At 29.6% G+C, this 60,948-nt stretch overlaps 4 protein-coding genes and 1 long non-coding RNA gene across 6 annotated transcripts; 3 read left to right on the forward strand and 2 right to left on the reverse strand.

The window, feature by feature from the left end:
- The first annotated feature begins 6,433 nt into the window (after positions 1-6,433).
- Positions 6,434-6,899, forward strand: LOC108452731 (uncharacterized). Its single transcript, XM_017750529.2, has 2 exons — positions 6,434-6,785; positions 6,883-6,899. The coding sequence occupies exons 1-2, from the start codon at positions 6,434-6,436 to the stop codon at positions 6,897-6,899; spliced, it is 369 nt and encodes a 122-aa protein (XP_017606018.1).
- A 9,613-nt stretch (positions 6,900-16,512) lies between these two features.
- On the forward strand, positions 16,513-18,774 carry LOC108450683 (uncharacterized). The gene is made up of 3 exons (XM_017748411.2): positions 16,513-17,103; positions 17,193-17,561; positions 17,958-18,774. Exons 1-3 carry the CDS (start codon positions 16,801-16,803, stop codon positions 18,597-18,599), a joined length of 1,314 nt encoding a protein of 437 aa, XP_017603900.1. The 5' UTR covers positions 16,513-16,800; the 3' UTR covers positions 18,600-18,774.
- A 912-nt stretch (positions 18,775-19,686) lies between these two features.
- On the reverse strand, positions 19,687-22,057 carry LOC108453530 (uncharacterized). The gene is made up of 2 exons (XM_017751676.2): positions 21,244-22,057; positions 19,687-20,307 (listed from the first exon to the last, which is right to left on the reverse strand). The coding sequence occupies exons 1-2, from the start codon at positions 21,594-21,596 to the stop codon at positions 20,061-20,063; spliced, it is 600 nt and encodes a 199-aa protein (XP_017607165.1). The 5' UTR covers positions 21,597-22,057; the 3' UTR covers positions 19,687-20,060.
- Positions 22,058-26,458: 4,401 nt separating this feature from the next.
- On the reverse strand, positions 26,459-29,208 carry LOC108453529 (transcription factor MYB1). The gene is made up of 2 exons (XM_017751675.2): positions 28,767-29,208; positions 26,459-27,614 (listed from the first exon to the last, which is right to left on the reverse strand). Exons 1-2 carry the CDS (start codon positions 29,113-29,115, stop codon positions 26,722-26,724), a joined length of 1,242 nt encoding a protein of 413 aa, XP_017607164.1. The 5' UTR covers positions 29,116-29,208; the 3' UTR covers positions 26,459-26,721.
- A 15,618-nt stretch (positions 29,209-44,826) lies between these two features.
- Positions 44,827-54,507, forward strand: LOC108450784 (uncharacterized). 2 transcript variants are annotated; one of them, XR_008271804.1, is made up of 3 exons: positions 44,827-45,164; positions 54,008-54,120; positions 54,261-54,507. It is a non-coding gene; the product is annotated as an uncharacterized LOC108450784 (long non-coding RNA). The 2 variants fall into 2 exon arrangements; XR_001866272.2 differs by having other exon boundaries at positions 54,008-54,507.
- The last annotated feature ends 6,441 nt before the right edge of the window (positions 54,508-60,948 follow it).

A 60,948-nucleotide genomic window follows, 5' to 3' on the forward strand; every position in this document is an offset into this window, starting at 1 on the left:
CGTAAACCATATAACGCTTTAGTCAGATGACATACCAGCTTTTCACCACTGGAACTATGTTGCACAAAACCTGGAGGCTGCTCATAAACACGTCATCAGTTAGATCACCATTAAGAAATGCATTATTTACATTAACTTGCCGGAGTGGCCAACTCTTGGTTACGGCAACAGAGAGGATGACTCGAATAGTAGCATGTTTGACTACTGGACTGAACGTCTCTTGAAAATCACATCCAGGCACCTGTGAACAGCCCTTGGCTACTAATCGTGCCTTTCGATGATTAATTGTTCTATCAGGATTCATCTTTATCTTAAACAACCACTTGCAACCAATTGCCTTCCGACCAGGAGGAAGAGAATAGAGCTCCCATATAGAGTTAGCTATTAATGCATCATACTCAGCTTGTACAGCTAGCCGCCAGTCTGGATGAGCAAGAGCCTCCTCAACAGAACTTGGCTCAACCTCAACCTTAATAGTGTCTACACACAAGGCTTTGAGTTTGAAGATACTAGCCTTAGATCGAGTCACCATACCATGAGTATTGGTAGTAGAAACAGGAGGAATAGGAACAAGTGCAGCAGGAAAAATTAGAGAAGAGATAGCCTCCTCTCAGACAACAGGTTCTGAGTCATCAAGCAAATTGATAGAATTATGACGAGAAGCACCACACGTAGCAGAAGAACCAAGAGAAGCACCACACGTAGCAGAAGAACCACTCAGATCAAGTGCACGAGTACGACTTCCTAGAGGAACGCCAGGTGTGGGAGCAGAAGGTAAACCAGTGTCCTTAAGGGGAAACGATCGAACTACAGGAACATACGTAGTAGTATCCGAGACATCGGAGTACTAGCAGAAGAAGAGATTGGAAACAGAAACTGAGTTTCATCAAACACAACATGCCTAGAAACAATAACCTTACCATCGGGTGTTAGACAAAAATAACCTTTATGATGCGCACTATACCCCAGAAATGTAGATGGTTGGGATCGAAAATCAAGCTTGTGTTTAACAAACGGACGTAAATATGGAAAACAACAGCAACCAAATACTCTAAGATGATCATAAGTTGGTTCACGATCAAACAAGCTTTGATACGGTGATCGTCCGTTCAACACAGAAGTGGGCAACCGATTAATATGATGAACTGCACTGCAAAAAGCATAGCCCCAGTACTTCATTGGTACATTAGCCTGAGCCAAAAGAGTGAGACCAGTCTCCACAATATGTCGGTGCTTACGTTCAGCGGCACCATTTTTTTCATACATGTGAGGACAGGAAACACGATGAATTATCCCCTGTCGAGCAAGAACAGATGAAAATGCACGAAACTCACCGCCCCAATCACTTTGAAATTTCTTAATGCACTTCCCGAACTGAGTGAGAACCATTTTTTGAAATTGACCAAAACACTCCACGGCTTGAGATTTGCGACTTATTAGATATATCCAGGTAAATCGACTGGTCATGTCAAAAAAAGAAACATAATACAAATTTCTTTCATAGGAAACAGTAGCTGGGTTTCACAAATTAGAAACAACCAACTCAAACAAATCAACATACTCAGTAGTAGAACGAGAAAAAGGCAACTTATGATATTTCCCTTTTTGACAGGCAACACAAATATTATCAAGGCAACTTTTATTTACAGTAATATGACATTTATCTAAAACAGCTTTTACAGTATTAGGAGCAGGATGTCCCAGCCTTTTATGCCACAAATCAAAAACATCAGCTGGAGAAGAACGTTGAACAACCGTATTATTAACAGATGGAGTAGACAAAACAATCGAACCTGATGAGAACTTATAGAGCCCATCACGAACTTGGCTCCGCATTAAGATTTCCTGTGTCTGGATGTCCTTAATCACACAAAACGAAGGGTGAAACTCAAAAAACACATTGTTGTCAGTAGCAAACTTAGATACAGATAATAAATTTTTTTGAATACTCGGCACACATAGCACATTCGAGAGATGTAGAAACCGCGTCATTGAAGGAAATATTGTACTCCCAATGGATGATATTTCGGTAGAGACCCCATTACCCATTAAAAGAGAAGAAGTACCTGTATAAGGAGTGGAACCATGTAAATCTGAAGCATTCTTGCAGTCGTGATGAGTAGCCCCCGAGTCTGGGTACCAGGATGTGCTTCCTACCGGTAACGGAACATATGAGTCAGTAGAATTAAAATTGGAGTCATATGCAGAAGCATCAGAATAATCCGAGGCGTGCAACTCAGGAAGCCGGGGGGAAGCCCAACAAACTAGGATGAGTCATATGGAGACGAGGTAACACTAAACACGCGAGTACGTGGTTTTGTTCTCCACAGAGCCTTATGAACAGTCTGCCAAGATCTATCAACATCAACACAATTAGCAGAAGGCTCGGGCACAAATCGATCATCATGTGAACGGACCCGAACCGACCTACTAGGCCCACGTGACCTAGAGATCATCTTACCATGCGCATTGCCCAAGGAGTCATTACACAAGTGAAAACCCATATCACCAAGATTACGCCTATTATTATATGAATTTGGGTCATCATTACTAGGCTGCCCATTTCTATGTTTAATAAATGGATTGGATCCATTATTCTGAATCTCTGCATGTGGCCCACGTGGGATACTATTGGCTATTCCATAATTTGGCCAAACTGATGGCCTCCAATTTTGACCACAATTCCCCCAATTTTGACCAAAGCCATTCTCTCTTATTCGGTCATAATCTCTTCCAAACAAGCCAGACACAAAACCACCCCGTCGAGCCAATGGGTCATCGATCGACAATTGATCATCACGATCGTACCTGTAATAGCACCTCTGCGCGAGATGGCCATAACGGCTGCAGATCTGACATTGGACCCGCAGACGGAAAGAACGATAGCAACCACGAACGAAGGAACGCCCTCCTCCAAAAAACGAAGCCTCTGTCGACGAAAGTTACGGCCCCTCCACCATATTAACAAGGATCAACACTTCGTGGGCAGTCTGACCATGTTGAGCTTCGCACTCAACCAAAGCATCAACGATGAGCTAAAATGGCAATGGTCCCGAGGAGAGGGACGCGGACGAAACAATAGTATCAAAATCCGATGAGAGATCGGCAAGAAGAATCGACGTCCGTTTGGCCTCCGAGATCTAAGTTTCAGACGCTGTAAGTAAAGCACACAAACTAGTAATTTTATTGACATAGGCTCCAACAGAAAGGCTACATTTCCGAAGGGAGTGAAGTTCATGACGCAACTGGGACTACTTCGTGCTTGAATCGGCGGCAAACAAGTTGTTCGCCACAATCCAGACATTATAAGCGGTGCGAACATCCGTAAAAGAGGACAAAAAGGAAGAGCTAATTGCGGATAACAACCAAGAGGTAAGCAAACTGTCTTGCTGATCAAAGATCGAAACAACCGAATTAACAACAAAAACGCCATCGGGGGAGTGAATAAGACGCACAGGAGCCGTCAAGGAGCCATCAAGCATCCCAAACAAATCATAGCCATGAAGGATAAGCCAGACCTGCTGCCGCCATTGAACAAACGAGCCTTCATCCAATTTAACAACCTCATGACGAGGAAAGGAGGTGACCACGCGATCACCAAAAAACACCGAGCCAGAAGGCTCAACAGAATCAGAGTCACTAGAATGCATGGAAGCCATGTTCGAGGATCACCGAGCGACTGATACCATGATAGAATATTAGAAGAACAACAAGATAAATCTCTAGAAAAGAAGAAGAAATATTTTCAAGGTAAAGAAATTAACTCTGATCTTAATCTGTTCACAATACAAGCTTATATAGAAAAATGAAGTCTAAACTGCTACTAACAGAATATAACAAAATACCAGCTTTGTAACTATCTGCCTAACCACTAAGCTACTTACACATTAAGCACATGTATATTATATACTATAACAAACAAATTATGAATTTATAGTTATCAGTTTCGGAATCAAATCCGAAAGCAGCATCATCATACATGACATGTTGTAAAGGTAACCACGGGAAGGAAGACGTTAGACTAAGGGTGGAAGAAGGATTTTAAACTTATTGGTTGATGGGTTCAAAAAAGAAGGGTGTGGGAGTAATGATGGAGGAAGGATTTTAAACTCTCTGGTTACTTAAAGTGTGTCTTCATGTCAATGAAGGTATCAACATAGTAAATGGGGGAGTGTCATGGTCTACAATTTACTATGCTAATTATCAAGGTTGAGCTTTCCCCAAATAGTCCTGAGTGAAATTAAAGTACAATAATTTAGAAGTTAGAATTTACAATTTTTCAGATACCCTACAGCCTTAGAGGGATGTTGTGATGCAAACTGGGTAACCGATAAAGTTAGTTTTATAAGTGGGTATGTCTTTACTTTGGATGGAGTAACTATATCTTGGAAGTTTGCTAAAAAGACGTGTATTACTCGCTCCATGATAGAATTAGAGTTCATAACTCTTGAATGAGTCAAGCAAGAGAGAGATTTCTTTATGGGAGAATGGAGTACTTGCTTTAGAGTACATGAGGTTTGAAAGGAACCTAGCTGATCCACTAACCAAAGGGTTAAGTAGGAAAATGTTCTTGATTCTTCAAGGGCGATAGGTCTTAAAGCCCAGTGGTTGAGGAATTCATGGTGGATACCCAACTTAATTCTCTAAGTTCAATGTAGCCAAACAAAACCATGGAAAGACTCATAATGTACATGCTACTTATCCCTGCGGTGAACGATGTACATACATAAGGTTGAGTTCTCACTCTTAACCAATTCTTACCCCTGGATTTGGGTGGTCCTATTGTGACGGACTTGATGAATTCACCGACATGTGAGGTTGAGTTTATTAGTCTTAATGAAATCATATTCCAGAGTTTGGGTGGTCCTATTGAGACGGACTTGATAAATTCATCGAATTTGAATTTGAGAAGATGAGCTTAATAGATGCTCTTAATGATTTCATAGTCCTGATTCGGGTGGTCTATATTGAGATAGACTTGATGGAATCACCTACATAAGTGTGAAGGATTAGCTACCTTCTATGAAAAACATTAGGTAGTCTTTCTAGAGCACTTACCAGTAACCCAAAGTATATTGGCTAAATTGTTAATCTATCGCGGAACTCAATTGGACCTAAGATTAGTCGTGTGTTATGAGTTTATTGATATTTTAACGAGTTCTAGATTTGTTCACTTGTTAAGAGAAGAATTACTCATTTCACTATGTATTAGTACTAATCTAACAAATACTAATACTTAAGCGGCTAATTCGGCTATTACTTTTTAGCTTTTCTCTCCTAAAAGCACTTTTGACAGCTTAATTACGTTTTCACCCCTCCAACACATGAAAAGCCATTCCAGCCTCCTCGATACGTCACTGGTTCACAGTTGACATTCTCTCTTATTTGGACCAAGAATTTTAACCTCAAAATACAAAAATTCAATCTAATCCCTCTCTCTAGATTGGTACCCAACAAATTTTTAGTCCAATTAATTTAAAACAACCCCAACTTCATCTTCATGGTCAATTGAACTCTTTAAATAACCCATGGGATAATGTTTGAAACTTTAAAATAACTTGTAAAGGATTAAATAATTATATAGAGAGAGTGTTTAAATTATATTAACATGATACTAAAAAGTGTATTTAATACGATAAAAAATTTCTCAAAAAATATTCGATAAAAATGTACTGCTTGGTATTGTTTTAAAATATTTCTAATTAATATTATACCCTTTCTAACACTAATCATATCTCTTTAATAGTATTTTAACCCTAATTAGTGTTGATTAATTAAATAAATTTAATGTTAAAATTAAATAAAATTAATAAATAACAATAGTAAAGCAAGGCTTACGATTTTGTTTGTTCAATTAAGTATAATGGGTTAGAATTTAGAATTTGGAAAAAGGTTTTAATTAAGATTTAGGGTCTAAATTGGTTTAAGATTATAGGTTGAAGGATTTTAGAATTTTATAAAATAGATTAATTTTAGAGTTAAAATACTAATAAAGTTTATTAATTTTATTTGAATGCTATGATTATCTTAATCCAAGTTAAATTTATATAGTATATATATTACCTACCCGAAAACCAGAACCCCATCAGCCCACAAAGATGGTGTGGGGTAAAATCGAAAAAAGTCAATGTGGGCAAATGATAGACTCGGTTTTTATAAGCTAATGCTTAAACTGTGGATCTGTTTCATATATATGGTTGTTTGAGAAAGATCTAATACACAGAAACAAGGTGTAATTGATGACTTAATGGTCTGGTAACTCGAAAACGATGTTCTTAAATAATAGGTATAGCAGCTGACATGACTTTTTCTCTAGTTCCATGTCCATTGTAATATGTGGAATTCATCTACTTGTTTGGGTATAAATTGTTGAGAAGTGTCTTCCTTTGAGTTCAAATTGTAGACAAGTATAGCTGATTATTGCATTCAAGAAATGGAAACTCAAGTGAAGTACATGTGGGTTGTGGTGTTTGTTGTGAGTATGAGCATTGCAGGGCTAAACGGAGTGGAAGCAACTCATGATTACTATGGTCCCTGTGGGAAACATGACATCGAGAAGGAAGCTCAGAAGCTGTCTCCATGTACATACGCTGCAAAATACTGGAGAGCTCCGGTTTCTGAGCGTTGCTGTGCTATAATAGAGAAAAAGCTCAGCAATCCAGGCTGCCTCTGCGCTATTCTGCAAACTCGTACCGCATACGATGCCGGGGTGAGGCCAGAAGTTGCCGTTACCATTCCAAAACGCTGCAACATTGCTGTTCGTCCGGTCGGTCACAAGTGCGGAGGTACGTTCAATTTTGCATGCTGCAGTTTTCGTTACCTTTACTTTAGACATATAATGGTTTCATTCTGATGAAGCTATTGTTTGTTTAATTGTTGCAGGTTTCCCATTTGTTTAAGCCTCAACACATCCAACAATCAAAGTATGGTGGATTCACTGTGACATCCATCTAGCAGTTTAAGCTTAATAAAATCTGCAGTTTTACCTTTTATCTTTGAGCAAATAAGTAAAATGTGCAGTTGTTTCCTTCAATAATACTAAATAAAACGTTACTATTTGTCTTTTGCAAATCATCCGGATATGAAAATTCATCTTCACTATTAACTACAACTATTTATCCCAAGGATATCCGAAATTTTTGATAATTTGGGTAAAAATATTATATTCGAAAAATAAGTTCAGGTAAAAAAATTAGACTCGTTTAAAAATAGATCGGGTTCGAGTCTAACTGATCGACCCGCTTTTAAGTTTATAAAATTTTATATTATGTTATTTTTATATATTATGTAATTTATAACAAATTAAAAAATAAATCTATACTAAATATATAATATTACTGTAATGAAAACATTAAAATAATGACTATATAAAAATTTCAATAAATAAAAATAAAATTATTAAATATTAAATTAAAATAATTTAAAAATAATATGGGCAGATCTAAAATGGATTTGGGTTAAAATTATTTTCTAAATTTTTCAACTCATATTTCAGATCAAACTTAAACAAGTATGAAATATGTTAAAATAATATGTAAGCCTGAACTATATCCAACTCAAACCCGATGATTGATTGAGGAAATTTTTTTTATTTGTAGGTTTATCCTTGTGGGGGAAGGATAAAGGTGACTTCTAATCACCACCAAAATTACTTGCAAATAAGGAAATTTTCCTCAATCAATCAAATTTAATTACTATACAAATAAATATTAAAATATGATCTTTGATAGGAGGAGATTGAGATCACTTAATATTTACTTAGGATTAACCAAAGATTGGTATTTAAATAATATTTTTTCATCTCAATACTTAAGAGAAAAATATTTAACTCGTAAATTAATACTTTAATTTTTCTTTGCTACGTAATTTTTTTAACTAGCTTAAATTAATTTATACTATAATTTCAGTCAATAATAAACTATCATGCCATATAAAAATTTTAATTATTTTTTAATTATTTTATTTCATTTTTTTACATTCTCTATCTCTCTTTACTTTTTTACATGCTGGATCTAGTAAGATTGAAAAAATTCTTTCATCGGCTAAAACCATGTTTTCAGAACTAAACTTGATTAGGGTACTAGTCTAAATATAGGAATTGAATTGATTGATTCATAAATTGATACAAACAAGTTGAATCGGGCTAAAAAAACATGTTGAGTTGGTTTTCTCTATTTTTAAATATATTTTTTTATTTTTATAAATATGTAGTAATTTATTTAATCGAACCAAACAAATGATCAAATCAAAACTAATGATTTGATGAATCCACAATTAATTCGATTATGAAAATATTGATCAAAACCATATAATCCATATATACAACTATTCCAATTTTGGCTACTTCAATGTGTATAGCATGCAAATATACATAAGAAATTTAAGCAAAAAAAAAGTAAAAAGACCTCAATGGTCCATCTTAATTTTGATATTTAGTAAATTGATCTCTAAAAAAAAAGAAGAAGAAATTTAGTCATTGCCAATTTCGAAGGTAAGAGAACTAATCATAGCATTCACCATTTCAGTAAATTTATATTACTTTTGATTGGTATAATAATAAATTTAACCCTCAATATTTATAAATTTTATCATTTTAATCTTAATTTTAAAATATAAACAAACTTAGCCCTCATTGGATATAAATAAATTTAAAATCAATATCAAATTGATGTAAATATTTAAGGCTAAATGGATTTATTGCTTTCATTCCTTGCATTGATTTTAGAGGCCCTACACATCAAGCCTTAGATGGCAAGAAATGTCGAGACCAGCTTAAAGGATATTGCTACTACTATTCTCAAGCATATTGGAAGGGATTAAACAAGGAAACCACAATACATAAACCCGCAACTAAAAACAAACCGAAACTGAACTACCATAATTCTTCAAACCCATAAAAGGCTAACAACAATATTATTTTTTTGATAAATTATAAGAGGAGAATAAAGCCCTAACAGTAACACGATTAGCACAATTCGAACTCAGTCCACACTTAAGATGGTGAACACCCTGACCATAGGGTTTAGGCTAACAACAATATTAAGAAGCTAACAAGTAACTATATTCCACATGAAGTGCATATCAAGAGAAAAAAAATGCTCCCTACAATGTTTGATGCCTATTCCTCTCCTACTGGTTGATGTATTATATGTTCATCATGTTCTTGTCTTCCATTGATTAGAACCAGGCTCTCAACATAAGCAAAAAGGGATATGCAATGTGCGTAAGCATCTAGACAAGTATGGATCCTAAGCTTCTTAAGCTCTTGGGTGGAGAGGTCAAGCAGGACTATTTCATTATTTGTGCTTGTAAGAAACAATTCACCGGTTTTCCAAAACTCCAATGGGTGGCCAACTTCAGGAACAGATTCTATACTGAATTGTTTAGTTCATGCTCCTCCATTCATAACCCAGAAATGAAAATACTTCTCAGGTGCTATCCATGGTTCTATCGCTATGTATGTACTCGGGTAAACAATAGTACCAAGCGATCCATTAAAAACCAATAACTTAACACGGTATGGGTCTTCTGTATAACACCCAACAAATTCTGACATTAGTAAAATGGAAAACTTCTCATTAGCTATGTCAAATGAAACAATCGCGTCTTTATCTTTATCATCGGGATATTCCCTCATCATTATTTTCCAAAAAAAAATTCCATCTAAGTAAGTACCCCACTCTAGTGGTTGGGGTAAGGAAATTTCCTTCCAAGAATCACTTTTGAGTGAATATAACTCAACTTGGCTTGCAAAACGAAAATCTGAAATTTCTTGTTCACTATAAAAATTAAGAGTAACAAATCGTATGAATTTGTAGTTATCAGTTTCGGAATCAAATCCGAAAGCAGCATCATTATACATGACATGTTGTAATGTAAGGTAACCACGGGGTGGAAGAAGGATTTTAAACTCATTGGTTGATGGGCTCAAAAAAGAAGGGTGTGGGAGTAATGATGGAGGAAGGATTTTAAACTCTCTTGTTGATGTATTCCAAAGAATGACCTTATCCATAAAACTATTCTGTATACACAATAATCCATGACAAGCACCATAAACAAGAATATCATCATCCTTAAAAAAGGGTAAGTAAATGTTTTGTTTTATTAAAAAAATTTCATCCTTTTCGGTCGAAAGTTGAGAGAAAACACGGGTGTAGGTTTTAGCAACACGCTGTTGGAGAAGGAGATTAAGATTGTTGTTTTTATGGTTGTAGTGATAATGTTTGGAAACGAAATGTGGAGTTCGAAAAGAAGAACACCAATATTTACAAACACAACTAAAGCGAGTAAGGGATTTAACTGGAAGCTTTGAGAGAATTTCCATCATCAAAGCTTCTGACAATTCAAATCTTGGCCTCTTCATCTTCCTCTTTTCCTTTTCTCTGATATTATTTTTAATTCACTTGCAAATATAAATAATCTCATAACCATGTTTTTCTACAAGTCAGGTGTCATCTATGGTGGAAAGGAAGCAAAGAAGACAAAGCATATAATACATTTAGGAAATTTTCCTTAATTACAGGGTTATCCATGTGGAGAACAATCAAGATAACTTCTAACCATTACCAAATCGGTATATCAGGGAATTCAATCAAACTTAATTATTATAAACATACATGCAAATACAATGATGAAATTGTATAACTTAATCTCCCTCTAAAAAAATTTCTAACTTCGCCCTGTTTGAAGTTACAAGCAGTTTATTGTTGTATAAAAAAATCCCATTTCTTTATCATTCTAGTCCATCAAAATCAACAGAGTTGTATCATTTATACGAAATGAAGAACAAAAAGGTTTAGAAGATTCCTTGGGAGCAAGGAGAAGATCAAAAGAAGTTGACGAAGAACCACTCACTAGCCTTCTATTTTCAATATTAGAAATTAATGCAAAATTTGGGATTATATTTGAAACTTTAACTTATAAAGGATTGAGTTTAATTTATATATTTATAAATTACAATTCAGCCCTTAAAAATTATTAAATTATAAATTTATATATGGTAAATTTGCATTTTAGCACCCTCACAAAAAGAAAAAAATTATATTTTGTTCTTTTAAAAATATGAAATCATAAAATTATATTTTGATCTCTCAAAATTTATAATTCATTTCCGACTCCTACTAAAAAATTTCTTAATTCTCTCCTAGGCTAATGGTAAATTTCTAAAATTACGATTTTTCAAATTTATCTTTTATCTTTTAGGTCTACTTTTGATTCGTTTTAATTATTTGATAGGTAATTGTTTATTTTATTGTTTTGACTATCTTAATTCTATAAGTTAATTTTATGTTTTATTTATTTTATTTAACAACTTAAAATTTCACTATCAATTAAACTAAATTGATATAAGCATTCTTGTCAATATAGGAGAACGTGGGTTCGAGTGCGTTGAAACGCATTATTCTATTATTTATCAGTTGAGAAAAGACAAAAAATCACTATCCGTTGATTTTTACTTTTTACTTTTACTATAATTTTTACATTTACTATTTACATTTACTATATTTAATATTTATGATTAAATTGCATTAAATTCCACAAAAGACAGAATATATATATATATATATATATATATATATGTGCTCTACCTTGACATGATCCTATGATTAATTAGTCAAATTGATGTCAGTATACACCAATAGTTGCTATGAACATGCCGTGATTGTCGCTGAGGATTAGTCTTAATTAAATTCCAAATCAAAACCCAATTAACACATCAAACATTATCAATTTAATCCATAATTTTTAAAAAAGCTTAAAATTTGTTGTTACTCCTTATACTTTTATAAAATTCGAGATTTAATCCCTATACATTAAAATTTAAAATTTCAACCCTCCTAATCTTACAATTTAAAATTTCTAATCCAATCATTATAACCACTGGTAATTTCTATTAAAATTTGCAAACTCAATGAGTTTATTTTTCGTTAATCATATGCCACGTCACATGATGACAGTCTAATCAACATATTCCAATTTGATGAATTTTAACAAGGAAATACTTATGATTAAAAAAATAAAAATCAAAACTTTTTTTTCTCTCAATAAGTGGGAGATCACTCATTATTATTCATTGGATTCCTTTTTTTTTTTCTTTTTGAAGAAAAAATAATGTAATCTTGGCTTTATTATACCCTACACGAGGGGCTGCATTTCTATAATAATATTATTATTATTTTTTCAAAAAGGAAATTGAATCATGAATTTATAATTAGATTTTTATATGACTTTATTTCTAAAGATTTTGGTTAGATTGTGAGTGATTTTATGCCTTTTGTCTCTCCCTTAACCCTACTAAAGAGGCAAAGCATGTGGTTCTAAAAATTTGTTTTGTTTATTTTTACAATTTAGTTCATATTGGTTAAGCATAATGATTTCGATTTAATTATGGTTTTAGTCCTTCCACTATGTTTAAAATTAGAGTTTAATCTCCTTAATTTAAATTGACATAATTTGGTTATTCTATTTTTATAGTTTTCACGATCAAAGCTAAATGGAGATTCGATCAAATTATGCTCAACTAATAATAAATTTGCATGTCAGTCAAAATTATTTTAACAAAAGCAACTTTGGACATACTAATAACATAATAAAAATAGATTAATATCAAATTCGGATACATCAAAAGGACTAAAACCGAAATTACACCAATTTATTTTTAAAAATCCATAAAGGAAGGTTTAGGTTATCACTTGTTTCCTAAGGTAAAATCATTTGACATAAGTGCTTCTAGGAAATTAAAGATCATCATTGCATCTAGCAATCTTCTTGTTGATATATATATATATAATAATCAATTTTGAAAAAATTATAATATTTGATGTAACCCATATTAAAATTCAAAATATGATAATTACACTAATTTATCTTTACCAATAAAAAACCCTAATTGTTTCACCAATATCTTATACATATATCAATAATGAAACGAATTGTCCAACTAAATTCAAATATTCAGTTTAAATCGCTTAAAATATTTTCAAATTTATATATCAATTAACTCAACTCGTAAACATATTTATAAAAAATAGTAAAAATTAGGAAAAATTGAAAGATAAGAACAAAACATATAATTGTTGCCTTAATTATTTTTCTACATGATCAAAATCCAAAATTATTAACAAAAATCCAAAAATAAGATCAATAATATAGGTCCCTCACTACCAACAATCCAGGGCAAAGAATGTCTTATTACCTCAATCTTAGACATTAAAAATCTTTTTTAAAATACTAAGAATCTTTTGTAATAAAACAAACCCACAGCCCTAAATAAAAAACAAAATAAAAAATAAAAATCTATTAAAATATTTTCAATGAACGTGCATTACATGATTGGATTTGAAGGAGATTGGGTTCATTCTCTTGAGTCTTATTTCATATTTTATTTAATTAAAAATCTAAATAAACAAAAATATTATAATAATTAATAAAGGTTTAGCAATACACTTGTCGTGATACAAGATATGAAGTTAATATTATATTTTAAGGGTGAATTACACCCAAGATCACTAACTATTAGTAAGTTTATATTTTGATCACTCAATTTAAGTCACTGAACTATTTGAAAATTTTTATTTAAATTATTGGGCTATTAATTTTTTTTAAAATAGTTCAGTTAACAAACTCGAAACAACGACTCGATGATTACTAGTGTGAATCAATACCCTTAAAAAATTTGTTTAGATTTTAGTTCACAATTTCGCATTCATAAAAAAAAAATTGAATTGTAGAAGAGAAGGGAAAAGAGAGTTTTCGAATAAAACAAGCAATGGAAACAAAGAAGGCTATACAACAACGATTTTAACAACCTAATAACTCAATTGAAATTTTTTAAGTTAAATAACTAAAACGTAAATTTATTAACAATTTAGTGATATTAATTATAATTTACCCTTAATAATAATAAAAATCTATTATTTGAGAAGATATAAATAATTTTGAGATTAATTAAACTAATTAAGAATACATTATTATTTTTGATTTGGAGAATAATAGCACCGCAATGGCGGCCGAGGGAAATAGATTCTACCCCAAACCACCATGCCTTAAGACATCAATCAAGTTGTCGGTCGCATGCTGTGGCACAAGCCATGTTTAAGTTTACTTTTTCCCTTTTAATTTTGATTAAAGGTGTTTGATTAATTATTTATAAAATAAGTTAAAGGCATATTCTTATCCATTTAATTTCCCCAAAACTTTTTGTTTCTCAAGATTTGTTGCTTCGAATTTTGAATTTAGGTTTAACTTTATTTACATCTGAATTATGGTTAATATAAGAAAACGTAAATTTAAATATATTGAAATATTTTTATTTTCTTATTAAATAAGACACGTGTTACTCTTTAAAATTTTGTCTGAAGAATTCAAAAATTCTATTCATAATGTACAGAATAATTTTTCTAATTAATCAATTTTAGGTACACTTTAGCTTTTTAATAAAAAGTTATAAGTATAGATCTGAGTATAACCATAGTTATAATTATTCGAATCAATCAGTACAATGCATTATCGATTGATAATTAAAATACATAATCTAAAATAAATCAAAACTAGCAAATAAGTGATTGGGTGATTGAACTCTTAAGGGGAAGACTCAAATTTGAACTTTGTAAATAACATTATCGAGAAAAATAGTCACGAATTCCGAACATATCATAATCAAAGTTGTTGAATTGGTTGACATTTGGGTATAATAATATTTTAATGAACATTAAATTTAACCTTTTTTATGCTTGTTGAAATATATAAATAAAAACAAAATATCTATTTGATATAAGGAATTAATATAAACCTAACTATATAAATATTATGCCAAAAAATTAACTAAGATCGGGTAGTAAATAGCTGTCAAAAATTTAATTTCACCTTTTCGGAGAAATTTTAGGAGAAAAAGATGGTGGAAATTGGGATGTCAAATTGTCAATATATACATATCTAATCGTATACGTGGGACAAACGGAAAAAAAAAGTTTAATTCTAAATTTCATCCCTCACTCTATTAAAATTAAAAATCAACCCCCTTTACTTTAATTTATCAAAATTTGGTCCTCATATTTTAAATGAACATTGATAAGTTAATCCCGTTGTTGATAAACACAAGTATGTAAATGGTTGAACCGCTAATTTTCAGGTACAATTTAAGAACAAGGTTTCACAATGTTGCCCAATTGAACTACGTATTATAAAGAAAATTGAGAAGTTAGTCTAATTATTGACAAGTACGAGAACTTAAATAATTGATTTTAACTAATTTACTGTATATAAAGTTCTGACTTTCAAGCAATAATTTAACGATAAAATTTAACAGTGTTATCCAATTAAACTAATTTCTCAATTTTAATAAAATAAATGGATGAAATTTAGAATTACACCAAAAAAAAATTATTTCCTTGTTGAATTGAAGTCCAAAAATTGTAGGACCCTTTTAACTGAAAATTGGTGAGTCGAGATACATCTTATTCTGCCAGGCTTTCATTTTCAAGTTTCAACCTTTTTGAAAAGGAAGTTCCTTTAAGAGAAAATAACACAATTGAATTAAATTTTAAATTAATTTGCAGGATTTTTCTATATTGGGTTACTTGTAATTGTCGTATTTTCCCATTGACTTTCTTGTTTTTTAGTTCACATAAACTCAGAAATTTATAAATGTTAATAAATTAAAGGATCAAACCACCCCCCCACCCCAAAAAAAAAAAAAAATTAATATAATCCAATGTGAATGTCAGCTTCATTTTCTATCTGTTTTTATAAGTCAAAAAGCTTGAAAAAGGGTTTCTTTTTCTTATGGATTAAGTACAACGGTCTTAAGAAAACACTGAAAGAAGTACATAATTAATGTAGATAAAAAATATTAAAATCTACAAATTGAGTAAAAATAGGTTTAGTTTTATTTAACTTTTAAGTATATTAAATTCGAATATTTATCAATTTTCTTGAGACATGTCCTAATGATCAAATAAAAGGTGATTAATCTATGTTGAATATCGATTTTAAACTTTTATCGACCTTCTCGAAAGATAAAAATAAACCCTAATAATCAAATAAAAAGTGATTAGCATATGTTAAATATCGAATTTTGAACCTTTATCAACCTTTTCAAGACATCAAAATCCTAGTAATAGGATTAAAAAGACTAGCACATCAAAAACTTAATAAATAGATAAAAATAAAGTAATATAAACTTGTGAATTAGGTAGATTATATTAGATTTTGGGTCAAATTAATTTAGATTGAATCAATTTGAATTTTAAAATTTTTGTAAAGTTATAAAATTAAAATAATTTTAAATTTTAGTCATTTTGGATTGAATTAATTCGGATTAATTATTTAAATCATTTTAGATTAGAAGAAATTCAAGACTGATATGATTAAATTTTACAATTAAATTAAAAATCAGATCCATTGACTGGTTTAAAATTAGTTACTTAATATAACATGGGTGTTAAGTTAGAATACAAAAGCTAACAATACTATATATATATATATATATATATATATAAAACACATACATGTATATTTGTTGATTAACCAAAGATTTGAGAAATATTTCTGTGTATATATATATATATATGCTTGAAACAAAGACAGAGAGAGAAAAGCGTGCAAACACGACAGGGACAAAGCAAACCACGTTACAAAGGGACCAAAGTGGTCGGTTGTTGATGTACATTGTTCACCAGCTATCTTCTTCCTCTTTTTATCTCCCTCTCATCCCAATCCTCTCTTCTTTACTACTTTCATACTCTCCTATTTTTCAGTGCCAAAACACACACAAAAGCCCCCATTTTTTCCTTTCATCAAATGAGGAAACTTTGTCCAAATTATGATCTCCCAGATGGGTTGGAAACAGTCTTGGAAGTACCAATCCCTGAAGAAATGTTTGTTTCAAACAAGACAAGCAATCACCGATCATGGCAAAACATGAAATCATGGATGACTTTAAAACCAAACACCGAACAACAAAGACCTTCAATGGTGACTGTTTTTGGTGGTAGGAACACAGAGATTCAACTCTTGCTTGGTGTTATTGGTGCTCCATTGATCCCTCTCCCTATCAATCATAATGATCATTTCATTACCAAGAACATAAAAGATCATCCCATTGTAAGAAGATTTATAAACTTTAACATTACCAAATCAAAATCTTGTCTTTTTTTATGTTTATGAACTTTGGGTTTTGTTTCATTTTGTAGGAAGCTTCAATGGCGAAATATATAGTGAAACAATACATTGCTGCGGTTGGTGGTGAAAAGGCATTGGGGTGTATTGATAGTATGTATGCTATGGGGAAAGTGAAAATGGCTGCTTCGGAGTTTAGTGCCGGTGAAGGCAGTGTGAATAGTAAGGTTGTTAAGGTGAGGAATTTGCGGCACGGCGGCGGTGGTGAGGTCGGTGGTTTCGTTTTGTGGCAAAAAAGGCCGGAGCTTTGGTGCCTTGAACTGGTGGTTTCCGGCTGTAAAATCAGTGCCGGTAGCGATGGGAAAGTGGCTTGGAGACAAACACCTTGGCACCATTCTCATGCTTCTAGAGGTCCACCTAGACCCCTCCGGCGGTTCTTACAGGTATCGAATCGGATCAAACCTTTCTTCATCATTCGATCCGACATATTCGGGTTGTTAATTGATTTGGGTCATTTTAGTTTTCACTGATTTCCATGTTTAATCTTTAAAGGATTAAATTAAAATTTTATGATTTTAGAAGGTTAATTTATAATTTTATAAAATTCAAAGGGAAAATAATCTATTTTGCTTTTGAGAATTTGGGTCAGTGTTTCATGTGAACAATTATTAATAAACTTTTGACCTATTACTTGCAATATGACCCACTTCAATCTGGTCTATGGCATGGTAAGTTCGGACTTACTCATGTCTGATACTCGTATGAGATACATAATTTATGATTTTGTCGTCTTTCAGTTTGATTTTGTTTACTAAATATCATCTCATGCCACTTGGTAGGGTCTTGATCCGCGATCGACGGCAAATCTGTTCACGAATTCGGTTTGTGTTGGTGAGAAAACGATCGATGACGAAGACTGTTTCGTCCTAAAACTGGAGGCCGAACCTTCGGCTTTACGAGCTCGAAGCAGCAGCAACGTAGAGATCATTCGTCACACGGTTTGGGGTTGCTTTAGCCAAAGAACCGGTCTCTTGATCCAACTCGAAGACTCCCATCTCTTACGTATCAAATCCCCGGGGAACGATGGTGTCTTTTGGGAAACAACAATGGAGTCCTCTATCCAAGACTACCGAACCGTAGATGCTATCAACATCGCGCATGCTGGCCACACTCGTGTCTCGTTGTTCCGGTTCGGGGAGAACTCCGAGAGTCATTCGAGGACTAGGATGGAAGAGGTTTGGACAATTGAAGAAGTCGATTTTAACATCAAAGGGTTGTCGACGGATTGCTTTTTGCCCCCCGGGGATTTGAAGAAAGAAGAGGAAGGGTTCGGGATCGTCCCAAGTGACGTACGGTTGCCGTTTAAGCTCAGAAACGATCGCTCTAGTAGGGTTCATGGATCCAAAATTGTTGCCATTGATGTTGATGAATGTGACGATATATCATCCTCAGATGATGATGATGATGATGAACTGTTTTAAATTTGAATTCCTTGTAATATTAATTTGTAAATATTGATACTATAATATGTATCCAATTTGTAGCCCTCAGCATATGAAAAATGCCAAGTTTTGTGTATTTGAGACCTTAGTTTTTTTCTACAATATATTTTGTAAAATTTTTCCCCATTTTATGAAAACAATATATAGATATAAATTATACTTTGGATGGATGTCGGATCAAGTTATTTGTCGATTTATTGATTAGGTGGGTCAAATTAATTTTGACTTAGAATCAATTTAAATCAAGTCTTTGGTTTCGAATAATGAGTTTAAGTCATTTAGGTTAAAAGGTCATATTTTTTGGGTTGGATCATAATGGTACAGTGGAGTGAAAATCTAAAAAGGAGCCAATGGCATCTTGGTGAGCGGTAAGTCTACGGGAGAGACTCTTAATTGGCGCAGCAAGGGTTGGGTTGAAGAGAGCCTTTCAAAATAGAGAAAGCAAAGCCTTAAAAATAAGTAAAACACAACAAAAGGAAAAGGCAACCAAGGATCAGTGTTGCCGACTTGCCGCCCATCACCATCCCTAGCGGCTCAAGCAACCACCCATCCATTGTCTGAGGACTTGACAGTGTCATTGTCAACGTTGGTCCCTCCTCAAAAAGTTCTACATCAGGTGGGAAATGAGCCCCAAGGAACTCAATCCATCCCCTTGACAAGGAGGCAACACAGCATCCCCAAAGTGACCTCAGTGCCATAACCCATTGTTTTCAAAACCAAATTAAATCAATCAGGATATCAATCCAAAGAGAAGTTGAATCGGTTGACCTACAAATTAGTATTAACCGATTGAACCAAGTTAAAAAATCAATTAAGCCAAAAATCAATAACTTAATCGATTCAACCACCTGTTTAATTCTAAAAATTTTGTTGTCACCACTTGCACCGCCCTTTGTCTCACCACTTGCATCGCCCTTTAGGGTCACCAGACCACCGAAACCAAAACCAAAAGAGAATTACTCTAGAGATAACGAAAAAAGGAAAATGAAAAGGGGAGGAGGGAGGGAAAGAAGGCGGCAGCAAACCGACGACAACGAAGCGGCTTTCCGCCAAGTACACCATAAAATATTTACACCAAATTCAATACAAAAATTATTTACATTTCCTTCACAAATACAACTCACAAACATCATAATTGCTTTTACCACATTCAAAAAAAAAAAAAAAAAAGAAGCATTTGTTGTAAACAAGCTTCAATATGCAAAACATAAACTACAAAGCGTTTGATAACCTTGCTTGTGTGAATTTAAACCCAGCAAAAACCATAACTTACACACTTTCATTCAATCTCGACGATACTAATATAAACATCATGCTTACGGTTTTAACTATCGTGAGTACCCGAAAATGGAGCTCGATTGTAAAACCGTGAGGCATGTCAAGGCACCATCTTGATCATCGTACCGTAAACAGGTGCCGCAAGCTTGGATACAAAGCATTTCAAGATGGTACATTGAAGTGAAAGAGCCAAGAGATAACAAAGGCGAAAACCATACAGGCTAACAGGAAATTTAGAAACCGATGACCTTGCCAAAAGTTTCGGGTTTCCACACCATGAATGGAAACGGGAGCCGTTGTTGCTGCTGTTGTTGCAGAATCATTCGGTTCGTTCCATGGCTCCATCGTGTCGGTTTCGTTTGCAGCAGCAACAACATTCCGAGCTGTTGATCCGCAAATCTCACAAGTTCTGAGATAATGAGACATTGAAACATATAAGATACAGATTGTTCATCTATGTTACTCGGATTTGAGAGTAAATGTCAATTACACAAGCTTCCGCTTAACTTTTTCCTTACATTGAAAGATCATACACTTATACCATGTCGGAATATGTTTAGAATGTATCAAACACGACTACTTCAAGAAAAATGAAACACAAAGATGCTAAGGCAATAAACAGCATCGAGACCACGTAGTTAAAGTCTAGTTATACATTATACACAAGTGTTAAACACGGATATTTCAAGGAAAAAATGAAGGATCGAAGTAATATAGAATGAATATGTTGATTATTTGCACCTTTGAAGATAAACCCACTTTCGGAAAAAGTATAATAGAGGCAGCTGTACTTGCATTTTTTCCGGTCTATTTAAAAAATAGATAAATTAATCTCTATATATTAAAGATCAAATAGCAAATTCATCTTTTCTGTTAAAAATTTTATTCATTCATAATGTTAAAAACTATCATAACTAACAGAATAATCAAACAATACCATATGATAAATAATTCTTAAAAATACCAAATTCGATGTTCAAAACTAAAGTCCTTACTTAATAATCTAAGAAAACAGAGAAAAAATATTCTCTGATTATATATTCTCCCCCATTGTATTTCCGGGCCATTAACAACAAAAGATTCCTCAACTTTTTTTCTTACAGAACAAAACCAAAAATAAAAACATAAAAAAAGGTCAAAAAGGGCAAAAATAAAAACAGAACCAAAATAACCTTAAAATAAAAATCATGGATCCACCATTGTTTTGACCACTTTTTCAATTTAGTTACATAAAGCCCTTGCATTTCCATTTCAGTCCCAAAAATCACTGAAGATTCAAGCAAGATATACATAAATCATGACAGTGAAGACAAAAGACGGTGACAATGTTTGATGAATTACTTACCTGTTTCCTTTGATTTTGAACCAAGCTTCAGCACAATGTTTATGAGCAGCAGCCAAATCATCCTTACAAGAACAACCTAACTTAATAGGAACACCAGATTCATGGTTGATCGGGTCCAAAGTGAGATGACAAATCCTGCAATCTCTTTCCAGTTCTTTTGCTAAATGTGACTTGGTTTCAGACAATACCCCAGACTCAAGATCCAGTTCCAGAGAAGAAGAAGAACAGTGACGGCTGCTGTCTTCTTGTTCCTCGTTACCTGTCAGGTTTCCTTCTTGTTGCTCTGTTCCTTCATCAACAGCATCAATGGCGATGATGACTCCTTGGGGTTGTTTTGGTAAAGATTGTTCCATTTTGGTTAAGACCCAGTTTTTGAATCTTCATGTAATTGTTCTTACAAACAAAAAATTCATCAAATTTTCCGACAGTAAAGCTAGTTGAGTTTAACTATGCATTAGTAGCTCTGTTTGTTTTACAGAGGCTTTTTCTTTTGGCTGGTAAACACTGTTTTAAGAATGGTTGGTGTTGTCCCTCTTTTCTCTCTCTGTGAAACAAAGAGAGAGAACCATGAACAAGAAGAAAAGATCTCATGTAGAAATATACATAGATTTGAAGGAAAAATATTCTATAAACCAACTTGGCAGAAAATTTTAAAGTAATATTTGTTGGATAATCGGGTAAATTCAACAATGGTTGGTATTAAGTTTAGGGTGTCTATAGTTAAATTTATTTTCAAATTTTATCTTTTAATTCCGACGATAGCATTGCGAGATTCACGAAATGAGAGCGCCTTAATACTCATTTTATTCACAAATGTGGTGGTGAGGTACTTCCACTCCATGAATCTTTTGAAGTTTTTATCGAAATTAATAAATAAAATTTGATGATAAAATTAAACACAAACACTCGAGCTTGATATCAATCATTGTTAGAGGTTCGATCAATTGTCTAACAGATGACATTTCGAATTTTTTTTCTAAAAAAATCAACCCCTCTCAACTATATTAAAATTTACTTCAAGTAATTTTTAATTCACATCATTCAAACTTAAATCAATCAACATACGATAAAAGTATTATAAAGGGTTTTATATTATAAGTTAAATTATATTTTATTCAAGAGTAAATTAGTCTATTATATTAAAAATTTTATTTATTTCTAATTAAAACTAAATTAGTTGATAAAATAACCGAATAATTAAAGTACTTCATTTTAATGTACATAATTAATTTTTAATAATAAATATAAATAAAAATTTTAATAAAAATTTATTTATTTTTAATTTAATACATAAAAATTTGAATTATTTGCTTTTTAAATATTTTTACCATAAAAACTAATATAATGAAAATAGTTCATCGAAGTGACCCAAATGAAGCAATCATGTTTTCTATATATGTAAGTGTGTTTTGTCTTTGCTTGCTTGGTTGCCTTTTTCTCTTAAAGGCTATTGTTTTAATTACACATCATTTGATTTTGATGCCACACATCCCAAAAATCTTAAGCAGAAATTCCGAAACTACCCCTGTTTTTTTAATAAAATTTTATAATTACATAGGGTATTCTCAACTTTGAAAAAGAAATTTATTGATTTTATAGAAAAATAATAATTGAGTGCAAAGATAACTAAGAAATGGCACCTCATCAATACAAACAAATAATAATAATTAAAAAGTGTACCACAATTTAATAATATCTTCTCAAGTACTTTTAAGCATGCTCGCCTCGAATCAATGCGTTTGGATCCATCAATTGGATTAAAAATTAATTAAGATATCGATTTTAAAAATTATTAAATTAAATTTAAAATTAGTTAAATTAAACAATTATTATTTTTAAATATTTTTATTTTATAAATTTTAATAATATATTCAACTGAAATAATATTTTATTAGTTTCTGATTATTGATCTGATTTTGAAAATTTTGTTTATACCATAGCAAGGCATTGTTAGAAGCAACCTAAAATATCCAAAATGGAACCTATGACGCAATGGCGGATTTTTTTCTTAAGTTTCACGTTGAGATCTGAATTTTAAAATTTTTAAAAAAATGTCAATGATTAACTTAAATCAAAAGAAATTTATATTCTATATAAGAATAATTGTCAAGTTCAGTGATCAACTTAGACAAAATTATGAGAATAATTATCAAATTTAATCACCTAAAATAATTTAATTCTTTTTTTATTGTAACCAATATATTCATCATCAACAATAATAATTAATACATTCGTTACATATACTTTCCAAAAACCTAAATAACTAATTATAAAATATACTTCATTCTCGTAATTAAAAATCGAACTTTCAACCATATAAATAAACAAATAAAATGTGTAACAGTCACACTTCACCCAACTGTTGATTTAACCCTTCTATTATGATCACAATTTAAGAAGAGATTACAGCACATAAAATAGATTGGTTGTATGCATGTATTACTTTGTTTGATGAACCAAAAAAATCTATCAACTTTAAATTGAGAGTGACAAAATAATGTCAGTATTCAAAGGATGGATTTTGATGGGTGTTTTCACAACTGGGTCAAAGACAAAAACAGCGGCAGACACGGCCTGCCACCACCCTACATTATTGTAATTTTTGAGAATATAAAAAGTGAATCACACCCCTATCCATCACTATTCACCCTTCACACCTAATCAATTTGCTTTTCTTCTTCTTACTTTTTCAGAATTTAAACACAATGGACTTTTTTTATAATCTTACAATCTTTAGAGAAATTATATAAAAGTTTGTCAAGACTCTTGCTTTGTCTCCTTTAGTGCTATCACCGATGATTTCTTAAATAATTTTATTATAAATTTTGATCGTATTTATTTTTTAATGTAATATTTAAAATTAAGTATAATTTTTTTGTAATTTATAAATAGAAAGATAATATATTTTTATGTACTTGAATTCATATTCTTTTACGTTGATAATAATACTCATGCTAATCGAGTTAAGATTTAATCGGCTATCATAGATAATTATATACAGAAACATTATTAATTTAATTAGTCGAGCATTAATTAATTCTTCATTTAATAAACAAAATTTTTAACCTTTTTATAAAACCAATAACCTACCCTAATTTAAGACCAATATCTTTCACCTAAACTTTTTATGTTACATGCGGTGCGTTTCTTCGCGGTTAGCGTAAAAATAGCGGTGATAGTAAGATTAAATATTATAGTTACACTATATCGTGAAACAAAAAGTAAGCTAAACGCACCGCACCCCACTGCCCATTCAAACTAACCCTAAGTGTAATAAAAAAGCTTTTTTTTATCGGAATTAAGTTGTATTCTTTTTACGATAGTTTACGATAGTAAAAATATAATTTCACAATTTTAATAACTTATATTTTTATAATTTTAAAATATTAAATCAATTTTTATCATTTTAAATGTCAATGTATAATTTTGTTATTACTAATTTAAAATTTTATCAATTATAAAAATTCTTAAATAATAATAAAAAATCATTTTAGAGGATTGGGGCTTCTGCTAGCCTATTGTTTTTACCACTACACATGTATGAACATGAAAACCATAAATTTAGAATATAAATATCTATTTAAAAATAATATATAATAAATAGTAAAACGATAGTTTGAAATTAATTAATAATAATACATAAAATATGTACGTTATTAAAATAAAAGGATAGAATAAATTGTTTATCATAGTGTTGCCATCAATCTTGAGTCAATGTTGAGATAATAAAATATTCATAATAAAATAAAAATATCAAAACAAAGTTTTAGCCTAGTGATAAATTAAAAGTTTTACTAATGTAATTAGTGTAGATTTAAATTCTACCATATGTATATTTTATCGATTTTTAACTGAGTTGGTGGCCGGATTAAAGAGTGACACCAACTCAATTAAGTTTTTAAAGATTAGTATTTATGATAAAATCAAAGCATTTTATCTTGAAATAAAAACAACTTTCTCTCTTTGAATTTATTTTTCAATTTAATCCTTGAATTTTCTTTTTCACATTAACTTTTTTCTAAGGTTGTTACTTAAAATTTATTATTTTATATAAACATGCATGAATTAAAATAGAAAAAAATCAAATTTCAAGATTAATATAAAAGAATTTTGATGGACCAAATTTAAAAAAAAATACCTATTTTTAGATGCTATAACCTTATCCAGAAGGTATTTCATTTTTCCAGAAGATAATGAGCAGCTCCAAGAACTTTGTCTTCACTGACCCTATAACTACTGTCGCATGATATGATTGGTCAGTTCTTTTACATTTTTGGTTACAGCATTAGGGTTAACAAAAAGTGTAGATTAAAAACACAATACTTTATAAATATATAATTTACATGAATTATCTTTACCTATAACGATTTTAAGTATTTAATTATATTTTGTTCTCTTCATTAAAAATTAATTGATTAATTTTTGCATTTTAGATTTAAATGTAAATTAATCTATTTGTTAAAATTTTCATCTATCTTTAGTATGAGGTAGTATGCTACGTGTTATTGTTTAATTATTTTATTGACCATGCTAGTTTTTAAAAATATAAATGAATCGAACTTTTAATAGAAAATGTTAATTTACTCTTTGATCTAATATATAAAATTGATTTACTCATTTTTAGTAAAGATGACAAAATACAATATAACTCTTAATACAAACTTTCATGGTTGTTTTACTGATTACTATTAAAAGATATCTTGTACATTGAAATGTACAAAAAAAAAAAAGGTTAAATTTTGCTATTAGTCTTTGTACTTTGTAAAACTTGTACATTTAATCCATATAATTTAATCAAATTTAGTTCTTATATTTTTCGAGCTATTCAATTTTAGTCTCTATGCTTTTCGAGTTTTGAAATGTTAATCCCAACCCAAACGATGGTAGCTAAATCTGTTTAGTTAAATTTAATTACTAGTTTTGTACTATACGTATAGTTGTAAATTTTAAGTCTCCATAATTTTAACTAGCAATATGCGAAAATAAAGAGCTAATACAGCATTATACATATGATAGCTATGTTTCTCACATCAAACTTTGTCAATATCAAAACTTAAATTGAATAAATTTAATAGTTATTATTTGGAAAGGACTAAAATTTAAATTTTAAAAATATAATGACTAAAAATGACCAAATTAAAATATCGAGGCTAAATTCACAATTTTAGCAAACAACAAAGATTAATAGCTGACTTTAATCTAAAATTAAGAAGCATTTTACCTATAAAAACAGCTAAGAAAAATGCAAACATTAGGTTAATTATTGAGAAACATATTTTACATATCTTCACCTAAAACCAAAATTCATGATCTCTTTATCAGAAGAGATCAAATATAATATATATATATATATATATATATATAAAAACAACTCAGCAATATATCAATCTATACCCTCCAATACGAAAAACCATAGGTCAAAAAAAATTTTAAGAGCAAGATGGTCACTCCTTTATATATATTGATTCTTCATCATCTTTAGCTCAAACCCTCGACTTCAGATCGCATTGTACACGTTTGTGTAGGTAGAACTTCCGTTGACATTCCGGTCAACTTGCTCTGTCCATCGCTGAAACACATAGGGTCACTCTTTGTGTGTATATCCGATACTTGAGACATTCTCTGGCTTGTTGAATTGCTCGGGATCCTAACGCAACTGTTCTCAAGACCGCTTTTTATCCATGCGATATTGTTCAAATCGGTTGCTATGGAGATTAGTTCGTGACTTGAAAAAATGGGGGGCTCCTCATAGTCAACAAACTCAGGCCCTAACAATGAAGTACGGGAATGACCCCCACAAGGAGTTGAACAGCAACCGAAACCACATCGCAAGGGAATGACGGGTTCACAACGAAGATCTTCTAGGATTTTTCCAACTCCCCAGTCTGGCCTGGATGATTGAGCCAGAGGCCCTTGCACCGGGATTCTACTTGTCATTCCAGATTCAGTTCTAGAACTGCTTGGAGTGTTATAACGGCTGAATGCACTAACACGTGCAACTGGACGACAAACGGCAGGATGGTTTTTCGGTTCAATGGCAAACTGTTCCTCTTGTATCGGAGGTTTGTCTTCTTGTAAGTTCCGTCTATCGTCCATCACCATATCTCTTCCTTCAAGATGTTTGAAGTGGTTTATATCTCCGACCGAAAGTGTTTCTTCCGAGGAAGCTTTTGTTCTCTCAAAGCTTCCATCTTCCATCGTATCAGCTGGTCCAGGCTTAAACCTACCTAGCTCCATGCATCGACGTCTTAACGTAGAGTTCCAATGGTTCTTAATAGCATTATCAGTTCTACCTGGAAGGAGCTTTGCTATCGAAGCCCATTTGTTGCCATGGATTGCATGAGCCGAAATTATGATTCGATCCTCTTCATCTGCATAGTTGAAATTCCTATCAGAAAATATTCACTTTTATGGCATCTTTTCTAACAGCGGCATAATGACAGCAAGAATGAAACCTCTGACTCGTCTCCAAAAAAAACTCTAAGTTTCATAACATAAAGGCAAACTCGGGCGCATGACCACAAACATTAGTATGATAAGACTCCAGTCCGTTAATGAAATGGAAGCTGAAATTAGGGAGTTGCTCTAAGTGATGATTTACACATTGCATAAGGCAATAGAAATCTGTCACTAAGATCGACTAGGCAAAGATGCATTGTTCTACATACACCACACCGACTTTATCTCCACTCTCCGGGAATAATTAACAAACAATATGATACTTATCTCCCAAAATGTACATATTACCCTCGATAACCCCAAACATTCTTTTGTGAGATTGTGGGTTGGAGTGATCGTTTCAGCTTCAACTAACTTCCGATGGCACCCAAAGACACCTTCATTACACACGAGAAGGAAAAGCAATGGCAGTTGAGCTTAAAAAAGACTTTCAAGATACAAACATAAGACCTACATACATCCTATCATCTTCTTATTAAACTTTGAAGCTAAGATCAAGTAGGCAAAGATGCATTATTCTAAGTATACGACATGTAGCATAAAAGGGTTAAAAGTAAAATGAACTGGCATATGGCGATAGCGATGATTTCAGCTTCAACTCGCTTCCAATGGCATAAGAAAAGAATACCAATGGTGTTCTCGATAACAGGCATTGTACTGAATACATCTTCGTGAATTGGAACAAGCCGATAAGACAACAATTTTCACTAAGGCCTAATAGATATCACACTCTAGAACTTAAATTTCCTACTAAGAAACAAAGATACAGCCTTTACAATACAATGTAACAAATAAAGTACCAAAATCCAACAAAACTTGGAACAGCTGCAGCATTTGTTTAAAAACCAACTACAAAACCAAACATCATCAATCAATCAAACATTAATCCAAATGTAAAAAAAAAAAAAGAAAAAAGAAAAACATAAATAAAAACACAATCTTTTTTCACTATCTAAATCAAAAACAAAAAAAACAAAGAACCAACAACTACCCATTTAAGAACAACCAAAACCCAAACTAAAAAAATCCAAATCCTCATTCAAATAAAAGAAGAAAAAAATTACCAGTGAAAGGCTTGCGCTTAAGGCAAGGGTCAAGCTGGTTACACCAACGAAGCCGACACGATTTCCCAGACCGACCCGGAATTCCTCGGGCGATCAAACTCCAATTCCTCGCCCCGAACTTCGCCACCAACCGACTCAACACCGCGTCTTCCTCCGGTGACCACGGCCCTTTCACTCTTGTATTATTATTATTACTACTACTCCCGCCACCACCACCCACACCACTGCCACCACCGCCACCAAGCTCCGACTCAGCCACAATAAGCTCCAACTCATCACCACCGCTACCAGAACCACTACCACCAGCCGCCGGAGAGTCTTGACGGTTGCTTTCTTTTTCATCCTCCATATTTTGGGGCTTTTCTTTTTTTCAGTTTATATTTTTTTTTTCCTTTTTTGCTCCTTTATTGTTACCCACCTGCCCAACTGCAAAATATTCATTTTTCTCGGTGTTCTTTAACAAAATGACCGTTATATCCTCTCAAAACGGTGACGTTTCTTTTTTTCTTATTGTCTTTTTTGACTTTGGTTGACTTCTGTTTAAGTGGGATCTAGTTTGTTATTGGTCAATTACGTTCTAAGCCCTTTCAATCAATGTTTGGTAACTAGGTTTTCGTTGTAATAATTGACTAATATTTGGGGTGTTTTGGGTATCTTTGATTCGGTTATTTGGTGGGCCATATCGCATAAGAAACCGCCTTCAGTTTTTCGTCTTACGAAGTTGAATAATGTAGTCTTTGGTTTTATAATTACAATTTTACCCTTTTGGGCATTTGTGTTCAAATATGGGTTTTGCGCCCATGGGCCTATACTATAAATGATCTTATTGGGCTTTTATATTTACTACAGGCTCAATATATTTATTAGTAAATTACATGACCCAATGGGCCTACACAACAAAACAAATATAAAAACCATGTTATCCTTCCAAGTAAACATCCATGGATCGGGCCAAACTAGAGGTGTTCATGAGTTAGGTAGTCTAATTGACCCGACCTATTCTGGGTTAGTCCGTTTTACTATTTATAAATAATGAAAAACATAAAATAGTTTTTTATTTATATTCAAATTAATATTTGTATAATTAAATTTAAATAAAATTTTATTATTTTTAAATAAAAAGGGCTTGTTTGGCGGGCCTAGGTGGGTCGTACTCGAATTCAAGTTCGAAGCTTTTTGGAACTAAACTTTAGCCTAACCTAACTCATGAACACCTCTAAGCCACCGTGGCGGCAGGGGGCTAGCATAGGCCCCCCCCAAAATGTAAAATTATTTTTAGGCTCTTAAATTTTTAAAAAATTTAAATTAGTAAAAGTAAAATTACACTTTGGCCCCCCTAAAATTATAAAATTTCGATTTAATTCTTTACAAATTATAAAGATATAAACTATAAAAAATTAAAATTTCATCCGGCCCCTTAAAAAAAATTTTGGCTTCCCCCCTAAGCCAAACTAACTTCCGAAACTTGGAATCAGGATTCATAAAAGTTGGTTTTAACTAACTTACTTGATGAATTGATGTTGGTCGATTAAATCTAACCAATTAAATCTAGTTTGGTTTAAGTAGATTATAATTATCAATTTTCTATTTACTCAATTAGATCCATCCTACCCATTCAATAAATTTAATAACGCTATTACCATAACCAACCCATAACCAAATTAGCTAAATACCTATATCCACCCAACCTAATTAATGAAACCTAATCCTATGGTACATCCATTATGTATAATTATAAGTTTTGATTATATCTACTTTTTTTAATAAAATATCTAAAATTATTCATAGCCCCTTCCCAATCCATATATAGGAAGATAATACGTTTCAGCACATTCAAACACACATCTTCTTGCATTAACAACAATTGAATCATCAAGCGAATTCATTAAATTAAGTTGGTTTAATTACTTTAACTTACAAAACAAAAGTTATCGGGTGATTTCAATTCCTTTCTCCTAAATAATTAAACTGATGTTCGATTTTCTTGTCTCGAACCTACACATCCTTAATTTCTTTAAGACATATATAATCCTCTAAATAAGGAATTAACAATTTTGTATCCTCCAACATAGACCCCTTTCTAACAATTTTTTTTTTTTTTTACCTTTTTTCATCTTCTTTATCCCTTTCCCTACAAGACTTGCCTAAATAATTTTAAAACATTAAAAAAAAAACCCAAAAATTAAAACAAAAGAAATAAAAAGAACCAATGTTCCAAGTGGAGGATGATATAAAATGTTACTAAAAAGTAAGGTTTTAAGTTGTTGATGAGCAATGATGAGTCCAACAACCAAAGAAGTCCATAAAACTTTATATTATACCAAATCAATAATAAGAATGGGATTCTAAAATGTGACCCTTTTTAATGATTAGCATCCCCACATTTAAATTAACACACTTAATTTTCTTTTTATATAATTAAGTTGACTTATAATCATGAGAAGCATGATCAATCCACTACAATTTAAAACGAACATTCTCTTTAATCAACCTTTGGGATCTTTTTCATTATGTTTAATCTCACTTTTATTTCATCTTTGTCTTTCTATTTCACAATTCTGGGAACCATAGGTTGTCATTTATAATTATACATACATAACGGTTTGATTTGATTTGATTTTAAAAGATATAGTTAATGTGTAGTATTTTGATATTTTTTTTTAAATCGAAATCTTTTTATTATTATATCGTTCATCAAGGAGTGGTTCAGATATTAATAGCTTAATTTAAGTTTTTTTAGTCCTTCAAATATAAATGAAGAAAAATTTGTTTTCTAGGCCCTTCTTAAAATTTATTATCTATACTGTTATTTAAAAGTTTGATTAAGTTGGCGTCACCCATCAAATAAATATCAACTCATCTGTAAAATTAACAAAAATTCATTATTCTTACAAAATAACAAATATTATTTTGAGGGTAATTTTATATTTTTTTATATTTTTGTATAAAATATAGGGAAAATCCAATACATTCGTTTTGGTAATAAACCCAAGAGATTATAGTTTTAAAGCTTAATGATAAATTTGGTCACTAACGTTTACATGTTTTGTCAAAATGGCCCTGATTGTATTTTTTAGCCTTTTTTTTGCCATCAACCTTTGTTCTTTTTTTTCAATCTACTTTTCCTAACAGATTTAATGAAAGTACCATTAAAAAAACTAACGGAATGACGTGGAATTTTATATGTGGAATATTTTTAATGAGATGTAATTTATTACTTAGATAACCCAATAAGATAATTACATGTGAAAAATAATAAAATAAATAATACATTAAATTAAAAATAAATCTAAATTTAAATAAAATAAACGTAATTATCTAAAAAATTAACTCATTAGAAAAACTTTGTATAAAAAATTGAAATCTTTTGAAAGAAAATAAAAGATAAACAAAGTCTTTTAGTTCTTAAATAAATAGAAATTTTACATTTTGATCCCTTCAAAAAATTAATAATGTAATTTAAGCGTTTGAACACAAAATTATCAACCTTGGTCATTTCAAAATATTATAATTTTATCTCAACCCCCTCAAATAAAATTTTTAACTTCGCCCCCTGATTCAAAGGGACAAGCAAAAGCCTTAGCTCCCTTAATTCATATAATGAAATTGCATTTTGATCCTCTCAAAAAATTAACCAATCAATCTAAGCTTTTCTGTCGCAAAATCCTGGGGTTTGCCCCTACATTCATCTATAGAAGTTGACTCAAAACTTCCCTATATGTATATGTGTATATATATATATATATATATATATACTCGAGTACTTGTGGGAGATTGGCCTTTCTTTTTCACTTATAAGCTTTATCTTTGTCTGTAAGCTTAAATTTGCAGACATGAACTTGTGGGTGTCTCTTTCATATACATATATATGTGTATATATATTGAATAAAGGACAAAAAAGAAAAGAAAAGAGTGAGAGTGGAAAAGTATTTGTTTAAGAGGTTTTGAGTAAATCAGTTGTTAGATTGTCTTTCGTTGTCTCATTATTAATAGGAAAGATGCCTAGTGGACTTATTTCCTAACCTATCTAATTTCCAAACCTTGTTTTGTTATACATTTTTACTTTTAAATTTTATAAGGTAAATTTTAAATTTTGATGGGATGAATTTGAAAATACTATTAGTCATTAAATTATGGGTAAGTTTTTGTTTTGACCAATAAACTATACAAAAGTTTTTATTTTAAGTCACTGGGCTATTAAAATCGATGCTATATGGTTTTTTTTGTCCGCGTTGCCTAAACCAATCGCAAGCTCTCTTTCCTCTTCTCTTCTATAGTTCTTTTTTTTTTTATGAAATAACTTTGGATGTCACAAATTTAAAAATCAAAATGCAAACAATTTTTTTCTTCGATCTCCGACATTGACCGTCAAATCGACTTGGATCTAAGGTATATATGTTCTTCTACTTATCAATGAATATTGATCCATCGAATCAATCATTGAAATATTTATTAGAGCTCGCTTGCAAAACTTTTAAAAAAAAAGTTCAACAACCTAGTGACTTAAATAAAAACTTTTGAATAGTTCAAGTATCAAGTTGTATTTTTTTTAATTAAGTGAACAAAATGAGAAATTACACATAATTTAGTGATTAATGATGTAGTTTCTTTTATTTTATATACTTTTAATATCTTAAGAATTATATTTTATTTTTATGTTTTAGACATGAAACACCTAGAAAAATAGAATTTTGAGACTTGTTGATCGGAGTAATTTGGATCAAGTTCTAAAATTTTCGAACAATTTTAATTTGGATCATTTCGATTTATAATTTTTAAATTCGATTGTTTTGGTTTTGATAATTCAATTTGGGTCAATTCAAGTTCGATTGATTACATTTGGATTATTAACTTTTATAACTTAATTAAATTAAATTAAATTAAAAGATAAACTACATTCTAAGTCACTAAACTATTAGTAAGTTTATGTTTTGGTCACTCAACTTTAAAAATTACAAAATGGTCCTTAAACTATTCTAAAGTTTTCATTTAAGTTATTAAACTATTCATAAGTTTTTATTTAAGTCATTGGATTGTTAAGTTTAAAAAAAAAAAAAAAAAAACTCGACTAGCAAGCTCCATGTGACTATTCAACAATTAGTACGATGGATTAGTACCCATCAACAAGTAAAAGAACATACCTTAGATTGAAGTCGACCTAACAATCAATGTCAAAGATCGGAGAAGAAAATTGTTTAGATTTTGGTTCATAAATTCATAACATTCAAAACAGTTTCACCAAAAAAAAAAACTGACCAGTAGAAGAGAAATGCAATGAAAGCTTTCGATTTGTGTAAACGATGCATACAAAGAAGGCAATACAACAAAGATTTTAATAATCTAGTGACTTAAATAAATATTTTCGAATAATTTAAGGACCATTTTATAATTTTTAAAATTAAATGAAAAAGCATAAAATTATTAATAATTTAGTATTTATCCTAAAATTAAATATACCTATCTAACTTATATGTGGATAATATTGTTTGTAATAATAAAACCTCCTTTTGACTAAAGAAGAGACTCCTTTATAAGCATGGATTAACACCTGTCAATGACCTGTTGACTTTATATTAATTAATTCATTTTACAATTATTTTAATAGAATAATTTAGATTTAATTAAGAATTCAAATTAAAAAAAACAATGCTAAAAGAGTTTTTTATTATTTAGGAATCCGATAAATTCTGATAATATTTCGGATAATAATCTAGACTCAATGGAACTATTGAATAATAAAAATTCGTAAATAAATTAATTTTTTGATGAAAAATCTTTATAATGACATATAAGAGGATGATCTAAGCAGTAAAATGAAAAAAAAAAAAAAAAAGGTTCCAAAATCAGCTGCAATGATCGCGCAAAGCCAGACATGACAGATTTATGACACTGATGAAATGAAACTATAGATTGGTTGTGAAATGTTTTTTTTCTTTTATTTACTTTTGTTGTCTCAAAAGTTATATAATGATAATTGGAGATTGGAACTGTGTTGTTGGCTTTACAGATTTCAGTTTTCTAACCAGAATTTAGGCCACGAAAAACAATGTAAGAAAAAAGAAAAAACTATAAAAGATGGATGAACAATGTTTTAAAGGACGTTTGTTGTTTTATCATTTTAGAAATTTCAATAATTCATTCATATCAAAGAATCTGTTGATATATGAAGGTTGATGACGGTTTACACGAAGGTCAAGATGAAAATGACGGTATAAATTTGATTATTTTTAAAGGTTTAAATATTTTTTTTGTTTTTGTGAGTTAACGTGTAATTTTATCATTTATGAAGAGATTAAATATATAATTTAATTATGTCTAAAAAATTTTGACTTCATCTTTATTTACTAATAGACTTTTTTCCGTGAGAGGAGCACCTAAAGAAAACAATAAATTTATGTTAACAATCTAATATTATCAAATAAATCCATTATTTTATAATTTGGTGCAAATATACATATACATGCACATGCAATGTTTATCTTAACATCACATATCATTACATCTAGTGAATATGAAACTGCTGTTTTTTGTTGTAACATCTTCAATCTGGAACATTTGTTTTGTCAAGAACATAATATGTATATTTTAAAATGAAGATAGTTAGGCACTATACATATATATATATATATATATGATATGGGGCTGCTAACTAAAGTTTCATAAGGGCCTCCCGAAATTTTCTATCATTACATGTTTTTAAAGATGATAAATCAATTTCATCAAAAGGGAAATAAAAAGAAGTTGATGGTTTGATATATCATGGAAATTATTTCGAGCCAATTCAGTTTGATTTTGTTGTGATTATGCGATAAAATTTTTAAAATGATCTTCAAAATACGAAAAATAAAACATCAAAAATTTAATTATACATATGTTTGACACAATACTCACACATAAATTCGAGTAATATTTGTTCAGGGAAATAGCTAGATGATATAGAGAGCAAAAGAGACATTTTAGGAGCATTTTTTTCCAACCAACCAAAGTGCTATGGACCATGTTTCCAATCTCTATTGTTTTCAAAAACACAAATAGGGGGCCAATGGGTTGTTTTTAGACAGACATAAGAACCCCTCAAAAAGCAAACGGGATGAATGTTCCTTCTTCATCTTCATAGATTCGTATAGCAAATGAAGGGTTGAAAATCCATGGCATGCAATCTTTTTTTCTTTCTTTTTTTTTTTTTTTTATTTTTTTGACATGACTAGGATTTGCACCTTTTTTTTTTTTAACTAAAGTGACAAACACAACATTTGATAACATGTTTTTTTTTTCTTAGACCAATGACTTTGTAGAATGTTTTCAACAGGTCCTAAAAGAAACCCCTTAAAAAATCACTAATGAGAATTGAGTGGATGTTTTGTAATTTCACTTGATCTGTCAAATCTAATCAACAATCAAAAATAAGATTCAATTAATCAGAATTCAAATTCAGTTTGACTTGATATTATAACAGCAAGTTAACGTTCCGAACTAAAAATCATTTGATTGGAACTTACATGAATCCAAGATGATTAAAATTCAAAATCACATAAATTTAAAATGATTAAAAAATAACCCTAAATGACCTGAACTCTAACTTAACTCGAAAATCTGACCTGAAACAACCTGAATTTGAAATTGATTTGTAGCCGCAACTAATTCAAACCTTAAATGATTCGAGACCAAAATAATTTAAAAATTGTAAAAACCCAAATTTACATTATCCAAATTTTTTCTTATTCAAGTTTAGATTGCATGGGTTAAAAATAAAATATTAAATGTTTTTATATTAATATTTATATATATTTTATAATTAAATTTTAATAAGGAATTTTAATTTAAAGAAAGAGAAAGATTAAAACAACACATGAATTTGCTTCAATAAATGCTTTGCCTTTAAACCTAATTAATTGGATTCTAAATACAAAATTTTAATGACTATTTTCTAACATTTAATTGGAAGTAAAATTTGATTCTCACAATTTAGTAACAATGCTTTTTGCATTATTAATGGTTGTCGGCATTTAGATTTTATTGGACGTCTATTTCATATTTTACAACTAATATATATAATAATTAAAAAGTAATTATTTTATACATTAGGAGTTAAAATTAATTTTTATTATGTGTATTTTTTTATATAATTCATGTGTCTTAGTTCGATTGAAATTAACATTGTTGCCAGTGCAGGAGGATGTGAGTTGAATGCGCATTATCTTCCTATTTAAAGGTTGTATGTATCTTAGCTCGATTGTAATTGGCATTGTTGCCAGTGCAACAGGATGTGAGTTCGAGTGCATTGAAGTGCATTATCTTCCTATTTAAAGGTTGGGGAGGAGCTATGGTTAATTCTAAGTATTACATCAAAAAAAGTAAATATGGTAAGAATCAATAATGAGATTAATATTTAAAAAAGTAACATATGGCACTCTCCTCATCGTATTTGTGGAGTGAGTGGAATATAATTTTTTATTTTAGAGTTCTTAAAATATATTAATAAGTTCAATCAAGATTTTATTTTTGAAATACTCTTTTACAAAATTTAGACTCTAATTAATTGAAAAGTTGAATTTGTTAGAGATTGTGTGACTCGAATCCCATCACTTGTTGAAGAAATAAATACAGTGGCAAAATGGGGTGAGAGACCAAGAAGCTCTTGCGGTATGGAGCATACCTCACAAGTTGAGTCCATATAGAGCAATACTTCTACTATTTGACTTTGATTAAAATATGATTTTTAAAACCTTAAATAGATGTAGTCGAAACTCCTCTTGTATCATTCGTTTTCTGAATTTCTTTTCCTCTGCTTATAATTTTTGTCCCAAAAGGGTTTTCACGTAAAATTTATATGTTCTTTTTTTTTCTTATTGTTTTGTGATCGTTTTACTATCATTATAAATAAACAAAATACATAAAAAAGTAAACAAAAGTAATTTTCACAAATTGATAGATTAATGGATTGGTATTAAAGAAATTTATATATCGATATAAATAATATGATGATGGCCTTGAACCAAACGACCCTTAAGCTAATAAACATTAAGAATAAAATAAAATAGAGTCCCATGGCCAAAAATGATTGATGGTGATCATAACTAGGGCTAACTTCAAATTTTCAAAATTATTTTTCTAGAAAAAACGAAATGAACAAAAGAATGGAAGAAAAAATAGAGAAAGAAAAAGAGCCCTTAATCCTTTATATTTGAGGGTCCCAAAACCCTAATTTTTGTTGTTGTTAAAGGCCCTCAATGCCCCATTACTTACACACAATATAGGCTACAAACATTGATGCCATTGACAAGTAAAGCTAGCTAGGGTAGGATAGGGTGTCCTTAGCACTAATTGAATTGTCCTTTTGTATGAAGACCCTCTCCTAATTGAGAGAACCCATGTGACATTCAAAGTCCATGTGTCATTAAGGAAAACAACAATGGAGTACCTTCAAATATCATACATAAATTTGCGTTTTTAATTCCCTTTATCGTATATATAAATTTGTGAGAGTATTATGGAGGCTTTTGTATTAAGATTCAAGTTATATTTTATTTTTTTTACTAAAAAATAGGTAAATTAATTTATATATGTTAAATTAAAGAGAAAATGAGTTTTTTCTATTATAAATTTCAGAACTAATTTGTACATTTACATGAGGTTTATATAGTACGTCATGTGTAATTGTCTAGTTATTCCGTCTGTCACACCAGTTTTTAACAAATGATCAATTTACTCTTTGATCTAACTCCCAATACATGAATCTCCATAGTACTTTTACCAACTCTAAGGTTTTTAATTCTCTTATACTCAAATAACCAGTTGTAAGGTTTTATTGAAAAATAATTGGATAAAATTAATGGATTGAATTAATATGCTCTTTGAATTTAGCATTTTTCAATTTAGTTATTAAATTGTTTTTGGTCAACGATAGTTTTGAAATTTAGCAATCTTTTCTAATCGAGATAAATCTCAAAATTATATATGAATTTTGATTTAATATGTAGTTGTATATATGAACTTTAATTTGGTGCGATTATACACGTGAAACTCTAGTTGTGGTTCAAGTGTATAATTGAAAACTTTAATTTTAATTTAATTATACACATTTAAAGAAATAAATATATCAGTTTATTTTATATTAGATAAAATAATTATTTATATATGAAATATATAAACATAAAATAATGTTATATCAATAATTGTGTTAATAATTTACAAGAATTGAATCAAATCAAAATTTCATGTATAAAATTGCACTAAATCAAAGTTCATACATACAATTGCACATTAAACCATAGTTCATGTATAGTTTTGAGATTTATCTCTTTCTAATTTAGTTAATGAATTTATATTCTGTTAATATAGGATAGTATTTCACTCGAGATTATACCATATCATTATTTAATTTATATAAAATATAAAAGAATACAAAACAAATTAAAAGTTATAAAGAAATTTAAAATTTTAAAAATTTCAAGTGATGACATGACAGAATTTCAGAAGATCATGCCATCATACCTTAACGGAATTTAAGTTCGATTACTAAATTAGAAAAAATAACCTACCAAGTTTGAGATAAATGTGACCAAAAAAATAAGAGATCAATGTGAAAGAAATTACTAAATTTAAGGACTAAATGTTAATTTATCCATTTATTTATACCATGATTTTTTTAAAAAAATTTTAAATTTTATTTTTTCATCTCAGAAAGAATAATGATGCCAGCAATTTGTGGTCCAAAGCTTCAAACATCAAATCAAATAAAAGAATAGTTGTACAGATTAGAAGTTGTAGGACCATCATCTGATAATTGCAAATGAATGAAAACCACAAAGTATTTCAAAATTCCATAAATTTTGGTACAACATTAGGGTATTTAAATTTCGAAAATATGATTTTTAAATTTAAAATCAGTGTATGTGGGATACTGTATTTAGTAGTGAATTTGATTTTTTAAAATATTTTAAAATTTTAAAATTCATATTTTATATGTTCTGAGTACATAATTATATTGAATTTCGAACATAACATTCAAATTCATAAAAATTTAAAATTTAGTCATTATAATTTTATCTTTAGAAATTCAATTTTCTATTTTTCAGATTTTAAAATTTTAATTTGATTGATAACGCCGATAATTTTTATCAATTCAATTTATTGGTTTGAAATTTTTAAATAAAAAAATTCACTCGGTCGATGTGTAACTAGAAAAATGACGACCTAATGAACTTAAATTTGACAAAAGATTTTTAACCGTGTTAACAATTAGACTTGTATTTTTAAATCCGAAAAATTAAGAGACTAAATACCTTAAAATAAAGTACAAGGCTTAGAGCATATTTTCATTTTTATTAATTAAAATTTAATTTTTTATAATTGTTTAAAATATTGAAACCTAAAAAAATTTCCCTTTCTCAAGCTAAGATCCAAAAAGCTAATTAATTTTGGATGTATATATATCATTAGCATTAAATTTCATTAATTATAGGAATAAATGTCAACAAGTGGCACAAATAATAAACTCCCTACATTACTTAATTGGCTTAAATTCAAAATCAATGCCTAAAATTCATCAGCTATTAATTTGGACAAACCCCAATTCAGACACCTAAAGTTAATTTCATGTAATAATTAGTGAAGTTTCTTGTTTGAAAAAGAAAGAAAAAGAAAACAAAAAGGAAATTAATTATTCACTAAAATCCAATAAAGGTACATTCATAGGGGTGACTTAATGATGTTATCATGTCATCATGAGTGAGGCCAATTGAAACTGAAAAAAGTCCACTCTAAAAACAACCATAAAAATCCAAACAAAAGAATTTGAAAAAAGCATCTGCTTCTTCGAATTTAGATTTTTAATTCTTCAAAAAATTTAAAGTTAGATATTCGATTTAGGTTGAATTGGATATCGATAAAAATAGTTTGAGCTCAACTCGATACTTAATTGAACTACTCAAGTTTGAGCTAGATTAAACTAATTAGTATTAAAGTTCTTTCTATATAATATGAGTAAAAATATATTAAAATTAAAAACTTAATTAAGCTCACAAGCTATTCGATTTAAGTATTATGGTACTCGAATATTGTTTGATAACTATCTAATCAAATTCAAATAGCTTTCGAGTATCACTGTTTCATTTACACCCCTGCATTTATGTATATATGCATGTATCCAGGTAACAATAAGGTTGATTCAAGTAGCGTTTTACGGTACCTAATGCCAAAGATATAAGAAAGGGTTAAAATATACTATAAGTCTTTGTACTTTTCATAAATTTAAAATTTAGTCAATGTACTTTTCTTGCTAGGAAATTAGTCCCTCTATTTTTTATATTTCAAAATTCAGGTACAGCTGTTAACATTGTTAAGATTATTTTGTTAAATTCAAGTTCATTACAACGCTATTTTTTAGCTATATTGCTATTAAGTGAGTAAATTTTTTTTTTTATTTTAAAATGTCACACCAACAGATTTAACCCCTCAAAAAATCAACAGTGTTAATAATTAGACTTGAATTTTAAAATTTAAAAAGTAGATGAACTAAATCCCTATAAATAAAAATACATGAACTAAATTTCAAAGTTTTGAAAAATATAAAGACCTATAGTATGTTTTAACCTATAAAAAACTACGTCAAATTTTCTCGTATCTTACAAGTATATGTGTGTATGTATAAATGTATGTATGCATGTATGCAAGTAATGAGTAACATGAACTTTGAGTGGCGATGGAAATTTATGTCCTTCAAAGAAGGGACACATATATGTCCTTCATTGCACACTCTCTTCCCCTTGATAGAAACAAACCAAAGATCCAACTAAAAACCCTTCCTTTTTTCCCTTTCCCACTATATGTAAATGTGACACCAAATTCCATATCCAAAACAAATTTATAAAATTCTGCTACGATGCGTACGTAAAAGAAATTAAATATAGATTTGCGAGACACAATTTTACCAACAAAGTGGTGGGGCATCAATAGCACCATGGAAAAATAAAGCCTGCACATAGCATGTGGTCGATTCATGCTTCTTTAGTGTGGACAAGATCTAGCACCATACACCATGATCTTCGGAGACCAATTGAGACCCTTCATAGCTTATTCAATTGCCCTATCATCCAATGGTTCATATTTCTTCCAAAGAAAATTACCAATTGTAGTAGTTCTAGTTCATCCATATATATACACAAATGATAAAAATAAAAAAAAAATAAAAAGAAGAAGAAGCAATACCAATTGTTTCAGAATTCGACAGCTTTTCCCAATTTATCTTGATTTAAGAGCTTTGTTTCTCTATTTTGTTTTTTGCTTTTCTTCTATAATTTTTTTTTCAAAGTATGACATGGCACAATTTAAACGTTTTGTAACAAATAAACGATGATAATTTATCTTTCACTTCGTAGTTTAGAAGCAACAAGAAATGATAAGGCTTGGGAAAAAGCATCAAACTGACAATAAATAAAAGGTTAAAATTTTGACATGGTTCATGCATATTGCCCTTAGTCCACATACGAAGAAACTGTCCTATAGATTTCATAAACTTTGGTGAAAACTACATGATGATAAATAATTGTGGGTGAAATTATAATTTTATGTGATTTAGAAGATGAGATCAAGCGAGATCAGAAATTTTATTTAAAAATATCGAGATAAAATTATAAATTTTTCATTTATTCAAAAAAAATTTTAAAAAATCAGTTCTAATAATAAAATATTTTTTTCGAACAACCTCTTCTTGACACAATATCTGAATTATCTGTAGCCCTCTCCAATTTATAAATAGGAAGACAATATACTTCAATATGCTTAAATACACATACCAATCAATTAAAACTCAATCAACCAAGTAATAAAATAATAAAAAGCAAAATCTTTTCTGAAAAAATAATGAAAAGAATCAAAGGCAGACCTATTAAATTACTCAATGTATCTGCCGAAAGAACCCTAAATATAATAATGTATCTTTGACGTAATCATATGGTCTAACTAAATTTATTATTGCTTTGATATTAATAATAATAAAAATACAGTCAAAATTGTGGTTTTAGTCTGTCTAGTATGCTTATATTTAAGATTTAATCATTATATTTTAAATTTATCCTATTTTTATAATATTATTAGGTATTTGAAATAGTTATTAACTTTTTCTTCAAAATTCCTTTCCAAATTGTGATGTTGACATGGATTTTTTTGGTGTTGGAATAGTTAACGGTATTAACTATTTGAGATAACTGATAACAATGGGTAAAGGTAAAAAAATATTTTAGCGGGTGAAACTAAATTACAAATTATTGGGGACCAAAAGATAAATTTACTATTGTACTAATTTATAATTTTATAATTGTTCAAGAGACATAAAAAAAATATTATTTAGTTTGTTTGGAGAGCCAACGTCACTAAATGCGCCCCCGTTAGATTCACCTTTACTAATAACGTTATAAATATAGAGGATCAAATAATGCTAAATTAAAACACAGAGATTAAATAAAAATTTAAGTATAATTGAAGGATCAAAACTACAATTTAACCTAAAATCATCGTAAAACTTGAGTAAAAGTAAATTAATAAATTGATAATCGTATGATATAAAATAGAGGTGCTCATGGGCCGGAACAGGTCAAGTTTGAACCAGGCGTAAACGTGATATTAACATATTTTATGTTTACCCAAGCTGTCCATATTTGCAAAAGACTAACCCAAGTTCATTTCAGGCTCGTCCATATTAGTTTTATTTTTTTAAAAATATTTTATTATTTTATTTTAATATTTAATATTTTTATTAAAAATTTTTATATAGGCATCTTAACATTATTTTAATGTTTACATTAGAGTAGTATTATATATTTAGTATAGATTTATTTTTTAATGTGTTCTAAATTACATAATATATAAAAATAACATAATATAGAATATTATAAACTTAAACACTTGTTGAGTCTGGGACTTAAATGTTTAAGCTCGAGCCCAGCCCATTTTTTAAATAGGCCTATGCCCTTTGCCTATACCTTTTGCCTATGCCCTTTTTTAAGCCTAATATTTTATCTAAACCTTCCCAAATTTCGGCCAAACCTTCAGATTTGGATGGATAACTCAATCTTTGAACAAGTCTATATACAAATAAATAAATATTATAAAAAAAATTGAGAATGTATTCCCTTGAAAAATAAGTAATATAAAAGAGTTTGGTGTAAGGGATTGGATGGACCACAAAGCTTCATATTAAAATAAGCAAACAACAAAATGAGAAATTATTAATAATGGCCACCCAACTTGTTGGGAATTTCTAAGAAGGGATAGCTTGACCCACTACTAGTAAAAACCTTTTCCATATGTTTGGTTGGTTAATTTCATAATGGGGTCTACATTTTCAATTTTTTTTAAAAAAATTGTACATTTTTTTACAAATCTCAACAACAACAAAAAAGTTACAAATCAATTTTTTTTATAAAATTAACTCTTCAATTTTCACAATAAAAATTCAAAAAAAAAATTATAGTGTTTAAAAGGTTAGAAAACCAAATTTCTCAATTTTATCATTTTTATCAGTTCAGTTAGATCAAGATTGTCAGAACTAGAACAGTGGTCAAATTGATCTATTTATTAGTTCTCGGTCTGATGAATCTGTTCAGTTCAATTAAAAAAATTATAACAATTAAAATAGAAAAAATCAATTCAATGGATGATTGAACTGGTCAAACCCTTTATTTCAAACCAGTTATTGATCCAGTTGACAGTTCAATTTTAAAAACAAGGGTCTCTATTGATATTTCACACTTAATAATAGTAAAAAAAAAATTGTTGTCCTAAAAATTTATATTTATTCTTTTTATCCCAACTTTCATTTAAAACTTTTAATTTAGCCCCTACTTTGTACTTAATTCATATATAATCACTAAATTAAATCCAGTCCGATTTTATTTCATAATCATTTCATACAATTTTACCATTATTTTTCTCATCTCATTACCATGAATTTTTTATAAATATTTTAAAAAATAATAATAATTTTGAGCAGTTGGCTATCTGTTTTTATATTGGAGAGAGGTCTCCTCTAAAAACCCACTTTTCCTCTATAAAAGAAAGAAACAAAACAAAGAAGAAAGCCCCCAAAAATAAAGAAAAGAAGAAGAAAGGGTCTCTCTGGTTTAAACACTGCCAAGTACTTGAGAAGGCATCCAAAGGGATCGCATTGATCCTTTATTTTTTTTCAACCCTTTATTTTTTTTTCTTTTCAATTCCCCCCTCCCCCAAAACAAATTCACAATTTTGGATCATGCTATCCCTTTGGATTCCTCCTTTGGTAGCTTCAAACATATACACATATATATATATACATATATATGATAGCTTCTTGCCTTGAAACCAGTGGATTCGTAGAAGAAAATGGCTTCCCAATGACTTCAAACATCCTCTTCGCATCATGTAAGTGAATCATAGTCCATCTTTCATACACACATATATACATATACATACATAGTTTGATTTTTTGTGTTCAAGGAAATCAAAAGCTGATCTCTGTTGGGTTTTCTTTTAGTGTTTTAAAACTCTTTAATTTGCATGAGTTTTCTCTTAGGTTTTTGGGTAGGGTTTTTTTTCACCATGGTAGCCAAGTAGTTAAAAGCTTAATTTTTTAAAAAGCTTTTTTATACCCAAATTTATAAATTAAAAGATAATATACACTTAAACGTTTTCTCACATTTACAATTATATAATATTTACTTTCACTCGTAACTTTAAATTCCAAAATTTTTCAAAATCAAACATATATTATTAGATTTGATTTCATGAACTATAGATAGCTCGCCACAGATATGGGAGATCATATATAAAATTATTTGCTTTGTTTTATAAATATATACATACATATATATATTAATTAATAGTATTTTTAGCAACAAGAAGTTAATTATTTCTTGATTATATTAATGGAGGATCTTAATTCTGAGTTTATTTTATAGAACTAAAAGAAAGAAAAAAACCCAAAATATCTTATGTTTTTAATTCATTAAATCATGTAATTTGAAGAAGCAAATGTGTTCTTTTTAGAGGTAAAAATATTTTTTTCAATTATTATATGTAATTTCTTGGAATATACATCATGGTCCCTGTCTATGAATCAATCATCATTGATAAATAACCAAGTGGAAGCTAGCTATTCATACCCATTATGAATAAAACAGTGACTATAATTTTTTTAAAAAATCTTACCCTATTTTTGGAAAATTCTTATTTTTCTTATCATTACATTTGATTTAACCTTTTGAAAAGTAACTTTATAAATGATTTAAACATAATAAATTATGATTTTTTTCATTTTTTGGGTGTTTATTCCTAAGTTTAATATGACAAAAATTGATTTTATTAAAATGAATTATATGGATGAATTTATTAACAAAACCCTAAATCATATGCTTAAATGACTTTAATTAGAATCCAAGGCAGTGAAAGATTGGTATATATTTAAGGATTTCAATTTCTTGTAAAAAAAATTTCCCACATTTGGGGCTCACATTGAGTGTCCCAAAGGCAAAGGAATCACCCACATGTGATGACAGACCATTAATAAAATTTTATATAATTTTACTTAGACATGTTATTTCTTATATTTATATATATATATATATATATATTTTATCATAATTATGTATAATTTATTTCATATTTACATAACTTTTCATAAATTTATAATTTTATTATGTAAGTTTTAATTTTTTTAATGTTATATGTATGAATCTCTGATTCTTCTTTCTCCTTTTAATTTTCTTGATCCCTCTAAACCACATGACCCCAACATTCTAATATTTTTAATCTTAATTATTTACATATAAATATATATATCCCTTTTGTCACATGGCCACCAACAATACAAACTACCCATTTAATTTGCTTAATTACTCACCATTGTATACATGTGTATGCATTAATATCCCAATTTTTATTCGTTCCACATATAAAAGATTACGATTGTTTTACGTAAAGTTTTAGATTCGAGTCTTATAAATAAAGAAAGTAATTTCATTTAAAAGTTTAAATATAACATTGTTAGGTGTAGTAAAAGATATATTAAGAGAACTCAAGTTTAAATTTTGAATATAACATTGTTGGAGTGGTAGTCATGAACCTCAAAATAATTAATTTTTATTGATAGTAAAGGTAAAAATACCATAAAGGTCCTTGTACTATGAGTCGATTATATTTTGCCCCATCTACTAAAAAATAGATAAATTAATCTTTATATATTAGTAAATAGTCACTTCTATAAAAAACTAGTTTTTTTATATCAGTTGAGGCATACAAGACACACTACATTTAATTGTAAGATTATTTCGTCAATCACGCTAATTTTTAATAATACAAATTTACTTTTTAACCTAACATATAGAAATTAATTTATCGATTGTAAATCAACATAAAAAACCACCATTATTTTATAAGGGAACATTTCCAATAAATGAAAAAAAACAACAAGTTGATCATCCCCAAAGACAAAGCAACAAACATTAACCCTTGAAAATGGGGATTTTTTACCCTACATGTTTAAGACAATTGCAATATGATTTTATAGTACTTGTAAGCTATTGAGATTGCAATCAGATCTAAATATTAGAGAGGCATTAATTGCTTTGAATATTCCTTTTTATATTTTATTACAATAATTTACTAAACCAACTAGTAATTTTATGTAGTTTTTAATTTATGGTTCATTGTATTTATCTATGCTCAAGTAATTTGTACTCAATCTTTCATAAAATAATAATATTTTCAATTTCTTTACTTTCTTTGTAGTAATTTTAGGTTCAGAGACAAATGTATTGTGTCACACATCTTGTGAGAAATTTTGTCTATTTGGAAACCTTTTATGTTATTTTTTAAGTTTTTATATTCAAAATTATAGAGATGGGTAATAGAGCAAAACAAGATGATTTTTTTTCACCTCGACTTTGACTCGATTTTTATATATATATTCCCAAACCCATCTCATCTTGAACCTCAATAGTAGATTTGGCATTAAATTGTAGAGGGGTCTAACTAATTTTTTTTTTTTAATTTTGAGGGATTTAATGAGAATTTCACCCTCATATCAAATAATTTTTTTTAAAAGAAAAAGAGTTGAATTCTTTAATGAAATGAAATAAAATTGAAAATGGTGAGTAAGATATGGAGCCTGCTAGGTTTCAGAAGTGGAGAATTTTGGGGGACATTAGAGTGTACAATTTGTCCTTTGAATGTGAAATATGTAGTTAAAATGTCTCCTCCTTGGACTCCACAAATTGTATCAAGGACACATAAACTTCCAAAATAAAACTATAGATTTTATTTAACAAAATATTTTTAATAAAATATTATTTTTCAAACTAAATATAAAAACCCAAATTTCTTCTATTTCACCCTTTAATTATATAATGTATAAAATTTAAACATTTAATAATTTAATATAAAATTTTAATTTAAACTTCAAATTTTGTAATTTTATCTAAATCCTTAAATAAAATTCCTCGCTATATTATTCTTATGAAATGAGATTTAAACTTAAAATGTCAAAATTACTACACAATAATAATTAAAGGAAATAAATAAATAAATAAAACTTCATGGTTTCTTATTTATCTCCTCAACTTGAAATGGAACAATAACTGCAAAATTGTCCTATGCATCATTTATGACTGGTTTTACAAGCTTTGTCTTTGGTCTGAAATTAAAAACAGCCCCCCACACACATTGCATCATTGTGTCTCCAAGGTTTATGAGAACCCAAAATTTTATTGATTCTTCATATATTTGCACTATGGATAGCTCATTTAGGCTTAGCTTTATTGCTTCTTATTCTATTAAAATATATCATAAGTACATATATATTTTGAAAATTTAGAATATAATCTTTATAATTTTATTTTCAAGAATTTATAAGAATTTAAAATTTCAATTTCCTAAAAATACATGGATTAAATTTTAAATTTTAAAATATAAAAATTTACGACATATTTCAGCCAGACAGAAACATAACTAGTTTCATTCAATAAATATTGAGAATTCCAATCCGATACAACTTTGTAATCTTACTTATGTGGAGCTTTATTTAGGAAATGAATTCATTAAAGAATTTGTTATATACAATCACTTAGTTTAATTTAATCACCGTAAATAGAGAAAAAGAGGAAGAGCTTGCCTTGCTTCGTGACCACCATGCTTAGACTATGTCTTTCTATGACTCTCAATACTTTTATGTGAATCATCACTCTTATCACTAACAGATCTACTAAAAATCGGTGAAAAATATATATTCTATCTATAATTTATGTCAAAACTATATGTATATTGTCTTGTATATTTGAAGAATTATATTTTTATAAAAGAAATACAGTTGAATATGCATAAAATATATAATTATTGAGTACTTAGATTTTAAAGAAAAATGAAGGGTTTCTCTACTGTTATGAAGAAATGTCAACCTGGGAAACTGGCCATGACCATGGGCTGCTAAATTAAGTGCTTTCTATAGATATTTGTCTAACAAGTTCCCATGTAGGTTTCATCACACTCGAGTTGGGTCTATGTGCGGTGTCAATACTATAAATAATTTTAAAATTCGATTCGATTCAAAATATAAATTTTAAATTTTGTATAATCTTGTTCATAACTATAAATTGTTAACTCCAACTTATTTAATATGTTTATTTTTTAAAATATAAATATTTTTATTTAATTCTAATAATAAATAACCTATTTTTTTTAATATTAACATTATAATATCATATATTTTACACTATATAAGTTACAAAATAATATATTATAAACTTTAAAAAATTAGGTTGGATCGAAATCAGCTTTGAATATTAAAATTTAAATCCAACTCATATTTTAAATTAATTATTTTTGTCTAAACTCATTTTTAACTTTATTTATATAAATCTTTCTAAAAAATTTAAAAATTCTTGGAATTTGAACAAATAACTCAATACTTAAACAAATATTTCAATACAAAAATCTTACGTTACTTTTCTAACTTTAGAGATTATAATAAAGGTAGTAGTTGCTTAGTTAGGGGTTGGTAGTCCCGACCCTTCTTAAAATGAAAAATTTTTATTTAGACTTTTTAAAATTTTAAATTAGTAAAAGTAAAATTATATTTTGACCCTTAAATATATTTTGGATCTTTGTACTCTTCACAAATTTAGAATTTAGTCTTATTTTTCAAGTTTTTCAATTCAAGTCCAATTATTAAAATTGTTAAATTTATTGGTGTGACATTGTGAAACAACCAAAAAAAAAAATCTACTTGGTAGTAATCTAACTAAAGAGATGACATTATAATGAATTTAGATTTAACACAATAATCTTAACTGTTTAACAATAAGACAAAATTTTGAAATCTAGAAATTAAAAAATTAAATTTTTAAAATAAAAATATAATAATTAAATTTCAAATTTACGAATAATACAGAAACTTATGAGATATCATAATTAGGGTGTTACAATAATTTCCACATAGAGCATTGAATGTATCTGCAACTCCAACTAAAACACCATTTTCATTAAATGTTTTCTTTGAAGTGTTGAAGCTGCTATGGCAACAGTAGACATGATTAAAACATAAACTTGACATTCACAATACTAACAAAAACAACACACACATATATATAGCATTTTTAAAAGGATTTGGAATGGCTGGCAATGCCAGAGTGGAAGAGAATCAGCCCAAGGAAGCTGAGTTGGCAACACTATACTCTATTTTGGTTATCAATTTGATCCTTATACTTCGATTTGTATAATTTATTATTCTGTTTGTATATTATTCGTTAAAAAATTAAATCAACCAATGATACGTTGTCATGTGTCGATGAAAGTAAAAAATTTTAAAATTTTTAAAAATCATTAGAAATTCAAAAATCATAAAGAATTTAGGAAAAATCCCAAAAATCTTAAAACTTTAAAAATTATTTATAAAATTAAAATCATAATATATTTTTCAAAATTATAAAAAATTATAAGTATGGAAAACTTAAAAAAACTTAAAATTTAAAAATCATTTGTTTGGAATTCTAGATATTTTAAGAAAATATTAAATTTTATGTTTTTTAAGGGTTTTTTGGATTTTTGTGAAATTTTATATTTTAATGAATTTGTTTTAGTAAAAATATCATAAATTTCTTTACAATGTGGCTTAGTGGGATAGATGTCTATGTGTAAAATTATAATGTATGAAATTAAAATGTCAAAAAACCCATAAATTAGCAATTCAATTACACATTTTAAATAATTCTCAAAATGCTTGAAAAAACCTTAAAATTCTTTTATTGAGTGATCTCTAACCCCTTCTTAAAGAAGGCTTAAGGGGTAAAAAAGTCTCTGAACTTTTTATAAAAAAAATCAATTAAGTCCCTCGACAAAAAAATACACTCAATTAGGCCATCGAACTTTAAAATTGCATCAATTAAACCTTTTGACCGACGAAATTCGTTGTTGACAGTTAGTTCCATTAAATTTTGATGATGTGGCAGTTAACAGTTACCAAATCATCCATTTTCTTCAACATCATTAAGTTTACACATCATCTGCCACTTGGAAGAAAATGCATGATTTGGTAATTGTTAACTGCCACATCATCAACATTTAATGGAACTAATGAGAGGTTCCGTCAAAGGGCTTAATTGATACAATTTTTAATTTCAAAGGTTTAATTGGATTTGCTTTTCATGGAAAAGCTTAATTAAATTTTTTTGAAAAGTTGAAGAAATTTTTTACCCTTTGTGATTCTTTTAATGAATTTTTATTAAAAACTCAAAATCCTTTAAAATATAAAAAAATTCATTAAAAGTGGAAAAACATTCCTAAAGTTCCCAAAAAAAAATCATATAATTATTTAAAATTTTCATAAAATTTTAATATTTTCTAAAAAAACCTAGAATTTCAAATAAAAGGTAAATAACCATAACAGATGCCTTGGATGGACATCAAGTGGTTGATATTATCCCCAGGACCGAACTTCTTGTTTCAGAGGGTGAATCTATCAAACTCGATCAACCATTAACAATTAATCCTAATGTGGGTGGATTTGGTCAGGATGCGAAATAGTACTTCAAGACCCACTACGCGTCCAAGGTCTTTTGTTATTCTTATTTTAAAATTTGTTGAAAATTTTAACTTTTTAGTTTTGCATACTTATAGTTTTAAATATATATTTTTATAATTTCCAAAAATGGATTATAATTTTAAATTTTAATATTTTCCAAGTTAACGTTTTTGGAGTTTTTATGATTTTTTAGATTTTTAATGATTTTCTAAAAAATCTGCTTTTTCTTAAATTTTTACTTTCATTGACTTGTGATGGTGCATCATTGGTGAAATTAACTTTTTTTTAATGGAAAATATATAGATGTGTAATAGAATGTACAAAATGAAAGTATAAGAGCTAAACCGATAATTAAAATAAAGTATAGGGATCAAGTTGATAGTGAAAATAGTATATGTATTAAAGTGATAATTTAGTTACCATTAATATTTTGGTTTAAAAAATTATTTGACTCTTTTTAAATATATCAAATTTAATTTAAAAATAATAATTTAATTTCAAATTAACAAATGATGCAAATATTAAAATTAAAATTTATAGTTATTAAATGTATATATTAAAATGACCCTAATTACCCAATAAAAATTAGATGAACCCTTAATTGAATGAACATCTCACTTTTTAATATCAATACAACTTGCAAAATACTATGGTTAACACAACAAATTTTGAATGAAAAAAATAGCTTAGATTCAACTAAACAACCCTTAATTTATAGAACTTGAAATCTATTTCATAATAATAAAAAAAAACAAGATTTTAGTCGTTCAAAGCAGTTTCCCTGAGCCAAAAATGGAACCTTTTTGCCAACTGCCATGCCTTGAATATTGAAACCCCTTTGTATTCGGACCCCCAATATAAATCACCCTTTCACCGTCCCTTTCCCAAAAGAACAAAGAATCAAAATTCCAAGAAACAAAAGTAAACAAAAATGGCTACTTTTTCCATTCATAGCTACCCTTTCTCTTTTAATCTTCAAATCTTAATCTTTCTATTCTTTACAGCAAAACCCATTTCCTCTTTTGCCCTTCAAAACAACCCCCATTTTGATCCCTACATTTCCCTCTTTGGGGATGCCAGGGTCGAAAATAGAAGCTCCAATGTCATTCTCACGCGCCCTCACGCGCCGAGTTCTGGTCTTTTATTGCTGGACAAGCCCTTCAAGTTTGTAGGTGAACCGGTGTCGTTTTCAACTGAGTTTACCTTCTCTTTATCACCTGGTAATGCTGATGGTTTAGCTTTAGTTTTTGTTCCTAATGGATTTCAAACAAGGTTTACAAGTCAAGGATCATTTGGTCTTTTTGGTGAAAACATGTATTTGGGTATTGAATTTGATACTAAAAAAGATGATAAAGTTGGTGACTTCAATGCGAATCATATAGGAATTGACATTAATAGCCTTGAATCTATTAAAGTTAGTAACTTCTCATCATCATCAATGGTGTTAAACAATGGTGAACCATTGAAATCTTGGGTTGATTATGATTCAAGTTCTAAGCTTTTACAAGTTAGGTTAAGTACATTTGATTCAAAAAGGCCTTTTAGTCCAATTCTAACATACTCTATTGATTTGTTAGAAATGTGGGGTACTAAAGATGTTTTTGTTGGTATAATATCAACATCTATTAATGGATCTTCTTTCAGCAATGTTTATTCATGGAGGTTTAGGGTTAGACCTGTTTTGAATTCGATGCATTCATTGCCTGCAAATCCACATAAGGATAGTGATGGGTTTAGAACAGGGAAGAACAAGTTTTGTGCATTGACATTCTTGGCAGGGTTGATTTTTGGTACTGGATGTGGAGCTTTGTTCGCGTTCGTGGTGTTGTTTATGTGGGCGATTTTGGTTAGTAGGCATTCGGTGTTCCCGGTTGAATGTCAAGTAAGTCCCGAAGAGTTTAGATACGAGATGGTCGATGTGGTTGTAGAGAAAGACAATCAATTCGATAAGAATTAGCGTACAGAACTTTCCTAAAACTTATGTATTTTTCATTGCTGTGCATTTGTTTTATAAGTATAGCTTGCAATGCAATTTTATTCATTGCTTCTTTTTTTTTTTTTTTCTGTAAAACATTATGAACATTATATGAAAGACTTTTTCATTACATATATAATCCTTTGTGTTGCTTGGGTCCTAGTCATTCTTCTTTTGCTTTGATTCGAGTTGAATCTTTATATGTTTCTTCGATATCAGAGATAATGCAGAGCCTTGTGTGTGTTCGTGATGCTGTTTTTATATGAGGCAATTCTAGTTAGTAGGTATATGGTATTCCCGGTCGACTGTCGAGCAAGTCCTGCAGATTTCAGGTACGAGAAAGGCAATGTATGTTGTTGTTGTTGTGCATTTGTTTTGTATGTATAGCCTGCGATGCAATCTTTATATGGTTCTTCGGATTGAAGATAATCTATGCAGAGCCTTGTTTGTGTTTGTGATGCTGTTTATGTAGGGCAATTCTAGTTAGTAGGCCACAGTGTTCACGGTCGAGTGTCGAACAAGTCCCAAAGATTTCAGGTTCGAGAAAGGCAATGTATTTTGTCGTTGCGCATTTGTTTTCTATGTATAGCCTGCAATGCAATCTTTATATGGTTCTTTGGATTGAGGATAATCTATTCCGAGCCTTGTTCGTGTTTGTGATACATATACTTATATCTAATACTCATACTCGAGTCTCAGTGACTTCGTTAAGAATTTTATATGGTTAATGGTATCATTTTCACTTGCATTTCTTGTTGCCTTTAGCATTTGTTTGCTTTGCTTCATTGGGTTTCAAGCAAACTCTATTCTTTACCCTTTACTAACCTGAAAGCTTGCTTCATTTTCATGGAGAAGAGATTCCATTGTAGAGAAGCAACGATCAAGTTTTTCTCTTTGTTTATTATTTATTCTTTAGGTTAAATTTTAGTATTAATCTCTGTATTTTGCGTAAGTTGTGATTTAATTCATGTATTTCAAGGGTGAAACTAGAAAAAAGAATTTAAGGGTGAAATTAAATTGTATATTTTACGAGAGCTAAAATGTAAATTTACCATTTTAATAGTTTATATTTCTTTAATTTTATCATTCGGAGGGTCAAACTACAATTTTATCATAAACCAACTTAAAAATATCATAAATTTTAAAGGACTAAAATGCCCCCAAGCATCGCCCTTGTGTAGTTTAATTTCGTCATTTTTAGTCTAATTTTTTTTTTTAAAATTTTCAATTTTGACTGTAGTTAAAATTTGTTCTTTTCAGAATATGACTTAAAAATATTATCACATATGTAATGTATACCAGTTTGTTATTTTAACATATTATTTTTGCAATATCGGTTTATTGATTTAGAGATTATTTTTGTGTTAATATTGAAATTTTGAAATTAAAAAGTATTAGAAACTAAGAATGATCTAATCGGACAACATGTATTAAATTTATAAGTTCACAAGTAGCATAGGACTAACGGTAGGATTTAACCAAATAGATTTAATTGCTACATCTGAATTAAAATTAAAATTTTAAAATTCAAAAATTAAAATTTTAAAATTCAAAAAATTTAAATACTAAAATCAAGTAAATAGTTCAAATTCAAAATTAATAGCAAATTTTGATCTAATTTTTAAATATATTTTAATGAAATTAAAAGGGTTTGTCAAAATCTAGAGCCAAAACTCACTTTGATTGGGAAGTAGAGCCTCATCCCGTTTTAGCCCATTTCAACTACATCTCTTCATTATTGGGCCATGGCCCATTATATTCTCTATCCAAATTTAACCCAAATCAAGTTGTCAGTCCAACCACAACATTACACTTTATCAACGAGGAAAGGAAAAAATAATAGAAAATTCATAAATAAATATTAATTTTTTATTCAAACATAATTGAAATTAATTATATTTTATTTTTAAAATCTTTGCTATTTCTTTTGATTTTACTTGTATATGGGTTGTTTCTTAACTATACATCAAATATTATTTCTATTATGTTAATTAAATTTAAAAGCGAGTATAAATATGAGTGTACATTCGAACCCCGTGTGTTGACTTCATAGTTAAGGTGTTCATCGTCTCAGGAGACTCATGCTAATCTCATTACTGTTAGAGCTTTGCTCTCCTCTTGTAATTCACTAAAAACATACTAAAAAAATCAAAATAAATAAGTTGAAGGGTGTGCGTCTCACTTTTTTATTAATTGATATTGTTCTTCAAGTAAGCTAAGCTAACATATGAAAAAAAATTAAGGAGCAATCTTGATATTGAGATATAGTTCAGGGGCCAATTTACAAATAAATATATAATAAATTAGGATTTTAAATGTTTAAAGATAATTTAAAATATAAAAAGAGTTAATTGACATCATGAAACTATGATCCTCGTTTTATATTGGCTCTCAAACTTGAAAACATTCTAATTACATCCCAAACCATCAATATTATATCAATCAAGATCTTACATTACTGAAATTGTTAATTTAACTGTTAAATGACACGTCAAATCTTATGTGGCATTATTTAAAATGAATATCGTAATGAATATCGTAAAAAATGAATGTTGTAAAAACCTTTTTCATTTTTAGTTTTACTTTATTTTTAGATTTTATTTTCAAAAGTTACGCACCAATGTTTTAGTTTTTTTAAAAACCTATAACACCCTTACTCTCGTATCCGTCACCAAAATAGAGTGCAAAGTATTACCAAGCAGTACAAAACACTTACAGATAACTTAAATCATTTATCATTCAAATACCGAGATTGATTATAAAAGTTCCTTTAACGAATCCTCGAGGTCCAAATCATGCATTAGGTTAGGGTCGGGACTAAATCGGAGTTGTATGAAAATTTTCACAAAATCCCAAAATTTTTCTCATTTACAAGGGTCACACGCCCGTGTGGTGTAGCCGTGTGGCTCACATGGCCATGTCTCTGGGGCGTGTAACTCTTTGACTTGCATCTATGAAGAAACTCGGGTCACACGGCCTTAGTACATGCCCGTGTCGCCAGGCCGTGTGTCACACACAGTTATGACACACGCTCGTGTGTCTACCCGTGTGGACAAAAATTAGGCTATTTTCCAGCCATATTTCTTACTCATTTGATCCTTTATCTTCACTCACATTTAATACATACAAAAACCAATTTAGGATATTCAACCGAGCCTTACACTTAATGTAACAACCAAATTTTTCAGGTGTCGGAAACAGTGATTCGAGATCACAAAATCCAACAAGTAAGTTTAGAAATTTTAATAAATAATAATTATGGGCCAAGCGCGAATTTAAAAGAATTTTTGAATTAGTGAATTTTATAATTTTAAAAGAATTAATCAGGTAAATTAGGTTGAAAACGAGGTATCGAGACCTCAAATTCATAAACCGAGCCATAAATATTTTTAGAAATATTTATGGAGTGTTAGTAAGTCAGTATTAAAGTTTCGCCAAAAAATTTTAAGGTTTCGGTAGTCAATTAGGTAAAAAGGACTAAATTGAATTAAGTGTAAAATTATGAAATGTGATTAAATAGCTCTAGTAATAATTAAAGGAGGACTAAATAGGCAATTAAACACCTATTATTGGGTTGGACGGCATGTGTGTGCAGGAAAAATAAAAATCAAGTGTGAACAAGGGGCAAAATTGGAAATTTCGCAAATTAAGCATATAAAACAACACAAAATTGAAAAATCTAGAGATATCATCATTCTTCTTCAGAAAAAACGCCATGGGAGGTCTGAAAGTTATTTTTTTTCATACTTTGACATATGTGAGTTCAATTCTTACCCTTTTCTTTGAGATTTTTATGTTTTGTGACTTTTACAATTAGGTCCAAGTGTTTAATTCATTAGTTTTTGATTTTATGGACAAAATTGAAAGCTACCATTGATAAGTGTTGGCTGTTTATGATGAACTAAAATGGATTTGAAGCTTTGATTTTGTTTTTTGATGATTTTATCAAGTAATTTGTGAAATCGTACTTATAAGAATGTTATATACATTAAGGATGTGGAATGGAGAGGAGGAGGAGGAAAATAAATATATGTGGAATACATGGAAACTATGGTATATGAAATATTGATATAATGAAATAAATGATATGTGTTTAGAAGAAAACAGAAAGAGAATAATATGTATCATGGCATGTATATATATATGACTAGTTTCAATGTGATGCTTGTTGGGTATGAAGTTGAATTGAAATGTTTCTGGCAAACATGTTATTCTGCGCATCTGAATCGTGATATTTTATAAAGATATGATCTAGCTTTAAATATGAATGCTTGATGATTAAGCTGAAGATATTTGGTAAGATGATAATCATGGTATAAATGTATAAGTGGTACTATAATAGACAAGGTAAAATGAGTATGAGAGACACATGTATGATGACATACAAATGCTATGTTTGTAATTTAATTGAGAATGTTTAATCATTAAATGAATACCATGTTATATGCTTTTGATTTTGTATAAGTGTGTAAGAGATTAAGGTTGACCAAAGCTTGAAAAATAGCCTAGGTATTGACCACACAGGCAGAGACACGGCCATGTGTCTCAGCCGTGTATGGAACACGACTTTAGGACACTGGCGTGCGATGTGGCCATGTGCCCCTAAATTGATGATGACATCATAAACAGAGAGCTCCACAAACAAGGGACATGGGCGTGTCCCAAGCCACACGGGCGTGTGGGTACTGTTCTCAAGTAAATTTTTAAAAAAATTAAGCGAAAAATTTTATGAGAAATCAATTGAGTTCCGACTTGATTTTAATGTTCATGTTGGGCTTCGAGGGCCCAAATAAAGGTCGTTATATATATATATATATATGATCTCAGAAAGTGAATAGTAAATGATTCGATTAATCTGAAAATGTTCAGTAAACTCCGGTAATACCTCGTACCCTATTCCGGCAATGGATACTAGTAGGGGGTGTTACACTTAATGCCATTTGTTAGTTGTACACTTCATGTAAATAACAAGAAACGTATATGGGCTTAATTCCCATTAAATTTCTCTTGTACTTATACTTTTTCACATTATATATTCGTATAACATATAACAATCATACCTCTGTATTTCATATACAGTTTCATAACAATTTGTCTTGGTTTCAAACTACTTCATATTTGAGTTTTACTCATCAACTCATTTGAAACATCATCTTTACACGTAGAGTGCGCCTGAGGTGCACAATTCTATAATTATAAATGAACACATTTATCAAACATAATTCATGTTTTTATATATATAATAGTTTCATATTTCCATGTATCAATTACCATCACTTCCTCCTATTTCAGACAAATACGTGTAACAATTCATAAACATGCAATTCACTAACTCTTCCTGTTAATCACGATTTAAATTGACAAATCACTTGTTGAGCCCAATTTCAATGTTCACTAAAATCTATTATATAAATTTGGATGTACGTATTGATCAATAAATTCCGTGTATAGATATCATCATCTCATATTTCCACATACATTTACTTTCCACATTTACGAATTCAAATAATATATACAAGACATACCAATGTATTTCAAGTACGTTTTCATGATATTTCATTTTGAATTCAGATTATTTCATAATAGAACTTTTCTCATTAACTCATTTGGAATACCAATTCATACGGATAATACACTCAATGTGTAGAAATATATAATCACAAATGAACTCATTCATCAACCAAGTTTTATGTTAATGTCTCATCAACTCGTACTTCCTTATATCACATAACTCCATGTAATACTTGCCAAACTTTGTCAAATTAGTGAACATCTTACGGAATTGGTCTGCACCGGTATGCACTGAATTTCACTGATAATCACTGATGCCATTGCATAGATATGGTCTTTTCACTAGAATGCCATAGCTCAGCTATGGTCTTACCTCTTCACTATAATTATGCCATGGTGAAACCATGGACTTATCCGTCAATTCATCACTTTTTACTAAAATGCCATAGCCCAGCTATAGTCTTACATCTTATACACATATCACACCGATGCCATATCCCAGATATGGTCTTACACAAATGCACATATCACTCCGATGCCATATCCCAGATATGATCTTACACGGAAATCACTTGTCACTTGTAGCTGAAACAACCACTATTCACTGATCAGGTAGCTAGAGCTACCATTTTTAACTGATCAGGTAGCTGAAGCTATCACTTATCACTTTCACTTATCCTTGATCAGATAAGTGTAGCCGAAGCTATCACTTATCACTTGTTGCCATGGTCCAACCATGGTCTTTTCCGTCAATTCATCTTGTCACTGAACTGAAGTGCTCAATTTGATCATTTATTCAATTTTCATGCTTTTACATTATTCACAATTTTATCATCAATACATATGAAATAACAAATCATGAAATTCATAAAATTAACAAATGATCACTAAAATTTAGCCATATAAACTCACAAGTTTGATTTTTGTATTATAACGATAATCATAATTTCATAATAAATATTCCAAATAAAACATTATATCATTTCTAATTCAACACTTATCGATTATAATCGAGTATGTGATCAATTTATACACTAGTCATTCATATATTTTTCCTCCTCCTCCTCTCCATTCACATTCTTAGTATAAATAACACACTTGTAAGTAACATTATCCATAATTTTCACTATTTACTTATGTGAATATTCAAGCTATCCATCTGTGTCATAGTCACTAAATTATTTTTATCTCGAACTAAAAAACTCCAAATTAAGATCCGCTAATTTTTCCTGAAACTAGACTCACGTATCTTCTTACCACAAAATTTTTAGAATTTATTGTTTAACCAATAAGTACAGTTTATTCTTTAAAGTCACTCATGTTCTGCTGTCTAATAGTTCCAACCCTTCTTCACTAAAAATTAATTATCTCCTTGTACAGTATTCAAATGATGTTCTTGTTTATTTCTCTTGAAAATAGGCTCAATCAGGATTCTAAACATATAAATTTAAGCCCATGATTATTTTTCTCCAATTTTTCATGATTTTTCAAAGTCAAAACAGGGGAACCGGAATCATTCTGACCTTGTCTCACAAAATTTATTATATCTCATGATTTACAATTCCATTGCTTACATCGTTTCTTCTATAAGAAACTAGACTCAATAATATTTAATTTCATATTTTATTCATCCTCTAATTCAATTTCTA

This window comes from Gossypium arboreum, chromosome 10, assembly GCF_025698485.1.
Source record: "Gossypium arboreum isolate Shixiya-1 chromosome 10, ASM2569848v2, whole genome shotgun sequence".
In the NCBI taxonomy this organism is placed as follows: domain Eukaryota; kingdom Viridiplantae; phylum Streptophyta; class Magnoliopsida; order Malvales; family Malvaceae; genus Gossypium; species Gossypium arboreum.

What these genes read in the sequence shown, in the direction of transcription:
- LOC108452731 (XM_017750529.2), top strand. Translation starts at nt 6,434, where the DNA reads ATGGAAACTCAAGTGAAGTACATGTGGGTTGTGGTGTTTGTTGTGAGT.
- LOC108450683 (XM_017748411.2), top strand. Translation starts at nt 16,801, where the DNA reads ATGAGGAAACTTTGTCCAAATTATGATCTCCCAGATGGGTTGGAAACA. An exon ending in ACATAAAAGATCATCCCATT is followed by an intron (nt 17,104 to 17,192) that starts GTAAGAAGATTT and finishes TTCATTTTGTAG; the next exon opens with GAAGCTTCAATGGCGAAATA. An exon ending in CCCTCCGGCGGTTCTTACAG is followed by an intron (nt 17,562 to 17,957) that starts GTATCGAATCGG and finishes GCCACTTGGTAG; the next exon opens with GGTCTTGATCCGCGATCGAC.
- LOC108453530 (XM_017751676.2), bottom strand. Translation starts at nt 21,596, where the DNA reads ATGGAACAATCTTTACCAAAACAACCCCAAGGAGTCATCATCGCCATT. An exon ending in TTCAAAATCAAAGGAAACAG is followed by an intron (nt 20,308 to 21,243) that starts GTAAGTAATTCA and finishes TCATTATCTCAG; the next exon opens with AACTTGTGAGATTTGCGGAT.
- LOC108453529 (XM_017751675.2), bottom strand. Translation starts at nt 29,115, where the DNA reads ATGGAGGATGAAAAAGAAAGCAACCGTCAAGACTCTCCGGCGGCTGGT. An exon ending in TAAGCGCAAGCCTTTCACTG is followed by an intron (nt 27,615 to 28,766) that starts GTAATTTTTTTC and finishes TCAACTATGCAG; the next exon opens with ATGAAGAGGATCGAATCATA.